This window comes from Urtica dioica, chromosome 3, assembly GCF_054948205.1.
Source record: "Urtica dioica subsp. dioica isolate 48M chromosome 3, U.dioica_male_clone48M_v1_H2, whole genome shotgun sequence".
Classification (NCBI taxonomy): domain Eukaryota; kingdom Viridiplantae; phylum Streptophyta; class Magnoliopsida; order Rosales; family Urticaceae; genus Urtica; species Urtica dioica.
The window spans coordinates 46757771-46815800 of record NC_142758.1 but is presented as its reverse complement, the minus strand read 5'-3'; the positions used below and the strand labels follow the sequence as shown (position 1 = coordinate 46815800).

At 38.5% G+C, this 58030-nt stretch overlaps 3 protein-coding genes across 3 annotated transcripts; 2 read left to right on the top strand and 1 right to left on the bottom strand.

The window, feature by feature from the left end:
* Nucleotides 1–12686: 12686 nt before the first annotated feature.
* LOC149403205 (cytochrome P450 71B10-like) lies at nucleotides 12687–15096 on the top strand. Its single transcript, XM_089608202.1, has 2 exons — nucleotides 12687–13642; nucleotides 14250–15096. The coding sequence occupies exons 1-2, from the start codon at nucleotides 12752–12754 to the stop codon at nucleotides 14883–14885; spliced, it is 1527 nt and encodes a 508-aa protein (XP_089464328.1). The 5' UTR covers nucleotides 12687–12751; the 3' UTR covers nucleotides 14886–15096.
* An 8549-nt stretch (nucleotides 15097–23645) lies between these two features.
* On the top strand, nucleotides 23646–25936 carry LOC149403204 (cytochrome P450 71B10-like). The gene is made up of 2 exons (XM_089608862.1): nucleotides 23646–24620; nucleotides 25121–25936. The coding sequence occupies exons 1-2, from the start codon at nucleotides 23718–23720 to the stop codon at nucleotides 25760–25762; spliced, it is 1545 nt and encodes a 514-aa protein (XP_089464988.1). The 5' UTR covers nucleotides 23646–23717; the 3' UTR covers nucleotides 25763–25936.
* A 10407-nt stretch (nucleotides 25937–36343) lies between these two features.
* Nucleotides 36344–39409, bottom strand: LOC149403203 (uncharacterized). Its single transcript, XM_089608863.1, has 10 exons — nucleotides 39234–39409; nucleotides 38646–38775; nucleotides 38385–38523; nucleotides 38092–38304; nucleotides 37849–37987; nucleotides 37300–37450; nucleotides 37101–37210; nucleotides 36927–37024; nucleotides 36776–36845; nucleotides 36344–36660 (listed from the first exon to the last, which is right to left on the bottom strand). Exons 1-10 carry the CDS (start codon nucleotides 39324–39326, stop codon nucleotides 36568–36570), a joined length of 1236 nt encoding a protein of 411 aa, XP_089464989.1. The 5' UTR covers nucleotides 39327–39409; the 3' UTR covers nucleotides 36344–36567.
* Between the last annotated feature and the right edge of the window lie 18621 nt (nucleotides 39410–58030).

Here is a 58030-nt window from a genome sequence, read left to right as displayed (position 1 = left end):
CCCGTTTTTTTGACCCTCTATGCTTTAGAAATACAGACCTGATTCTTCTACTTTTATAGGTGCTCAATACATATATTGTTCTCATGCTTAAGTAATGCGGGACTTTTGCAAAATATAAAATTGTCATGCAATGTCTTGCTACAACCAAAGATTTAAATCCCGGGAGAACTGGACGGGAATCGGTCCGATTCCCCTTTTTTTGAAGTCTCCGGCACCGGAAGGTGCAAAACCGAAATTTTCCGGTGATTCTGGGGGAACCAGACTGAGAACCAGACAGGAACCCAGTTCAAACTTCTCGGTCCGGTTCAATGTAATTTTTCTTAAAAACCGGGTATAAAATCCGGATTCCCCTAAAAAAATTTCAAAACACGTTGGTTTAGACCTTGTATTTTTCGCCGCGCCACAGTGCAAAGTCTCTGCAGTCCCGCCCGAATCCCGCCATCCCGTCCGCTTCCCGATTCGGCGAAGGCAAAAAATCTCCAGATCCCGCCAGTTTACACGTGTTCCGGTGAGCTTCCCGACGTCAAAATGTTTTTTGATGATTTTGAGTTTAATTTTTAAAATTTCTTCATCATTCTTGAAGATTAAGTATAAATTGGTAGTTGTGAACATAAATATACTGTTGATTTGGAGTTTGTGTTCATGTTTTCTATTTTTTTTTAATTAATCCGAATTATTTTGTAATATGACCGAGCATCAACGCTCCGAGATCTCCGCCGCCAAATCTCGCCGCGTCACACTGGTGCTTTCGCCAGATCTCGCCGACGCCGTAGAATCACAAGCGGGTTTCTCCGGCGATCAGAAGTTCTAACGCCTCTTCTTTATATTCTCCGACGCAAAACACCAATATTTCGCCGGAATCGCCATTATTGGGCTAGGGCTTGGCGTTCTCTAGATCGTCGTCGTCGATCTCTATGGTCAATATCATCGTCGGTCTTCATCACCACCACCATCATTGTCTTCGTCTCTTTCTTCTTCTTCTTCTTCTTCTTCTTCTTCTTCTTCTTCATCGAAAAGTAGATTAAATATTTTGAAAACATGATTAATAATTTGAAAGCTTCGTTGCCTATTTCTTGTATATGACTAGACTTCAAACATTAAAGATATATTAGTATTTTTACACTATAAATGGTTAGAATGCACTAACTTATAAAACATTGACTATTTTACTATTAAAAAAAAGGGTAATTTAGCAAAATAGCCAACTCAAACCTTTAAAATTGCTAAATAGCCAAGGTTTTGTAAATACTAAGTAAATAGCCATTCCGATGACGTGGCCCAATAATAGGTTTTTTTATTTCCGAAAATTGTCCATGAGCGTTTGAATTTTGAATTACTAATTTGAATTTTCGGATGAAATTTATTCCCGAAATGTTTGGAATTGTATTTCCTGATATAAGTGTGAACAGGATTTAGTCTATTAATGATCCCTTTATTTTAGGAACTAAATGGACGTGGCAGTTGTAATTTTTTTGTTTCTTTTTATATATTATTTCTTATATTTTTCGTCCAGATTTATATTGCATTCTTGATTTCTGTAGGGATCTGTAAACTAATGTAAATAATGTTGGTTGAGTGTCCATTTACATTTGCGTCGATAGGTTATTTACCCAGATTTACGTAAGTCATGTTTCAGTTTAACCAATAACATCAAAATATATAGGTCTTAGTAATGACAAAGTTTACTCATATATATGTTTCTTTTGATTAACGAAAAATCCAAAGTACCAAAAGAGTTAGCAAACATAAATCTCAAAATACACATCATTAAGTAATAGAATAAATTTTGAAATCCTGATGGTGAATTAAAAAGCAAGATAAACGGTTTAGACATCGTCGATGTTGAGTGAGAAACTAGGCTGGCTGCTTGGATTCTCATCAACCTGCTTTGTTACTTTCTTCTTCGTGACATATGGTGAATGTAGCATTGCTGGTTTCTTTATAACGCGTTTTGGTCTCTCATTGATGGCAAGCTTCACTGCAACTGGTTCGTCGTTTTTCTTGAGATGTAAATATGTGTAAATAAAGAAAAGGTCAAAAAAACTTAGACTGTGTGATATTTACTCAGATTTACTGCAAAATATGTCGACTACTATTATTTTCTTCTAACATCCAAACTCAGCAGTAAATATGCTTAAATAAATAGTTGATCCAAAAAAACTTAGACAATCCAATATTTACTCAGATTTACTGCAAAATATGTCGACTACTATTATTTTCTTCTAACATCCAAACTCAGCAGTAAATATGTGTAAATAGATATTTGGTCCAAATAACTTAGACTACCCAATATTTACTCAGATTTACTGCTAAATATGTCGACTCCAATTTTTTCTTCTAACATCCGAACACCCAATTTTCTAAACGCATTCACAATGGTATATCGGGAAAACTAACACACTGATACATGATTTCATTTTACTGCGCATCAACATATAGATATAACACATCAAGATTTATACATCAAACCCGTTCCAACAACATTTAAACATTCAAAATGATTTACAATAAACATTGTAATCACTGAAGAACATGCATTATGTTTTTAAATCACAATAGTCGGTTCCCCCAAATTTCGTTGTCATGAATAGGGTTATGTGTAAATGTTAGGATTATAGACCAATAATGCACGGACTCATAATACATAGGGAGAGGAATGTTCAATACTGTATATTTTCATAATCGATTCCAAAAAAGAACAATTTTTTCATAGTTTAATATGTAAATCGAGGTTGAATATTAGTAAATAAGAGTTCCAATTGCCAAAAAATCACACATGCATACCTGTTAGAGCCGGAGAGAGGAGGTGGTCTGAAAAATCGTTCCAGTTCGTCGGTTGTCGCCAATGGAGTTCCTGTTCGTCGGAGAGAGGAGATGTTTTGAAAATATTTTTTAGATAGATTTTTTCTTAATGGAAGATTGAATATTGGTGGAGAGATAATCGGTAATTAATTGCAGTTATTATTCCTCGATTCTCGTTTACACGTTACCTCTTTTATTTTTTTTATTTTTTTTTAAGTCAACTGTGTGCTTATGGGCGGGAAAGCCTGGGCTTTTTAGTAAACGCAGATGTGTCTTAAATGATATCTGGCTATTTACTTAGTATTTACAAAACCTTGACTATTTAGCAATGTTAAAAGTTTGATTTGGCTATTTTGCTAAATAATTGAAGAAAAAAAAAATTTGAATTGATTATTTCATACGAAAAGTTCATAATAAATATACTACGCTAATATCTAGAACATGAAAACCTCATTAATTATCAAGTTTCCCACTCTTAAACTAAAAATACAATTTGTGGACATTACTTGAAGTATTCATCTCCAATAATTCAGCAGTATTATTTGTCTAAATAGCTTTTTCAATTACTTTTCTTTTGTAGCAGTGATTCGAAATGCCGTAATGTCATCTCCAATAATTCACCAGCATTAACTGTTTGAATAGCTTTTTCAATTACTTTTCTTTCGTAGCAGTGATTCAAAATGCAGTTATGTCATGACTCATGAGTGGACACAAGAAAGTTAGCGTATTAGTTTGTACGTAGATTTTAAATAAAAAGGACAAAAAAAATAAGCTGAAGCTAGTTCACGTTTAAGTATAACAGTTTTGTAGTTATTTAGTCAGTTATAATTTAGTTTAATATGAAATAGCAGATGTTTTACGAAATTCTAACAAAATAAAAAATATCCTCTACGCATTTATATATTTATGCATTACTAGACTAGTACATTACTAAATGAGAAAGAAATTATGATTTTTTGCAATTTGTTTCCCAGTATGGACTGTATGGTTATGATATAAAATTGAGTTGTAACAGAACGTACGATTGAACAATTGCAATATATTTTTTTTCATTACATATTCTATTATATATAAGGGAGAAAAACATCCATTACTCACAAAACACTGTTGAATGACTCTTTTTTTTAATAAGATATTGAACCCTAAACACAAGTAGTATTCATTTGTATCGATTTATTATTTTTTTTATCAGCAAGATAAAAATGTCTCCAAAAAACTTTAAATACATTTTTTTCAACCCTAAATATTTTTACATGTGTCTCTATATATTTTATTCATCAAAACTAAAATATATTAATTATTCTGTAGCAACACGCGAGACATACTGCTTGTTTAAAGTATAAAAGAATTCATAAAAAAAATTAGAAATGTGACACTGAAAATGACAACACAAACCACATTTACTTTTGAAAATGTATTCTTACGAAAGAAAAAGTTTATTTTAGTAGCTACAAAAAAAAAATAATAATAAAAAAGTAACGTTCGGGTGAAAATTCACCCACCATTCTCACTACTCAATCCTCTTGAAACAAAAATGGATTATATGACATTTTTGTCAAATTAGATAATAAACTGTAGTCGTTTTTAAAAGATTACGGCCGGTAGTTGACGACAAACGTTTTTGTAGCATGTATATCATTGATTAACCTAATCTCTCAGTTCAGATCCTGATAAAAGCAATCCTAATTACAGAGGGTTAGGTTGGTAGATTGTATATTTGAATCGCATAGCCATGTCGTAGAGGCACTCCCGGAGCCACACACCGTGAAAAGCTCTTCGATGAAGTTCGTCAGCGTTGGGGAAAAGTCATCATCCAACCGGAGCGGAGTCTCTTAAAATTCTTCTACAAAAGAGAGCTTAGAGTTGGAACACATGCCTAAAATTCTGGAGCCTATGGAGTGTTTAGAGAACTCTTGCTTGATGCGACCGGGATAAAATAATTACAAAAAATTAGCTACGTAAGCCACCTAAACTGTAGGAATTGTAAATTAACTAACCTTTTGTAAATTCTTTGTGAATAGCCAAATTGCATACGTGGCATCCTATTAATTGCTTATTTATTTTTTTACATTTTTGCCCTTTGTTGATTTCGGTCATGTGTCTAAATTAGGCAGTTTTTGTTTTTTAAAAATTTGAATCAAATTTTTAAACCGATTAGGAAGTTTTTTAACGTGAGAATTTGAATTTTCTAGCAGATTATGAATCTTTCAGCCGCTTGTTTCTAGTTGATTTGTTTTCTAATTTCGGAAATTAACAATAAATAACAATCAGATAATATTTTCCATTTATTGGAAATCTGTTATTTATTTTTGGAATATTTCTTGATCCCTTTTTTGGCCGCCATTTTACATTCAAATTGATTTCTTGTTCAGTGTCCTTTCTCAATCCCAGAATTTTAGAACCTCCAAAATAATCCCAGAATTTTTTTTTCCAGTTTATTTACACGAATATACTGTAAATATGCTTGTATTTAGAATGTATTTACAAATGAAACAATTTGTTTTTACTGTATTAACTCTAAATCAACGTCATTTTTACACGAATATACTGTAGATATTCTTATTTTTACAATACATTTACAATGAAACAATTGGTTTTTACTGTATTAATTGTAAATCAACGTCGTATTTACACAATTAATTCTAAATAATTTATCTCTTGTAGTCTTAGACTGAACCCGCCGGTACTTTTAGGTACTTCTTTCTTGCATTTGGTGCTTCAATGCTTCGGTACAATGAGTTTCACGCATGCAAAGAAAATCACAACATGTTAATCAGTAAATATCAAAAGTCTTGCAGTCATGTTATAACTAAAGACAAAATTGAGAAAAAATTTCAACCCAAAAATTTTCCAGATTTCAAACTCATACGGAAACAACATTTACAAGACCATTTAAATCTTCCATCGAAACTCATTTTCAGACCTGTTGAAGTTTAGAGAGAGAAGATAAAGAAAGAGAGAATCGGAGAAGAGAGAGAGTGTTCCGAGACTTTGAATATTTCTTATATTTAATATTAATTTGTATCACCTATTTATACATAAGGTGGGTACAAGAGAGAGTGTAATAAATACATGTGTAAAAACTACTTCTAGGAAAAAGAGAATAATAAATATACACAGAGAGCAAGACATCGGAAATAACATGAGAAATAAATGCGACGATTTCCCATGAGGAATGAGTTCCAAGGAGATGACTTCCGAGGCAAGCTCGACGCGGAAGGGCGAGCTGACGAGCTCGACGCGGAAGGGCGAGCTGACGAGCTCGATTTCAACACTCCCCCTTAAGCTTGACTGTATATGTTGAGGAGGTCAAGCTTGCTACATAGCTCGGAAAAGGTTGCTCGCGGAAGGGCTTTGGTGAGAATGTCGGCGAGCTGATGACCTGACGGAATGTACTCCATATCGATTATTTTTTCTTCAATCTTTTCACTGATGAAGTATCGGTCGATCTCGATATGTTTTGTTCTGTCATGATGGACTGGATTTTTGGCTATGCTGAGAGCAGCTTGATTATCGCAAAAAAGCTTGATTGGACCTTCGGTGATGATCTTGAGGTCGTCGAGAACTCTCTTCAGCCAGATGCCTTCAAATACTCCGCTTGCTAAAGACCTGAGCTCGGCTTCAGCACTACTCCTTGAGACAACAGACTGCTTCTTGCTTCGCCATGTAACAAGATTTCCCCAGACGTATGTGCACATGCCTGAAGTTGATCGTCTGTCTGGAACATGTCCGGCCCAGTCTGCATCTGTGAACACTTCGACACCTCGACTTCGTCTTTTCTTAAAGGAGAGACCAGTCCCCGGGGCAGCTTTGAGGTATTGGAGAATCCTCATAACTGCGTCCATGTGAGTTGTCGAAGGATTACTCATGAATCGACTTACCATACTCACTGCGAATCCAATATCTGGTCTCGTGTGAGTTAGGTAGATGAGTTTTCCTACGAGCTGCTGAAATCTTTCTTTGTCGGTGGCGGCCTCGTTGGTGCGAGCTAGAAGTTTCACATTGGAATCCATCGGAGTGTCAACTGGTTTGCAGCCAAGCATGCCAGTTTCTTTGAGGAGATCCAACGTGTACTTGCGCTGGGAAACAAAGATGCCCTTTTCTGATCGAGCTACCTCCATGCCGAGGAAGTATCGTAGGCTGCCGAGGTCCTTGACTTCGAACTCAGATGACAAAGTTTGCTTCAGCCTCTTGATCTCTTTCAGGTCGTCTCCGGTGATGACTATATCGTCCACGTACACACTAAGAATGGTGTGCTTGCCTTGTGTGGAGATTTTTGAGAAGAGTGTTGGATCTGCTTGACTCTGCTCGTAGTCACAACGTTTGAGCACGTTGGTGAATTTTCCGAACCATGCTCGAGGAGACTGTTTTAGTCCATATAGTGACTTCTTGAGTTTGCAGACTTTGTTGGCTCCTTGATCTTTGTCAAATCCTGGTGGGAGTTGCATGTAGACTTCCTCTTCCAGTTCGCCGTTTAGAAAAGCATTCTTCACATCGAGCTGGATGAGAGACCAATCTAAGTTGGCTGCTAGTGAAAGGAGAATTCTGATGGTATTGAACTTTGCAACTGGAGCGAAAGTTTCTTGATAGTCAATGCCATACGCCTGCGTGTACCCTTTCGCGACAAGTCGGGCTTTGTATCTCTCCACTGTCCCATCTGGATTGTGTTTGATGGTGAAGAGCCATCTACATCCAACAGTTCGCTTGCCTGGTGGTAGCTCGACGATATCCCACGTATCATTCTTTTCGAGGGCTTGGATCTCAGCATGACTTGCGTCTCGCCACTCGGAACTTTGAAGGGCTTCCTCGATGGAGTTCGGCACTTTTCCTTCATCTAACTTCGCCACACAGGCTTGGTAGCTCATAGATAAATTCTCATAGTACACGTAATCTGCCATCCTGTATTGAGCACACGACCGAGGAGGTTTTCTCAATGCAATGGGTAAGTCTGAAGATTCGATGTTACCTTGTTCAATAGTGTCGTGGTTCAGGTTCGGAGAGACATCTTGGTCGCGAGCTTGTACCGGACTCTGGGTGATATTCAGTTCGCATGGAGAGGGTTCAGAGGATTGCGAGCTGGGAATTTCTTGAACATGTGAGGTTGACGTGCTAGGAATTTCTGGAACATGTGAGGTCGGATTTTGAGGCGAGCTGAATTCTGGGTTTATGATGAGCCAATTTGGGAAGTCATTTTCGTCATTCTCCCCCTGACGAGCTGAATTGGCGAAGTAAGGACTGAACTCATGAAAAGATACATCCATTGAGACTATGAATTTTTGTGATCGGGGTTCATAGCATTTGTAGCCTTTCTGGGTTGCTGAATAGCCAAGGAAGATGCATTTGAGCGATTTTGGTTCAAGTTTACCTTGGCCATAAGAATGGGTGAAGACTGAACAGCCGAACATTTTCGCAGGTAGGGTTGAGATGAGTCGACAGTGAGGGTATGTCTCTAGAAGGACTTGAGATGGGATTTTATATCCAAGGACACGAGATGGCATTCTGTTTATGAGGTAGGTGGCTGTGAGGACAGCTTCTCCCCAAAAATGAGATGGGACGTTTGAGGAGAACATGATGGCTCGGGCGACCTCGAGAATGTGTCGATTTTTTCGCTCGGCTACCCCATTTTGTTGCGGGGTATGAACGCACGAGCTGGAGTGAACTATGCCATGTGTTTTGAAGAAAACGCCGAGCTCAGAATTAAAGTAATCTCGAGCGTTGTCAGTGTGGATAATTTGAATGGATGTGTCGAACTGTGTTTGGATCATTTTGTGAAATGTTTTGAATAGATTGGATGTTTCAGATTTTTGTTTCATCATGTATATCCAACTGAGTCTAGTGTGGTCGTCAACAAAGAGAAGGAACCATCGAACTCCAGTGATATTGGGAACTTTTGAGGGCCCCCATATATCACTGTGAATTGTGGCAAAAGGACGAGATGATTTGTACGAGGTGGGGTGATACGAGCTTCGAGAATGTTTGGCGAACTCACACATGTCACACTGAATGGAATTGATATTTATATTGATAAACAAAGACGGAAACATTCTTTTGAGATACATGAAATTTGGATGCCCTAGTCTAAGGTGATTGAGCATGATCTCTTTGTACTGGGGTGAATGTTGGGCGAGCTGACACATGGCGGGCTGATCTGGCTTGATGACATAGAGTCCGGTACTCAGCTCGGCATTACCAATCTGTCTCCCCGTGACCTGTTCCTGAAACACACATGAACTTCCATCAAAAATAGTTCGGCACTTAGAGCCTTGGTTGATCTTATGCACAGATAAGAGATTGCATTGTAGTTGAGGCACAAAGAACACCGAGTCTAGTCTCATGGACTTCGTCAAGACAACGGTGCCAATACCAGTGACTTGAGTTTTGGCTCCGTTGGCGATGGTGACTGATATGCTTTTATTGCAAGCGGAGTAAGTTGTGAATAGATTTCGATTACTAGTCATGTGATCAGTGGCACCGGAGTCGACAATCCATGCTGTGAGATTCTCTGAGCTTACATTGAGGGCTCTAGGAGAGTTACCTAGAGGGCCAATGCCCGAGTGTTCTCCACTGAGCTGGACTTGTTGAAGAAACTTCTGGAGAATAGCGAGCTGGTCGTTGCTAAAGGGAGAGGAGTCTGAGGTCGAGGTTGAGGCAGCGGACGAGGTTGATACTAAGTTTCCGACTGAGTTAGGATCCTTAGTCTCTTGGGTAGACTTCGAGCTTGGTGGTTTCCCATGCAGCTTCCAGCAGGTTTCTCGGAGGTGTCCAGGTCGTCTGCAATGATCGCAGTAGGGGCGAGGTCTGCGAGGTCTCTCTGTTGAGACGCGGTCTGCAAGTACTTCGTCTCCATGCGTGGTGAAGGCGGACGAGTCTGAGGATGGGCCCGGAAGTGAGCTCGATTTGATAACTCCCAGCATGAGTTTCCTCCTGCTTTCCTCGTGTCTGACCGCGGAGAAGGCTTCACGGAGAGATGGTAGTGGTTTTGTACTAAGTATCCGACCTCTGACCTCATCAAGGTCTTGGTTGAGGCCAGATAGTAGTTTAAACACACGTTTGGTCTCCACTATCCTGCGGTAGATTTTTGAGTCTACGGAGCTGGTCCACTGGTGCTGTTCGTAGAGGTCGATCTTCTGCCATAGATGTGTGAGCGAGCTGAAGAACTGAGTAACAGACATCTCTCCTTGACGTAGGTCGTGGAGAGTGTTCTCAGTTTCAAACAGCTCGGACATATCTTCTGAGTTGGAGAAGATTTCTCTAGCTGCTTGCCAGATTTCTGCTGCCGTTCGGTAAAGGAGGAAGGTTTCTCCGATTTCGGGGAGCATGGAGTTTATGAGCCAGGACATCACCATGCTGTTTTCGGCCTTCCAACTTTTGAACGTTGGATCTTCGATCACAGGAGATGTGACCACGCCTGTGAGGTAGTCATCTTTACCTCGTCCCGATATGAACATGAGCACAGATTGGGACCACTGTAGGAAGTTGTGGCCATTGAGTTTGTGGCTCGTGATATGTTGGGAGAAGGATTCAGATTGTGACTGAGTGGGCGTGGTCTGAGTGGTGTTCATGATGGTTGATTTTCCCTGCTCTGATACCATGTTGAAGTTTAGAGAGAGAAGATAAAGAAAGAGAGAATCGGAGAAGAGATAGAGTGTTCCGAGACTTTGAATATTTCTTATATTTAATATTAATTTGTATCACCTATTTATACATAAGGTGGGTACAAGAGAGAGTGTAATAAATACATGTGTAAAAACTACTTCTAGGAAAAAGATAATAATAAATATACACAGAGAGCAAGACATCGGAAATAACATGAGAAATAAATGCGACGATTTCCCATGAGGAATGAGTTCCAAGGAGAGGACTTCCGAGGCAAGCTCGACGCGGAAGGGCGAGCTGACGAGCTCGATTTCAACAAGACCCACTTCCCGAAATAGAGAAAGGCTCAAATTTGTTTCCGATGAAAAAAATTCTCAAATCACCAAATTTTTTTAAATAACATTGTTGCATGTACGTAAATCTTTAAGGCTTACCTTGTGTCTGAGCCGTCGGGTTAGAAATTCACCTCCGTTCTTCAATCGGCGCCGATTTTGTTTTTTGAATTTGAATCGCCTCTTAGGGTTTTCGTTAGAGAGGGTTTTTTTTTTTTTTTTTTGGCTGCGTGAAGATTTGGTTTTGGTCAGATGGTTGATATCTCGTGTTAATTGTATCCCTCAATTTGCGCGATGTAGTTATGGCCGATTAATTTTATTTCCTTTTTAATTAATGGGCGGGTATTTGGCTGGATTCTAATTAATGTACGATTTTTTTTAATTTTTGGGGTGAAAAGGGGCGGGAGTTATTTGAGGTCATTCAAGTCTTTTTGCATGTTGTAAAAAGATTGTTGTGACTATTAATAGGAAATTAACAGAAGGTTGGATAAAATCAAATTCCCTATAGCCTTTTGACTATATACCTATATAACCCAAATAATTACACCCGTCTATTAAGAATCTGATCGGGCCTAAAAATTATGCGCTTACAAAACTGCCCAAAATCTTGAGAAACTTTCGGACATGATCTTCAATATGCAGTGTCATATCAGTGAATATAAATGGTTGTCCCAAACTCAAATTTCTTCCTAAGCTTTTGTTCTCAATAAAGCGTCTCGATGCAAGAGGTAATAAGTCCCTTGATAAGCTTTCGAATCCATTGTTTAATTTTGTTGGAAGAAAAACACCAATGTCGAACAACATCTACTAAGGCATCTCGAAACAAATGCTTGTAAGTTGGTGGAGAGGGCTTGTAACTAAGCCATGGAATCTTCTTTTCCGTGGCCAGACTGGTACGAAAGATCGTCTAAATCGGAGGAAGCAATGGAAATTGCAATCTTTCATTTCTGAAGAAACGGAAAATGGTTTTGATTAAAAGGAAGGAAAGAATAAATAATCTTTACATTACGTCCACGTAACTATCACGTGTATTTTTTAGGTGTTCCATGATTATTTATCATAAAGATCTAATCCTATTGTCTTTGATTAAAAACAAAATCGATGTATTTTAATGTCAATTTAATTGAGACTTGAGAGCTTCTATTTTTTTTTTTTTTTTTGGTTCCATATATTTCATATATATAATTATGTTTCCTAAATATTTAACTCGGTTGAATACTAAAATGTTTACGTAGATCATGTGACCCATTACAAAGAGTGTATTGATATATGAATCAAGAGACATTTACTTAAATTGATAAAATCTACGGAATGAACTTAGTACAGGAAATTTTGTTAAGTAATACCGTGATCATTACCGGAGGCCCAAATTATGGATACTAATACAATTATCAATATTTCCTAATGGTAGGCCACAATTATCAGTATCCGACTATACCTAACGAGCTTAAACTAAACTAAGACACTCTCACAAATGTAATTATCGACAAACCTTTTAAAAAAGCGAAATTTCGATTCAATTATTGGAATGTGTAAATGAAAGATGAGAAGACAAGGCAATGATAATGTCATCCATATTAATGTCTAAAGAAAAGCTGAGAAGATATAGTCAAGAGATAACGCCAAATAGGTAATTTGGATAGCTTATATTTGTTTTAAGAGTCGAGTAGCTATCTAGTCACATGAAACATTAAAAAAAAAAATTTAAATAATTAACGTTTTGTTAATTTTTGGTAAAGTCACGTAAATTTATTTACGATGAGTAAATTTCTAATAAATAAGTGTAAATAACGTTGGTTACGTCATATTTTTGGTTATTTATAAAATATTTATAGTTATTTACGAAAAATTTACAAAACGTTAGCTAAAATGCAAATACTTATGTTTTTGTGGTTTATATCGCTAAATATTTGTTATTTTAATATATAAAAACTAGCCATTGTTAATAATAAGAAAGAAGGGATAACAACACTGTCTGATCAAGATATTTCGGTAGCAGTAGAGTGAAGCTTCTTGCAACAATGTGGGCAATTATTCTTCTTCCACTGCTTATAACTCTCCTTATCTTCATCATACAAACAAAATTCCCAACCAAGAAAAATGAGATCAAGCCCATTAGAGAGCCTCCGAGTCCACCGAGGATCCCGATCATAGGCAATTTTCATCAACTCGGCTCACTACCTCACCGCTCTTACTTCCGACTTTCGAAAAAGTACGGACCGGTCATGCTCCTCCGGCTCGGAAAAGTACCTCTAATCGTAATATCTTCAGCCGAGGCCGCGATGGAAGTCTTAAAGACAAACGACGCCAAATGTTGTAACAGACCTTCCCTAACCGCGGGAAGAAAACTCTCTTACAACGGTCTAGACATGGCTTTGTCGCCTTACGGGAAACACTGGAGAGAACTTCGCAAATTCTGCGTTCTCAATCTCTTCTCCGCGAAAACTGTCAAATCTTTTCGATCTGTGAGAGAAGACGAGGTCGGATCTCTGATGGACTCACTGTACAATTCATCGCTGTCTTCGAGTCTTGTTGATATCGGAGAAAAGATGACAGGTTTGACTGCGAGCATAATTTTCAGGATCGCGTTTGGGAAGTGCTTCGGCCAAGACAAGGACGGGTTTCGAGACACTATTCGACTCGCACTTTCTGCTGCCGGAACCTTTGCGGCCTCTGATATTCTCGGTTCAGCGGGGTGGATTATAGACAGGCTTACGGGTTTTCACGCGCGGCTTGAGAAAAGTTTCTGCAAGTTGGACGGTTTCTTTGAGCGCGTGATCGGCGAACATCTCAATCGGACGGTTGTGGAGGAGCAAGATGATCTGGTTGATTTGCTGCTGAAGATGGAAAGAGAGAAGTCTGAGTCTGGTCAAGCGTTGTTCACTAGAGAAAATGTAAAGGCAATCCTAATGGTAGGCCACGTAAGCTGTTCTCTTGAAATTTTATAAAGAGTTTGTGTGTGTCGTGTGATCTTTTCATTTTTTTTCTCCCCGTGTTAAGTTCAAAACTTGGTAAGGTATTAAGGAAGCTAATAAGATTTTCAAATTTAGGAACTATTTTAAAAGAAGTTAAATGGTAATTTTATCTAACAATCCCAGTTACAATTAGCCTTCCAACCTATGAACATATACAAAGAAAATTAGACAATAGCATTTAAACAAATTAATCAAAAAAATACAACGGTTTAAGGATTTAATCAAATAACAAAGTTTTCTATTTTTTTTTAAATCTACAAAATTGGAATATGAATATAAAATATATAAATTCATTTCTAAGTTATATAATTATATAGAAGGTTAAATAAAATTCTTACGACCGTAATACACCTATTGTCAATTTTTTTTATTGGCTATTTTTTAATTTTAAGCATTAATTGGCTAATTTTTAATTTTATTTGTTTTAACTGACTATTTAGTTAGAAGATTATAAACAAAACGCATGTATATTTGCAAAAAAAAAAAAAAAAAAAAAGATTTATTTGACTGGTTCAATTTGTTTAATATGTATTTTATGAATTAGGATATATTATTTGGTGGAGTAGACACGGGCGCCATTTTCTTAACTTGGGCAATGGCAGAGCTTGTTCGAAATCCGAGAGTGATGAAGAAAGCACAAACTGAAGCAAGGAGCTACGCGGCTTCCAAAGGAGCTCTAGGCATTAGTGAAGGCAATATTCACCAACTTCAATATCTTAACATGGTAGTGAAAGAAGCTCTAAGGCTACACCCTCCTGGCCTGCTTACTAGGGAAACAATGTTACACTTCAAGCTCGGCGACTATGATGTTCCCCCAAAAACACTGATCCAAATCAATGTTTGGGCGATTGGTCAAGACACAGAATACTGGAAAAATCCCGACGAATTTTTTCCGGAGAGGTTTACAGATAGCTCTATCGACTACAAAGGAAAGCACTTTGAACTCTTGCCATTTGGCTCAGGCCGTAGGAGCTGTCCCGGTATGCAGATGGGAATGGCTGTGGTTGAGCTTGCGCTGGCAAATCTCTTGTGTTGCTACGATTGGAAATTACCTGATGGGATGGATGAGAGCGATATGGACATGCAAGAGAAAGCCCGACTTTCAGTATTCAAGAAATACCCTCTTAAACTCATTCCGAAACGCTACCAACCAACGCTGAATCAAGTTCCCGACACTTAGCCAAGAAAGAGGGTTTTTTTTTTCAAGTAGGTTCATGGAGTAGTGTTGTGGACAATTATGCATTTTTTATGTGTGTAGTTCTAAAAATAATACCATTAGCTTATGGTCATCTTATGTGTTTTTATGTTTGGAAATAAAAGTATATGTATATTTGTAGTGTTCTCTCTATTTCAATTTATTTGAAAATATAATGGCAAAACAAAGGAATCATCCACGAAGTCACCCCACCATATTCTCATTAATTGAACGTTGTTTACAAACGAAAGAATGACATTCTAAAATAATTGATGTGCGATGTTGCTTAGTTACAAGTTACCAAAAAATTGTGAGGGGGAAGCTATCTTGTCTGCAAATTACATGTTTAACAAGGTACCTCAAAAGAAGGAAGATAAGTCCATCATGAGTTATTTAAAGGAAGAAAGTCTACATACAAGTACTAGCGATTGCGGGAGTGTTTACCCAACGTAATGGCACCTAATGTTAAGAAATTGAATATATGATCAAAGACCGTTGATTGGATCTTCATTAGATACGCAAATCATACTAATGTGTATTGGTTTCTTGTGTATGCATCGAAAAAGTCAATTATACACAATTATTCAATTATGAAATCTAAAATACTCTGTCCTTCGAGCATGTATTTTCTTATAAGTCTAATTAAAGAAGATAAAAAAAGCTCATGAAATCAATCTCATGAGGATATTGAGGATATATATATATATATATATATATATATATATATATATATATATCAAGAACATGAAGAAGAGTCCGAAGAAGAGACAGAGTTAGAAGAACCGGGGTGTAGCAAACGATAAAAAGGTAGAAACATCATTTGCAACTGATTTTCTAATGTATATGCTAAATGATGGACCTCTAACATATAAGGAGGCTACAAATTTTGTTAAGGGTCATTTATGGAAAGAAGTCATAAGAACTAAAATAGACTCTGTATTACGCAAAATCACACATGAGAGTTGGTTAACCTTCCTCGTAGAAGTAAAACACTTGAATCAAAGTGGATCTTCACGACGATTATGAAAGTTAATGAAACAATTGATACGTGCAAGGCAAGACTTGTAATAAAAAGTTAAAGACAAAAGGGTCTCGGCTACTTTAATAATTATTCCCCCGTTACTAGAATAACATCTATTTGCGACATTGCGCAATCTTGAAATTCATCAAATCGACGTAAAAATGGCTTTGCTTAATTAATGGGGATACAAAGGAAGTGATCTATATGGCTCAACGCGTGAGTTTTATTCCACCTGGACAAGAAAGGAAAGTTTGTAAGTTGGTCAAATCGCTTTATGGCCTTAAACAAGCCCAAAGCAATGGCATGATAAATTTGACACTATTATGTTGTCAAATGAATTTAAGATCCATGGCTGTGCCAAATCTATTTACATTAAAAACACTGAACATGGTTCTGTGATTATGTGTTTATACATAGATGACAAACTACGTATTATGGGAAATCAATGATCACATAATCCAATCCACAAAAGATATATTAAACTCTAGGCTCAATATGAACTATTTAGAACTTTCTGTTTAATCTTGGGATCAAAATTACACAAACTTCCAATGGAGTCATCTTAAGTCAATCGCACTACATTGATAAATTCTAGACAAGTTTAGAAAAGACGATTCTGGAATCTCTAGAAGTCATATAGACATTAGTCAACACTTGTCAAAGAATAAAGGAGAATGAATCTCTCAAAATTTAATATGCGAGAGTGTTATGCAGTCTCATGTACTTGATGAATAGTACAAAACCTGACTTAGCCTCCACTATGAGTAGATGGGCTTAACAACTATTAATCCATGATCTGGACAATGGAAAGCAATCATGAGAGTACTGGGTTATCTACGATTCTCTCATGATTAAGATCTACACTATACGAGATATCCCAAAGTCATAAAGGATTTATTGATGCGTGTAGGATATCTAATATACAAGAGTCGAAAGCCACTAGTGGATATGTATTCACTATGGCAGATGAAGCTTTGTCTTGGATATCCTCCAAACAAACCGTGATAAGTATATCCAAAATGGAATATGTGTTTGTTGCATTTGATAAATATAGAGAAGAAGCCAAATGACTAAGGAATAGCTTCGTGGAGAATATTTCAACCTGGATAAAATATGTGTTGTAATATGTTTATATTGCGAGAACCACTCGGCTATTGGTAGAGCACAATCGTAAGTCTAGAAATATACATCGACTAAATAATAACGTTAGAAAACTTCTCCGATCCAGAGTTATTTTGATTTACTATGTTAGGTCCAAATAGAATATTTGCGGATCCGCTAACCAAAGTGTTAAATAGTGACCAAGTAGATAAGACATCTAAAGGAATATGGTTGAAGCCCATGCACAAATAAAGTCAAGGCAAAGGAAACCAAACCATGTTGATTGGAAATCCCGAGATCTTAGTTCAAATGGAAAACCTAACTGTCGACGGCAAAATGAGGTCACTATGCGGTAAAGATCTCATATGATAATACGGTTACACCCGTACGAGGTTAACCGTTGAGCTTTTATGGATTATGTGAAATCGGATCTTTGAGAATCGAAATGACTACTGTGTGGGGCTACTATTTTATAAATAATTACATATGTGAGAAAAAAGTAGGGCGCTTCGAAAGACAATTTATTGAGCTTAATTTATTAGAAACTCTTGTTGAATTAGGCAATTGTAATGAGCAAAACCATGAAAGCCGAACCTATAGCAAAAAGATAATTGTGGTAGATATGTTTATCTTTTATACAAAACGACTAATAGTTAAAGAACATCATGTCTACTGAGTAGTTAGTAAAGATGGCATATCTTTCCGAGAAAATGCTAGAAGGTTCTACCTACCTATCCTACACATATATTGGTTATTGATTCTATTACCACATCAATTCGTGTCGTGTCTTTTTTCATCAATCAATTTCATTGATATGGGGGATTGTTAGAATATAATGAAGATTATTTATTTTCATTAGTCGGCTGATTTGTGGAAATATATAAGTATGGTCCACTTATTGAATCTGAATGTTAACATTTTTGTAATCCTCATAGTGAGATGTATAAGAATAAATATTTTATTTGTGAAAATCGAAGCAAAACTGAATGAGAAATATATTGATGTTCATAGTGTGTTGAAAATATAAAAAAAAAATTAAATGTGTGGTTTTGAGTGTAAATACAAAAGTCGTATATGGAAGAGATAAGTGAATTTTGTTTTGCTTGTATTTTGAGAAGTTGGGTATAAGCATTTGAGCTCCCAACGGTAACCCAAATTTGTAGAAGGTCTGGGACTAGGCAAAGCTCAAGTCCACCACACATGCACGGGCAATGTCTCCGCCTGTCCGAGTGGCATGCTGGGCTTAGACCTACCCAGTGCGAAAAAAATTTCCTTCCATATTTTATTTTTTTTAAATAAAATATTGGTATATATTAATTTGCGAAACTTACTTCTATTTATTATTGGTATATATTTTTTTTAAATAAAATGTTTTTATGTTCATAACAACAAATATGGCATTGATGAAAATTAATCTACCATCATGGTTCATCGATTTTGTCCAAAACCGTTCAAAATCCGTGTCTATAAAAGCAAGGTTAAGCTTCTCATTCTTGATACACCGAATTTTAGAATTCATTTACTCTCCTCTCCTCCTACATAAATTGTTGTTTCTCCTTTGTAGCCTCCGGCTGTAGTTTCTTGTTCGTCTAATATTTTTTTAAGAAGATCGTTGAACAAGCCTCGGAGACTTTCTTTCAACGTCTTTCTCTATATTTGTTGTATCCGGTTAAGATTTTGTGTTTGCTAATTTATTTCATTATCAGATAATAACTTTCTTTGTTTACCACTATTATTCACTTTCTTACTAAACTTTCTTTGTTGAATTATGTTATTTCAAATTTTTAAGACTTTGCAAATTCTCAATTATTCCCGTAATATTTTTAGCAATATTTCTAACGCTAAATATTCAAATATTGAGTCTAAATATAGTAGTGATTGTTGTTTGTCCTCGCTAAAATCTCTATTCGTGGTAGTGTTTTAATTTCAGACAAAGATCATTACAAACCAAAGTTCATTCACTTTGGAGGCTTATGAATTTCCAAAGTTAATTTTATTAATTATTATAGTGAATTTTTAATTTTTAGAAGTAATATTTTTTTAGTGATTAACGGTATCTCATGATATAATTATTTTTCGACTTACAAAGTTATGGGAAAGTTTGCTTTAAAAAAAGTTATATTAAAGTTCAATAAATTAAAGGAAACTACGTTGTGATTCACAACAATGCGAACGAGTCAGGATCGACAACAAGTAGTTGGAATTTGGAAACACGAAGATTGGATGACGGCCCAATGGCTCCTTGAAAACTAAGGATCTCACATCTTGATTTTTACTTTGTAATCGGTAATGCAAATTTTAATTTGGTAACCGGCTTCCATTAATTTTTTTATACTTATTGTTTTCAATATCACTTATAGCACGCAGTTCAAAATATCAAAAAGAAGTTGTTAGTAGCAATAAAATTTAAGAAAAAAATAACTAACAGTTTTGAAAAACAAAATACATGAGACATATCAATTTAGAATGCAGATGGATCGAAGTCTAAGTAGCACAGAGGCTCCAGTTCTCTTTCGAGAAGTTGGAGCATCCAAGCTTGAGAAGTTGGAGCATCCAAGCTTTTAAATTCCACGAGAACCGGACGAAAACCGAGTTTTTAAGGGATTCCGGTACGGTCCCATATAAAACTGGAACTTTACCTGAGAACCAGAGTAGACCAAACGATTGCCAGTCTGGTTCTTGATTAACTAAAAATTGACTTGGTTTCGCATTTTTATTTAAAAACCCGGACGGTTTTTATCCGGTTCTCGCCGAAACCATAAAAAAAAAACACAAATTCAGGCCCAAATTGTTTAAATTTCTAAATTGTTGTTCTTAAGCCCAATTTCTCGTTGAATAGATTGCTATTTATGACATCTTTCCCTTCCAAATGGCTCATACATTTTCCATATGGGACTTTTATTTTGCATAACTTTTACCAAACCACAACCAACTTTCACTCTTTGCTTTTTTTTTTTCTCCTGCTATGCACGTGCTCACGTTTTATTTATTTATTTGTTTCTTTAATTTTTTAATGCTATTTGTTGTATTTTCTATGAAAATTTTCATTTTATGGACCTAAAACTTAACAAAATATCGAGATTAGACCTTATATTTTAAAAATATCTAAAAATGGACTTTTGTCACAAGTTCGGACACAAATACTATTTTGAACAAATAAATTCATTTTACTTTCATTCTCTATCTTCTCAATCTCTCATTCGGTCTTTCACGCTCGATTCCGAGGTGATATAACTAAATTCGACGGGATACGAGAGAATCCGACAAGGTATGATGACCTAGAATGATAAAATTTCACGTGAATTTGACTTTTTCCGCTTAAAATATCCAAAAAGTATTAATTTTATCGTATAGCATCGTACACTGTCGTACATTATAACGCAATTTCATTTGTATGAATTTTATCGTACATTAAAATTATAATGTATCGTATGTCATCGTTTTATATCGTACACTATCGTACGGCATCATATGGCATCGTACATTATAATTATAATGTATCGTACATTATAATTTTAATGTACGATAAAATTCATAAAAATTATAATGTACATTATAATTATAACGTACGATAATATACGATAGTGTATAATGTACGATGGTATACGATAAAATTCATATTTTTCGACATTTTAAGCCATAAAAGTCAAATTCACGTGAAACTTTATCATTCTAGGTCATCATAGCTCGTCGAATTCCCTCGTATCTCGTCGAATTTAGTTATATCACGTCGGATTTAACGTTAAAGACCGAATGATGGATTGAGAAGATAGAGAATGAAAGTGAAATGAGTTTATTTGTTCAAAATGGTATTTGTGTCCGAAATTGGAACAAAAATCCATTTTTGATATTTTTAAAATATAAGATCTAATCTCGATATTTTGTTAATTTTTAGGTCCATAAAATGAAATTGAGGCAACGAACCATCTCGAGCGTAGCATTGTTGAAGAGGCATCTCGAGCTCTCTTTTCTGTTTCTATTATCGTGTGCATATATACTACACATTCAGGTGCTTTGGTTGATTTGTTTGCACCTCACATACAGGCATTTGATTACACTTTTGCTGTATGATTTGTTTAATGTTATTTTATTTTTTTTTAGAAAAATCATTATTATATATTCTTATTCTTTTTGTTTGTTATTATCAGCTTTCAACACTAAAAAAAATTATTAAATGATAAATATAATTATTGTAAACTCTTCAGTTTATCATTTATTTAACTAACAATATGTAAATATAATATGGATTAATGAAGGTTATAGCCTTATAAGTATGGATAAAAGTTGTATTATATTCTAATATGTACTTTTGTATTATTTAAAAAATGAGTTGACACATCTTTTTTCCTTAAACAGTGTCAAACATGGATGGAACCGAACGTTCGAAGTACCGAGACTGGGAGACTTTGTGTATTGATAAGAGCAGTGTTATTCATCAAATACTATTCGAGAAGATTGAGTGTTTGAGTCATTTGGGTTCTGTGTTTACGTGATTGAAGACTCACATGCGATTGAAGACTGAAGACGATCGAGCATAGGCGTGTGCTTGAAGAGTGGAATTGAGAAGGATCTCAAATCCAGGGGGAGTCCCTGGTCTAAGTATTCACCTGTGGTAATAGTTTCTAGGGTTTTGATTTTGTGTCGTAATCATATAAGACATTGCTTGTACTATTGACTACTATATAGTGAAATCATTTCTATTGGCAGAGTCCTCCAGACGTAGGTGATGTTGTACCGAACTGGGCAACCATATTGTGTCTCTTTTCTTTATTGCACTGTTTGTTGTTTATCCATTATTTGTGTTCAAGCAAGTTGTCGAACACATTGTCAATACATTGTGTACGACATATTGTCTTTGTGACTAATCAGAATTTCATATGTGAAATCAGATCTTTGATAATCCAAATGACTACTATACGGGGCTACTATTTGGTAAATAATTACCTATGTGGGAAAAAAAAGTAGGGGCGCTTTGAAAAACAATTTATTGAGCTTAATTTATTAGAAACTCTTGTTGAATCAGGCAATTGTAATGAGCAAAACCATGAGAACCGGAACCTATGTGAAAAAGATAATTGTAGTTTCTTGTTCGTCTAATATTTTTTTAAGAAGATCGTTGAACAAGCCTCGGAGACTTTCTTTCAACGTCTTTCTCTATATTTGTTGTATCCGGTTAAGATTTTGTGTTTGCTCATTTATTTCATTATCAGATAATAACTTTCTTTGTTTACCACTATTATTCACTTTCTTACTAAACTTTCTTTGTTGAATTATGTTATTTCAAATTTTTAAGACTTTGCAAATTCTCAATTATTCCCGTAATATTTTTAGCAATATTTCTAACGCTAAATATTCAAATATTGAGTCTAAATATAGTAGTGATTGTTGTTTGTCCTCGCTAAAATCTCTATTCGTGGTAGTGTTTTAATTTCAGACAAAGATCATTACAAACCAAAGTTCATTCACTTTGGAGGCTTATGAATTTCCAAAGTTAATTTTATTAATTTATTATAGTGAATTTTTAATTTTTAGAAGTAATATTTTTTTAGTGATTAACTGTATCTCAGGATATAATTATTTTTCGACTTACAAAGTTATGGGAAAGTTTGCTTTAAAAAAAAAGTTATATTAAAGTTCAATAAATTAAAGGAAACTACGCTGTGATTCAACAATGCGAACGAGTCAGCATCGACAACCAGTAGTTGGAATTTGGAAACACTAAGATTGGATGACGGCCCAATGGCCCATTTATCAATTATATAAGAACCTGGCTAGGATTAAAAAAACACGAGTTAGTGAGTAGTTTAGGAATAAAGAAAATAATTTTAAATTTATTTTAAAATAAATTTTAATCCACAACGGTGTTAGCTAAATTTGAATTAACTAAAAAAATATATGATTTTATTTAGTTATGTTATATAAAATGAATTAGAATAAGATGATACCTAAAATTTATTGTAAATCTAACACTAAAATTAATAGTGTTTCACTAAATTTAGTGTAGCATTAATCATTTGACATAAAAATTAGATCAAATATAGGTTTGTGTTGATTATTGGAGTATCTCAACTCTATTGACTGAGTAAATCCGAATATCTAGACGGAAGAATACACTTAACTGTTTTAACCTGATTAAATATACAAAGTTGCAGACTTTTGAAAGAAAAAAAATCCCCCTAGGCTATCTCCATGATTTTTATTTTTTTTTTCGTTTTCAACGCTAGCTTTACTCTTAATTTAATTTACCTAGATAATTTTTTTTATGTACCACCATATCTTCACTTACATCATATGACAACCCGTTATAAAATGAATTTTCGTATTAAAAATTGATTTTATTTTTATTCTTTTTCATATTTTCGTAAAACTTTTATGTATGCTAAATATTGTTTGGTGAACGCCTTCTTAAAAAATATATATATATATCAGATTCAATAATTGAAAATAGTCCACCCATCCAGCTCCACCATTATATCACCCATACTCCATCCATCAACTACTAAATAAAATCTGGTAAGATAAGTTCGAGACATTGACGATTAGGACATCTTGTTTTATACATTAAAATTAGGCATAGTTTATAATAATAATAATAATAATAATAATAATACTAATAATAATAATAATAAAGGCATAACAACATTCTCCTATCAAGATATTTCGATAACACTAGCGCAAAAAATATTTTTGCTACAATGTGGGCAATAATTCTTCTTCTTCCCCTGCTTATAACTCTCCTTATCTTCATCATACAAACAAAATTCCTAACAAAAAAAGATGTGATAAAGCCGATGAGAGATCCTCCGGGTCCGCCGAGGATCCCGATCATAGGCAATTTCCATCAACTCGGCTCACTGCCTCACCGCTCTTTCTTGCGGCTTTCGAGAAATTACGGACCGGTCATGCTGCTCCGGCTCGGAAAACTACCCCTTATCGTAATTTCATCACCCGAAGCCGCAAAGGACGTCTTGAAGACCAACGACGCAGAATGTTGTAGCAGACTTTCCCTGACTGCCACGACAAAGCTCACCTACAACGGTCTAGACATGGTTTTGTCGCCTTACGGGAAGCACTGGAGAGAAGTTCGCAAATTCTGCGTTCTCAATCTCTTCTCCGCGAAAACCGTCGGGTCTTTTCGGTCAGTGAGAGAGGAAGAGGTTAGGTCTCTGATCGACTCGTTGCGCGAATCCTCGCTGTCTTCGAGTCTCGTCGATATCGGCGAAAAGATGATGGATTTGACTGCGAGCATAACTTTCAGGATCGCCTTTGGGAATTGCTTCGGCCAAAGCGGCCAAGACAAGGACGGTTTTCGAGAAACTGTTCATATTGCACTTTCTGCCGCCGGAAGCTTCTCGGCCTCTGATATTCTCGGTTCAGGCGGGTGGATTATCGATAGGCTCACGGGATTTCACGCGAGGCTTGAGAAAAGTTTCCGTAAGTTGGACGGTTTCTTCGAGCGCGTGATCGGCGAACATCTCAATCGGACGGTTGTGGAGGAGGAAGAAGATCTGGTGGATTTGCTGCTGAAGATGGAGAGAGAGAGATCTGAGTCTGGTCAAGCATTGTTCACTAGAGAAAACGTAAAAGCAATCCTAATGGTAGGCCTCAAAAACTATTCTCCTTATGCTTTTTGTAAAGTAATTTATGTTTTTGTGTGTGTTTTTATTCCATTTAGAATTCAGTTTTGATAAAATATTAGTATCACGGGATTCCATATCATTATTATTTAACTATGTTAAGTATTAGCATATATTATTCTTATTATTGTATAAGGACATCATTTCCATTTTCCTTTATGATTGTATTAGGGGGTATGTAATACGTCCAAAAAAAAAAATTAAATAAATAAATAACAACATGTATATTCTGAGGTTTTATCTCATATCATTTAACAATTATAGTAATCGCCATTGACCTTATCAACCTTGTTAATTTCATTTTAGAAAATCATTTAACAAGTATAGTAATAACCTTTGACCTTATCAACCTTGTAAATTTCATTTATCTTCTTATGCTATGTTATTTACCAAAAAAAAAAAAATAGTTTATTATGTGACCAATAATTCAACTATTTAATTGCATGTATTTTATTAATTAGGATATACTATTGGGTGGAGTAGACAGTGGCACCGTTCTCTTAACATGGGCAATGGCAGAACTCGCTCGGAACCCACGAGTGATGAAGAAAGCACAGATTGAAGCCAGAAACTATGCGGATTCGGATTCCAAAGGAAAACCAGCAATTAGTGAAAGCAATATTCACCAACTTCAATATCTCAAGATGGTATTGAAAGAGACTCTTAGGCTACACCCTCCTGCCTTTCTTATGAGGCAAGCAATGTCACATTTCAAGCTCAGTGACTATGATGTTCTCCCAAAAACATTGATCCTAATCAATGTTTGGGCGATGGGAATCGACCCAAACTATTGGGAAAACCCCGAAGAATTCTTTCCTGAGAGGTTTGCGGATAGCTCCGTTGACTATAAAGGGAAACACTTTGAGCTCTTGCCATTTGGCTCCGGCCGTAGAATCTGCCCCGGGATTCACATGGGAATGGTTACTGTTGAGCTCGCGTTGGCAAATCTCTTGTGTTGCTTCGACTGGAAGTTACCTGATGGGATAAAGGAGAGGGATATGGACATGGAAGAGAAAGCCAGGCTTGCTGTGTTCAAGAAATCCCCTCTTAAACTTGTTCCGATCAGCAACCCTCTACCGTTGTATCAAGACGCTGAGACTTGAGACTTGGCTGAGAAAATAAATGTTAGTTAAAAATATTTGCTGAGACTTGAGACTTGACTGAGAAAATAAATGTTTAAGTTAAAAATATATGCCATGAAGATAAATGTAATTATGGCCGTCTGTATCAAGGATTAATTTACCGCTTATCGTTTCCTCAACGTGGCTTTAATTTTACTGGTTTACCTCTTACCTTCTGTGGTATACTGATAAGTGTCGAAAGTTTACCGCGAGGTATTATTTTGATTTGGGGGTTTTTGATCCGATCTAAAATCAGTGGAATTGATGGGTTTTTTTTTGTTGTTGGACTTGATTAATGATGTTCCTAGCTCGGATTTGTGTAATTGAGTCGATTTTGAATGATTTGAGAAGTTTGAGCTCGCTGTGAACAGCCTCTGATATTGACGTGGACAGTTCGGTACCTATTTATTTTGGATTTGCTGATATTTTTCCTGGATAATAGACGTTATGAGGGTTCTAAAATGACCAAGAACGTGTAAATCCATTGAGAATTGAGTGAGTTATGAATTTTTGAAAACAGGGTTTTGAAGCTGGAAATTATGAACGTGTGTTTGAATTTTGAGAATTTGGATATGAAATTGGTTGAGATTTGGGTTAATGTGGTTTATTGTCAAAAAAAAATTTAACAGTCAAGATTAAATTTTTTTACGATTATTATAAGAAATTTATCACTTTTAAAAAAATTAATATTGGGATAAAAAAGTTTGAAACCAAATTACTGCACTTTTTTTTTACTATTTTACTAAATTAAGATAAACTTGACTATTTTGTAAATCAAAATACTTGAAACAAATGAGTGATCAAAATGCCACAATCACAAAAGTTTTGTGGAAAAAAAAAAAAAAAAACTAAAACGACCCTTAACTTGTAAACGACACATAACCAGTAAATGACAATACAGAAAACAAAACTATAGTAGTCGTCTTTGGAAAGCAGACTCACACGGGAGTGATAGAACAAAGGAAAGAGACTCGAAATCCTCTTTTTAGGGTTTCTCTACTCTCTCAATATCTTAACCTTTTTGGCCTCCCTGACCTCGATCCTCCGTTAAAGCCAGCCCCGAGTGCGATCTGCCTCTGGATGGAGAAGAAGGAGATTAGTTTTTTTTTTTTTTTTTTTTCTTTGTTACTCTTTGCAGGTGGCTCGCGCGATTGAAGAAGGAGAAGAGAAGATAAGGACGTGAAGAAGATAAGGAAGAGAAAGAGTGGGGGTGAGGTGGCCGCTCCTCATTCTCGGTATCTTTCTAAATCAAACGATTCCAAATCCATATGAAAGCTAAGTTCGGTATCTTTCTAACGGTTATTATACGATCAATTTCAATCCCCATAGCCATCAGAAAAACTGCCCGCAATATTGGTACACAGATTCGGAGTTCCAGAATTCATTGGTTTAATTCACTATTTTCAATAAATCACAACTAATTCAATACTCACTGGATTTACATGTTCTTGGACATTTTAGAAATCCCATTTAGTATACAATCCACGAAAAATACTAGTAAAAATAATCTCAGACTACATAAACCTATCGACGTCCGTCCGTTTTATCTGACTGTCCAGACCATTTTTCAAATCAAAACGAAATCTCAAGAAATCAACACAAATTCAAGTCAAATTCAAATAAAAATTGGGGTCCAGACACACACATACACAGAATCAGATTAAAGGGATAAAAGCCCCAATTCGTCGAAATCCTAGCTTTCAGATTTGAAGAGAAAATCCCAAAGTTTCCCTTACCTTGATACGAGTTTGAGTCCTCAAGCACGCTCGGTCCTCCCTTCCCTCAGATTTAACGCTCAAATTATGAAAACCAACAAAATCGCGACACACCGGAGCTCAAATTCTGAAGCGGAGTGATAGTTGAGATGGAGAAGACGGCCAACTTTTTTCTCTTTTCTTCTATCTCTCTCCTCTCTCTCTCTCTCTCCCCCTCTCTGGTTTGTTCGTCCGTTCTTTCTTTCTTCCTTCTTTTTCTTTTCTTTTCTGTTTTGTCGCGTGTTTTGGGTCTGTGGAACTGCCGAGAAGATGAAATGAGGAGGAAGGCGTAGCAGACGATTTTTATAGAGTTTTATAGACGTTTTGTAACCCTAAAACGTTATAGGGTTGAGATCTACTTTTGACATTTTTAGTGAAATAGCCAAACGTATTAATATTTTACTTTTTGTCCTTCAATAATTAAGGCAGTTTTTTAATTATCGTATTTTTTTTTCCTTTTTTGTGTGTGTTAAGTTCATATTTTGTAGTAGTTAGGTATCAGATTTTGAATTCCTAGTATCACATTCTCTCTCTCTCTCTCTCTATCTCTCTCTCTCTCTCTCTCTCTCTCTCTCTCTCTCTCTCTCTCTCTCTCTCTCTCTCTCTCTTTCTCTCTCTCCAGCCACTCCACAACCAGATCTGAGCTTTTTTTTTTTACCTTCAACGTGCCAAGATGACGAGGAAGACGCCGAGATCGCGGGCCACGGGGACCGTCCAGCCGAAGAAGTTGTCGCCGATGACGCAGATCAGCCGGAGGCGGCGGAGGAGGTCGAACTGAATCAGCTCGACTGGAGAGGTCGAACTGATAAGCTCGACTGGCAAGGTCGAACTAATCAGCTCGACTGGCAAGGTCGAACTGATCAGCTCGACTGGCAAGGTCGAACTAATCAGCTCGACTGGCAAGGTCGAACTGGATCAGCTCGACAGGCAAGGTCGAACTGATCAGCACGACTAGGCGAGGTCGAGCTGGACGTATTGACGAAGTCATTCAGCTCGACAAGGGCGAGACCAACGTACTAGAGGTCGAACTGGATCAGCTCGACTGGAGAGGTCGAACTGATCAGCTCGACTGGCGAGGTCGAACTGATCAGCTCGACTGGCGAGGTCGAACTGATCAGCTCGACTGGCGAGGTCGAACTGGACGAGCTCGACCAGACGAAGTGACGAATTAAAGCCTACGGTTTTTGGGCTTTAAGCTCACTTTATGGTTGTGTTCAATGCCATTAATGCTGAAAACGTTGGACGCTTTGAATGGTTTGAAACGGTGTAATTACTGGGTGTAATGACCTGCGTTATTGCCTTTATGGCTGGACGTTTTGGAATTCAAACCTCACTGCCTTGGCCTATATAAAGAGGTTTAAGCTCTCATTCATACATACGGAAGTATACCAAAATATACATAGAGAAAATTCCTCTTTCCCCACTGTTCCCGGATTCTCTCTCTTTCCCAGAAAATATTCTTTGTCTTGGTGATAGTATTCTCACAGGTTCTAGTTCGCTGAGAGAGTCAAGTGGTTGGTGCTCAACTTGTCTCTGAAGTCGTTGTATCCTGGGAGGCTTTCGCTCACGAATTCCAGCACCCGTGGGAGGGCGATAAAAAGCTTCAAGAAAACCGTCCAACGGGCCTCGACTTTTCCGATCTGTTTTTGTTTTCTCCGGTTCTTTGTACAAAGGTGTAACCGGGTTTTTTGTAATTTATTTACGTGTATTTTCCTAACAAGCAATTTGTCTTTATTCGTCTATATCAATATTATTTATGTAATATTGCTAACAATCTTGAAGCTTTTTATTTATAAGACAGGTTGCGTGGAGGAAGGGAAAAATATTTTTTTTTCCTTGTTTTTATCGGTTTTTCCAGTTTTGTTTCCGATTTGTTTTCGGATTTGGTTGAAAAATAACTGACTTGTGAATTTTCTTTTGTAGAAAATATGTCTAACGTGAACGACAACGACTCGATGAATGTGAATGTTGGAGGGAACGTTGGAGACAACCCCTCCGTGGTGAACACCCCGCCAAACCAAATCAACATCGGCCATATTCCCGTGGTTCTGGGACAAGGCTCGATGGCGGCTACGGCCGGTAACGGACCCGCGGGTCTTGTTCAACCTATGGCGGGTTTGGGCCTAGATGGTTCAAACGTGGGTGTGGCTCGAGGGCCTCCCACGGTGATGCCAGCCGAGAGGCCTGGGAAGTTTGACGGACTCAACTTCAAAAGGTGGCAACAAAAGATGGTTTTCTTTTTGACAACCATCGGACTTGCACGGTTTTTAACCGAAGATCCACCGGCCATTCCTCGAGAGGGTGAAGCCGACCCACAAGTGCTTCGGGCCTATGTGGGGTGGAACGAATCCGACTATCTTTGTCGAAACCACGTGTTAAATTGTCTCGCCGACTCTTTATACAACGTGTATAGCTCTAAAGTATCTTCTAAAGAGCTATGGGATTCGTTGGCGCAAGTACAAAACCGAGGATGCGGGCTCAAAGAAGTATATTGTGGGTCGCTTCCTTGAGTACAAGATGGTGGACACAAAGACCGTTGTGAGTCAAGTCCAAGAGCTTCAACTCATTTTCCTTGAGGTTCAAGCCGAGGGAATGACCATTAGCGAGTCTTTCCAAGTTGCCTCCGTGATAGAGAAGTTACCACCTGGGTGGAAGGAGTTCAAGAACTACCTCAAGCACAAGCGAAAGGAGATGAGTCTTGAGGACTTGGTTGTTCGCCTCCGAATCGAAGAAGACAACCGAGGATCCGATAGGAGACTAAGAACCGTCTCCGAGCGAGCTAACGTCGTCGAACATGGCGAGAACTCGAAGGGGAAGAAGCACGCCCACAAGCTTGGAGTCAAGAGTGGGACGTTCAAGAAGAAGGGCCAACAAAAGATTGTTGGTAAATGCTACAATTGCAACAAGGTCGGTCACCGCGCTATGGATTGTAGAAAGCTGAAGAAGAACAAGGAGGCCAATGTAGTGGAGGATGATAATGACCTCCTCGTCGCTGTGGTCTCCGAGGTCAACATGGTTGACTCAAACCCGAAGGAGTGGTGGCTGGACACTGGAGCAACCCGCCACATCTGCACTGATAAGAACTCCTTCTCCACCCTTGAGCTACCTAGAGATGGAGAGAGGTTGTTTATGGGCAACTCTGCCACCTCTGAAGTCAAGGGGGAAGGTGAAGTCTTCTTGAAGATGACCTCTGGGAAGGAATTGAAGCTCACCAAGGTGCTCTACGTGCCTGATATGAGGAAGAATCTGATTTCTGGGACTGTGCTAGATAACCATGGGTTTAGGATGGTTTTAGAGTCTCAAAAGCTTGTATTGTCTAAGAATGGCATGTATGTGGGCAAGGGTTATGTCAAGAATGGCATGGTCAAAATGAATGTAATGGCCATCAAGGCAAAATATATTAATAAAGCTTCTTCTTCCTCGTATATGATTGAGTCGTCTAATTTATGGCATGGTAGACTAGGTCACGTAAATTATGACACACTGAGAAAGTTGATTAATTTGGAATGTATTCCAAAGTTTAATATTGACTCAAATCATAAATGTGAAATTTGTGTTGAAGCAAAACTCACGAGAACATCATTTCATAGTGTTGAAAGAAGTAATGAATCTCTCGACTTAATCTATACCGATATATGTGATTTAAAGTTCATGCCCACGAGAGGTGGTAATAAATATTTTGTGACTTTTATTGATGATTGTACAAAATTTTGTTACGTATATTTGCTTAAAAGCAAAGATGAAGCTATTGAGAAATTTGTTATATACAAATTGGAAGTTGAGAATCAACTTAATAAGAAGATTAAGAAAGTGCGAAGTGATCGAGGAGGTGAATATGTTGAACCTTTTGGTGCCTTTTGTGCACAACATGGTATTATTCACGAAGTCACTCCACCTTATTCTCCTCAATCAAACGGTGTGGCCGAACGTAAGAATCGCACTCTCAAGGAGATGATGAATGCGATGTTGTTAAGTTCTGGGTTACCCCAAGAAATGTGGGGGGAAGCGATCTTGTCTGCAAATTATCTTCTGAACAAGATACCCCGAAAGAAGGAGGATAAGTCTCCGTCTGAATTATTTATAGGAAAGAAACCTTCCTATAAATACTTGCGAATGTGGGGGTGCTTGGCCAAGGTAATGGCTCCCGCTCCTAAGAAAATGAAGATAGGACCAAAAACTGTAGATTGTATCTTCATTGGGTATGCACACCATAGTAATGCATATAGATTCCTTGTGTATGACTCGAAAAACCCCGATATACACAATGATTCGATTATGGAATCTAAAAATGCTTCGTTATTTGAACATGTATTTCCTTATAAGTCTAAGGAAGATGAACCAAGTTCATCAAACCATTCTCTTGAGGATATTGAGGAAATAACTCACGATAATGATGAAGAGTCCGAAGAAGAGATAGAGTCTGAGGGACTTAGACGAAGTAAGCGAGCGATGGTAGGAAAATCATTTGGTTCTGATTATTTCACCTATATGTTGGAGGGTCCACCTCTAAATTATAAAGAGGCCGTGAACTCTGTTGAGGGTCACTTATGGAAAGAAGCCATAAGAAGTGAAATAGACTCTATCATGCAAAACCACACTTGGGAGTTGGTTGATCTTCCTCCTGGAAGTAAAACGCTTGGATCTTGGTGGATCTTTACGAGGAAGATGAAAGTCGATGGTTCAATTGATAAATACAAAGCACGACTGGTAATCAAAGGGTATAAACAACAAGAGGGTGTTGATTACTTTGATACTTATTCTCCCATGACGAGAATAACGTCTATTAGATTGATAATTGTCGTTGCTGCATTACGCAATCTTGAAATTCATCAAATGGATGTAAAAACAGTCTTTCTTAATGGAGATCTCGAAGAAGAGATCTATATGAATCAACCTGAGGGTTGTATCGCACCTGGACAAGAAAAGAAAGTCTGTAAACTTGTCAAGTCGCTTTATGGCCTTAAACAAGCCCCAAAGCAATGGCATGAGAAATTTGATAACGTGATGATGTCAAATGGATTTAAAATCAATGAGTGTGACAAATGTGTGTACATTAAAACCACTGAACATGGATATGTGATTCTGTGTTTATATGTAGATGGCATGCTCATAGTGGGGAGTAATGATCGTATGGTCCAATCCACAAAAGATATGTTGAACTCAAGGTTCGATATGAAAGATCTGGGAATTGCTGATGTAATTCTGGGGATCAAGATTACCAGAACACCTGATGGGATTGTACTGGATCAAACACACTACGTTGATAAGATTCTGGACAAGTTTGGAAATGACGATTCTGGAGTCTCGAGAACTCCCATAGACATTAGTCAACACTTGTCTAAGAATAAAGGTGAAAGCATCTCTCAAATTGAATATGCTAGAGTGATAGGCAGTCTTATGTACTTGATGAGTTGCACGAGACCGGATTTAGCCTACACCGTGAGTAGACTAGCTCGATATACGAGTAATCCAAGTGCTGAACACTGAAAAGCAATCGTAAGAGTCTTGAGATATCTACGATTCACTCGTGATTACGGTCTACACTATACGAGATATCCTGAAGTAATTGAAGGGTACACTGACGCAAGTTGGATATCTGATATTCAAGATTCAAAAGCCACGAGTGGTTATGTATTCACTCTGGGAGGTGCAGCCATATCTTGGAAATCCTCCAAACAAACTGTGATAACGAGATCCACGATGGAATCTGAGTTTGTTGCATTGGATAAATGTGGGGAAGAAGCCGAATGGCTAAGGAACTTTGTGGAGGATATTCCTAATTGGACAAAACCGATGCCTGCAATATGTGTATATTGTGATAACCAATCTGCTATTGGTATGGCACATAATGTGATGTATAATGGTAAGTCTAGACATATTCGTCGACGACATAATACCATTAGACAACTTCTCTCATCTGGAGTCATTAGTATTGACTATGTTAGGTCCAAAGAGAACATTGCGGATCCGCTAACCAAAGGGTTAAATAGGGACCAAGTAGAGAAGACAATCAAAGGAATGGGGCTAAAGTCCATGGCAAATAAAGCCAAGGCAAAGGAAACCCAACCATGATGACTGGAGATCCCAAGATCTTGGTTCAAAGGGACAACCTAATTGTCAATGGCTTTGTGAGGTCACTGTGGGGGAAAACCCCTAATCCTATTCCTAAATCTTAAACAGTGACTCCCGTACGAGGTTAAGCTTAGAGCTTTTGATGATTCTAGTAATGTGGGATTACTCTTGACAAAAGAATCACCTATGTGAGAGAGAAGTGGGGCCGCTTCGAAGGAGAATTAATTGGGCTTAATTCTTTAGAAACTCTTGCAGAACCAGGCTGATGTTCAGGGCCAAAATGAATATAACCATGAGAACAGAACCTGTGTCAGGGAGATATCAGTGGGGGATATGTTTATCGTTTATACAAAACGGCTAACAGTTCAAGGACAACGTGTCTACTGAGTAGTCAGTAAAGATGGCATATCTTTCCGAGGGAAGGTTCAAAGGCTTTGCCTACCTATCCTATACTGGTATTGACCGTAGAAGCTATCACCACATCGAGTCGTGTCTTTTATAATTGTCGTCTCAATTTCATTCATGTGGGGGATTGTTGGAATAAAGTTAATAAATAAATAAATATTATTTATTTGTTGGAATAAAGTGTTGGAATAAAGTTAATAAATAAATAAATAATATTTATTAACATGTGGATGGCTGATTTTGTTTGCCAAAATCGGACCTAAGTTGAATGAGAAATTGACGAGCTGGGGCGAGCTAGACAAAGTCACTTAGTTCGACTAGATAGGACGAGCTGGGCAGCTCGACTAGATAGGTCGAACTGGACGAAGTGACGGAGTCACTTCAGCTCGACCGGGCGAGCTCGACTGGAGAGGTCGAACTGAATCAGCTCGACTGGAGAGGTCGAACTGATAAGATCGACTGGCAGGGTCGAACTGATCAGCTCGACTGGCAAGGTCGAACTGATCAGCTCGACTGGCAAGGTCGAACTGGATCAGCTCGACATGCAAGGTCGAACTGATCAGCTCGACTAGGCGAGGTCGAGCTGGACGTATTGACGAAGTCATTCAGCTCGACAAGGGCGAGACCAACGTACTAGAGGTCGAACTGGATCAGCTCGACTGGAGAGGTCGAACTGATCAGCTCGACTGGCGAGGTCGAACTGATCAGCTCGACTGGCGAGGTCGAACTGGACGAGCTCGACCAGACGAAGTGACGAATTAAAGCCTACAATTTTTGGGCTTTAAGCTCACTTTATGGCTGTGTTCAATGCCATTAATGCTGAAAACGTTGGACGCTCTGAATGGTTTGAAACGGTGTAATTACTGGGTGTAATGACCTGCGTTATTGCCTTTATGGCTGGACGTTTTGGAATTCAAACCTCACTGCCTTGGCCTATATAAAGAGGTTTAAGCTCTCATTCATACATACGGAAGTATACCGAAATATACATAGAGAAAATTCCTCTTTCCCCACAGTTCCCGGATTCTCTCTCTTTCCCAGAAAATATTCTTTGTCTTGGTGATAGTATTCTCACAGGTTCTAGTTCGCTGAGAGAGTCAAGTGGTTGGTGCTCAACTTGTCTCTGAAGTCGTTGTATCCTGGGAGGCTTTCGCTCACGAATTCCAGCACCCGTGGGAGGGCGATAAAAAGCTTCAAGACCACAAACTCAAGATAAAAAGCTTCACGAATTCCAGCATGAGATGAGAGTCGTTGTAAATTAAATTTTAATAAACACTCAAGACCACAAACTCCATTGGAAACTCTTTTCGCTTCATAGAGAGACTAAGTTATTTGTTGGCGGCTACTCATCTCATGAACTTAGCTCTTAAAACCTGAAAATTGCATGAAATAGTGTTATTTTAAAAATAATTGCAAGTCACGTGTCTAGAGTTTTCATCACAAAAAGTGTTTTACAAATTGTAAATAATAATTTTCTTGATGTTTACTAAACCGAACTAAAATTTTGTTCTAACCACACGGGAATTCTGACCCACAATGGACCGAAAATTTTCCGATTTAAATAATGTTGTACTTACGATTAAACATAAAAAATAAATAAATTAAAAAATCGAAACTACTTTAAAAGGAAAAAAAAAATGAAAAAAATAAAAATAAAAAATAAAAAATAAAAAAATATATTCGATGAAAAAGTTGAACAGTGCCGAAACTGGACATATTTTTGGTTTTTTGGTAATGTTTATGTATCTTTTAAAATATATATATATATATATATATATATATATATATATATTATCTGGATTCTATTTAACATTTTTTTACTGTTTACAGTTTCATACATAAAGAAACCAATCTCAAATAAATGTGTTTATAATTTGAAAAAAATACTATTTTTAAAAGATTATAAATCGCCACTAACAAATATTACTTGTAAAAATATTAATGTAATTTTTCTATCAAAAATAGATTGAGGTTTACAATTTAATGGATTGGCCAAATACCACAAATCTGTTAGATAGTAAAGTCCCGACTCCCGAGTAACATTATAATGAAGGAGTCATGCGTCATTTGCTGATGACTGACCTGTGACTTCATTTTCTATAAACTGCCGTAACTCATATTATTAGAATTTTGCCCGTGAAAATTGTTATAAAAAGAAAATGGGCATGGTATCAAATATCAATTACATATTTCCAGCTGTTCTAATTTTTTCCCGACATTTTGGCCAGTTGCACAATTTTTAAAAATAGGTGAAAAGTTAAATCATGTCGTCGTGATCATCAAAAGTATTAAATTCTAACAGGGTATTAAAAAAGTGTAATAAATCACATGAGAAAGAGTCAAAATGAAACGAATACAAAATAAAAAGAGTCAGACATCCTATCAAAATTTGCTACATTTGGATTGAAAGTCTTGAAAGTTCAAGCTGAAACATTTGGAATAAATTAAATAGAAGCTCAGCTTCCCATCAGTCTGGTGGCCTAAAATATCTAGACAACGCGGTCTAATAACACCATAAATTAATTGTAGGAGATTTTAAAAAAAAAAACGGCTCTCTTAACGGATCGTCAAGCCTTGCATCGCTACTTGAGTACCATCTTCGGTGACCTTGTTGGCTTGAATGGTGTTGATTACACCTTCAACATTACTCTGGAAGAAGAAAAAAAAAAACCATAAACCTCAACAGTTCAAACAGACCATTTCAAAGAAAAACTTGGAATGCTTTTTGGCTTTATTATGATTATATATATATATATATATATACCCTCCAAGCTGCTAGCTTTGTTCTAAGTGATTGCCACTGATGATGACCAAACACGCGCTCCGTGCAACGACTGTGCGTTAAAAGGCTAATTATTAGTATATTAGAAAAATATAAAATTAAAAAACTTGCACACACATACACAGCGACTTACCTAACGGAAACTACTGTATTCATCTGGTCCATCTTACAGTCCAATAACTTAGCTGCTATTGCCTTGACAACCCACAATTCCACCTCGTCGTCGTTAATCTGAATAAGCCCATGTGTGATTAGCCAATACATCGATACAAACACATTGGTCGGGAAAAGGGTAAAGTAGACTAACTCGAAGTGTGTCTCTAATAAGACCATATGGAATTTGACCACTTTCGTCCGAGCCAAGATCCATCAATGACATCATTCTCATCTTTGTTACACAGTCTTCATGGACAAGACCTACACGATTTCAGAAAGTAAATTCAAATCCAGGATTAGAGTTCACACTAAAAATATGAAACCTATATCCCTGATCCAACACCATATACCATAGCCATTCAGCAAAGCGGAATTTGCAGCCTGAAATTCCAAGTAAGAATCCAGCCTCTGTGTGAGAAAGATCCTTAGAAGCTGGAATACCAACGCATGCTTGGCATCCTTCTCCAGTTGGCCGACAGCAGGCAAATCTAGCAAATCACTCTACGAGCAATAAAGTAAAACAGATTAGTTCCTAGTAAACACTTAGCAAAAGTTTCTTTGGAAATTCAATATGAACACACAATGGAATTGCTTTCGAAAGCATACTGACAAAGTTTATGCCAAGAAAAATTAAAGAAACAAATTTCAGGCTCAAACTTCTGACTATATTTCAACTAATTTCTACAAAACAATGTTAAGGGTTTAAGCCTGCGAGTGTGTTTTTTTATACCAGAAATTTCGCTCAACAAAGGCAATAAAAAGCATCACAGAGACAAAGGAATGTATCATCAACAAGGCTAGCTCTTTTTTTATTCCTTTCTTTTACATTATATGTTAGTGAACATAACATACGATGGAGGCATGTCAAAATGTAAAGATTCTTTAGGGACGTGTGATACCTGAAACATATCTGAGGCCTTCACAAAGTCAATGATTGTGTTAACAGCTTCTTCCTTGGCCTCGTTGAGAGTGTTTGCATCTTCAACTGAAAAGGTTTCCAAGTACTTGGTCTGGAATCTGAAAGACTCCTTCGCTGCACTGAAATCACAAAGCACAACAAACATTAATTATAACATATGCGCAAAAGTCAAAACAATAAACTAAACTCCCGATTCCTTTATTAGAAACTCTAATAACGATGCCTTTTATTTTCCTTCAAAACATTGGAGATGGTTAGAAACAGCTTCCTCTGATCCACGAGCTCAATATTCCATTCCTTCACTAAAGTGTCGATTTGTTTAAATGAATGGATCACGCTCTCAGTGACCTTTCCATCAATTGCCAGCATCAAAGCCTTCAAGTAAACACAGAACCGAGCGTACGGGTGATCTAGTAGATTGTAAAGGTTGAACATTCTGTAACATCATAGAACGAGAATGAGAAAATTTCCTAACAATCTCCAACGCTAAAACCGCAACCAAACAATGAATATTACATCTTTAGACGCAAAGCAGGCTTGTCATTTGGCTGTTGAGTTATCTTTGTCGCTATCTGGGTTGCCATCTCGAGAACCTCATCGGGACTTTCAGACTTGGTAACAACATTGCAAATGACAGTGAAGATGCACTCAAGATCTTAAGCAAAGACATTCAAAACAAACAAAAAGAAAACATCAATTTATATGAACATAAATCAACATAAACAACAACTCTCGTGACCAATTCAATCGGAGAAAAAAACACAATATATAGTGTACCTTTCTCGGAGACTTTTGAGAATACAACTTCCGCAGAAGTGAGCATCAAAGAGACCAAATCCAACCACCTTCCCATCACCATGCATTCTTGGGCTTCAACGCAGAGTCTCGTAACCTGTGGCTCAGCGACCTGAATTCAAAGCCAGTAAAGAGGCTCAGACAAATTGAACCAACCTCCAAACTTGAGAACAACTGTGAGACCAGATTTATCGTCCTTACCTTCCCAATTATAGACTAACTATAGTTATATTTCCAAAGTAAATAAATAAAAGATCTCTACGTTCACTAATACATCCAAACTATACATAAGTTATAGAAACTAGATCATACAATGAGAGAGAAAAAAAAAAAAAAAAAAAAAAAAAAAAAAAAAAAAAAAAAAACCAAACCAAACCAAACGAATGAAATACCCACATCGGGAAATTGAAATCCATACTTAAAAGACCAAACCAAAGCTCGAACAAAAACATGTCTTCAGCATCAGAGACATATTCGCCACACATAAAGGCGTTTGAAATATCAAGCTCGAGACCAGATATTAAACTTAGGGTTTAACGAAGAAGAACGCAGAAAGGAGCGGAGATTTACCTCGGAACCGGCATCGGACCAGGCAAGCTCTGAGACGAATCGGACGACGGCGAGCGCGGGGTCTTCTTCGGATGTGGGTACGACGGTCGTCATTGTCGGAGCTCGGGGCTGGCTTTAACGGAGGATCGAGGTCAGGGAGGCCAAAAAGGTTAAGATATTGAGAGAGTAGCGAAACCCTAAAAAGAGGATTTCGAGTCTCACAAACATCAATAATCAAGCTCAATGAACATCACAACCAAGCCAAAATCTCATATTTCACTCGAAAATCAAAACCCCCAAATCAAGCTATGAACCCTAGATTTCAATCAATCCAAGGAGATGAAATTTCTCACCGAATCAGCGAAATATCATTCACCCACTGCTTCCTCGTCCTCTTCCCGGTGATCTCCCCTTGCTCCGACGTCCCGGTGGTCCACGGCGGTCTCGCTCTTCCTCTTGGTGGCGCGCGCGCGGTGGAGAGCTCGGCTGGAGGATGATGACGCTCGACGAGGAGAAAGGAAGAAGAGAGATGATGACGCTCGGCTGGAGGATGTGGATGTGGTGCTGGGGTTGATCGGCCGAGAGAGCTAGCTTGGAGGAGATTAGTTTTTTTTTTTTTTTGTTACTCTTTGCAGGTGGCTCGCGCGATTGAAGAAGAAGGAGAAGAGAAGATAAGGAAGAGAAAGAGTGGGGGTGAGGTGGCCGCGTGGGAGTGGAGAGAAAACAAAACGGATCTTTTCTGTTTTGTCGCGTGTTTTGGGTCTGTGGAACTGCCGAGAAGATGAAATGAGGAGGTAGGCGTAGCAGACGATTTTTATAGAGTTTTATAGACGTTTTGTAACCCTAAAACGTTAGAGATCTACTTTGACATTTTTAGTGAAATAACCAAACGTATTAATATTTTACTTTTTTGTCCTTCAATAATTAAGTCAGTTTTTTAATTATCGTATTTTTTTCCCTTTTTTGTGCGTGTTAAGTTCATATTTTATAATAGTTAGGTATCAGATTTTGAATTCCTAGTATCACATTCTCTCTCTCTCTCTCTCTCCAGCCACTCCACAACCAGATCTGAGCTTTTTTTTTTACCTTCAACGTGCCAAGATGACGAGGAAGACGCCGAGATCGCGGGCCACGGGGGCCGTCCAGCCGAAGAAGTTGTCGCCGATGACGCAGATCAGCCAGAGGCGGCGGAGGAGGTCGGTGAAGGCTCGTCGGAGATATACCCTCTCGGGTACTGAGGCACCGGCGGAGGAATCGCCGCCGTCTCGAACTGGACCGCCAACCTCATCATCAGCGAGACCTTCTTGACTCTCACCAACGCTGAAACTATTTCGCAGAAGAAAAAAAAACTGAGCCTGGAAGAAATAATTTGTTTCTAATTAAAAATATGGCTTCTGCGTCTTGGTCGTTGGTGGATTTTGGTATTTTTTTTTTTAAATGTTAACTTGGTTAGAGGTGGTCCGACTCTCACTGTTAATTTGTTTTTTTTAACAGTGAAGATTTTCGAACGTCAGTCTTTGGAAAGATGTAGACGTACATATTATTTATTTAAAGTTATTTTCATTTATTTCCATTAAGATTACTTAAATGTAGACAATGAGATAATTTCCAGTAATTTACGTTTATTATATATGTTGACAGGTTCTTACATAGTAACAGAAACTGATTTCGGTGGACTTTCGACTGCTTTCAGAGCTTCGATGGGTTTGGTTATGGCGTTGAAGATTGTTTTTTTTAGCTTCTGGCTATTTAGCGTTTATGAGTTTCCCCATAATATCGCGTCCACTCTAGGAGATTTGTTGGCGTTCAAAATTGGTGAAGCCGTCCTAGATTAGCGCGCCGCGTGATTAATGATATCTTTGATAAAATATTCTTTTGAGATTTTTTAGAGATTTAAGGTTACGTGTAACAATTTTGAAATTGTCTGTTGTTTTATATCGTTATTGCCTATTATTTAATATAATTATATTCATTATTTCCATTTGATTAAGTAACGACCTCGTCAGTTCGACCTCGGCAGCCCGGCCTCAGCTCGACCTCGTCAGCTCGACCTCAGTTCGACCTCGGCAGTTCGGCCTCAGCTAGACCTCGTCAGTTCGACCTCAGCTCCACAAATTCTTCATATTCTTCGGGATTGGCGAATTCTTCAAATTCTTCACCTTCGACACCGTCGTTTTCATCACTTTCGCCACCTTCGTTTTCATCACCTTCGCCATCTTCATATTCATCACCATTGTGTCCATCATATTCGTCACTATTGTGATTAGAATCTCTATCACGCCTGTATACTTCGTCACCGTTTCCGGCACCCTTGTACTCGTTAAACAAGTCATCGTCACAGCCACCGTCTTTGTTTTCAATTATAGGATCATTTTATCGATCCTCGATAACAAGAGTAAACAAGTCATCGTCACAGCCACCGTCTTTGTTTTCAATTATAGGATCATTTTGTCGATCCTCGATAACAAGAGTATTCCGTCTCTTCTTCGGTTCATTGCGAGACACCATTCCAACTTCCACATCTTTCCCTTTACATAGTCCTCGATACGCAATAGGTGCAATGACCTCGATCTGTTTCGGTACCAAACTTACACAAAGTGGAAATCTATTACGATATTTGTGCTTCATAAAATGCGAAACATCACCATTGTCCTTCAATACGGCAGGACCTACTGGAATTGTACCGACTTCGTATGGGACTTCGAGTTTTAAGTCGAACGCGAATCTGTCTAACTCGAACTTCTCGTATAAGAAATCTACTAACTCCGTGTACGTTACCTCTTTCGGAATTACGAATGCACGAAATTCTGCATTGGTGAAAACCCATTGGTGTCCTTCCTTCTCCCAAGTGCCGTTAATCATGACAAAAACTGCAAAAAAACAAGTCAAACTATGCAAAATAAGCTTCTATATCGTACATCATCGTACAGAATCGTATACCATCGTACACCATCGTACAACTTCGTACATCATCTTACAGAGAGGCATCGTACGGCATCGTACAGCATCGTACAACATCGTACAGCATCGTATACCATCGTACAGAACGCAATTTTTATTCTAAATTTCATCGTACAAAAATTTAAATTTCATCGTACATCATCGTATACCATCGTACAAACAAGTTAAACCCAGATTTTTTACTTTGTTTTCAGATCTGATCGATTTTTTTTGCTACATTCTATCATATACAATCATAAACTATGTAAAAATGATTAAGTTAGTAATCTTACCCATGATTCTTTTGAAACCCGCTTAAGTAGAGAGGATTTGAGTGGATTTGAGTGTGATTGAAATGATAATGAAGTGTGAGAGATGTATAGGGTTCAGAGGGGTATTTTTGTCCGATTTTGGGTCAAAAGTCCATATTTAGATATTTTTAAACATTAGGGTCTAATCTTGATATTTAATGGCTTATTAAGCCCACTTAATGAAATTTCTCTTATCAAAATCCTTTGGTTCCAGGGTCAGCTACTTTTTTATTAATTACAAAAAGTCCCCCAAACTCTTCCGTAATTAGCGAAGTGCCTCAGTCTTTTGAGATTTGGACACAGTTGCCCATTTCTTTGAACAATGGACATTTATACTCATTTCATGTTTGTTTCTAACTCAATGCTCGTTAAAAAAAATTGAACTCTTAATGCGTAAAAAAATTTGAAATTTTCAAAAGTTAGCTAAATTTTCACTAATTACCCTATCTAAAAATGTTGAAATTTAAAACGATCGGATCTAGTTGATCGTAATTTGTTTTTCCAATATTCTTTCAACAATATATGTTTATAGAAAGAACTTTTAATATACATAAAAAAAAAATATTACAACTTCCAAAAAGTAAGCTAAAATTTCACTTTTAAAAGTACCCCTTGAAAAAAAAAATCTCAAACAATTGTATCCCGTTAATCGAGTTCGTTTTTTAATCATTCTTTCCACCGTAAGATGCTTATAAAATGAAATTTCAATACCTATGAAATATTCAAAAGTTTTGAAAGTCTATCATAATACCATTTCAAACGATCACATCACGTTAATCGTAATACTATTTTTTTCAATATTTTTTCGGGATTAAAATACCGTTCTACGCCTAATCACATTCAAAAACATTGTAACTATCAATTTAACAAATCAAAAATCTTATAAATCGGCCCCCATTCAAAAGAGTTATATAATTTTTGAAGTTTTTTTTTCGTGTACTCTCTTTGGCTTCCAAAAGGATTTAAGAAATTTTATAGGGATCGAAAAATAATTCTACGCCTACTTATTTTCAAACAGATGTTAACCAACAATGTAACAAGTCAATAAGCTTAAAAAATCGGACACCATATGAAAGAGTTGTGGTTGTGTTAATTTTTGAACTTTTTCGTGTACTACCTCAAGAGGAACATATTTACTAGTTATATCATCAGCAATTGCCTAAATCTCAAGACATTCTAAAAACCAATCATAGATTTTATGGAGATAGGTAAATCAAGGTACTTCCCTTTGAGAACCGTATATGAGAATTTTATCGCGTATGGTTCGAACATAGAACAAGATATAAAATTCTATCAGATACGTATTTGAAACTGCCTAATTGTATAATTTAGTCTTTTCTGACGATACGAAGGAAAAAAAAAAACCCGAAAGTTATTTATTGTGATTGTAATGCCAACATATCAAGTTGGTTCCTTCATTTATATGTTGAGTCCTCTTGAAGATTCTATAATTTCCTGGATTTTTTTTTTTTTTTTTTTTTGTGTAATGAGACTTTATGACATTATTGATAGGAATTCTCTTGTTAACACCTATGAATATATTACAACCTCATGTTCATATTAGAACCAAACCCTGTCAAACTAAGCACACAAACTTCGTGAGTAAGAACCATTAGATCATCATTTATTAAATGAATAGTGATAATGACTAAAAATCCAAAGGTATTTTTGGATTTTGATCAAAATAAGCATAAAAAAAAGTTTAAAAAAGATTGTAAAGCCAACCATGAAGTCTGAATATTAAGTATGAATCATAGTTCTAAATACTTTGTAATATTATATATATTTCGTGCTTCAGATACGAGCATATAATGAGATATATATCTGACGAAATAATTAAAACTGTAAAATATATATTTTTGTATCACTCGTATTGAATTCGATAAACGAGTCTCTGTTGTTGCAAATAAATTTCTTGAGTGAAGAATTGTCTAATAAGTTTATCGGATCAATTTTAAATATGTTAAGGTGATGAGAAATTTCGGAACGAGTGAATGAAATCTCGAGTTCAGCTCGAATGAGAAATTAATTTTCAAAGAGGCATTCCGGAAGATTAATTTAAAAAATAAATTATCGAGAATGAGAATTATTTTCGAGATACCGTGAATATATTTAAATTAATCAAAATCGAACGAGGAAATTCTCGATTTAAATCGTATGATTGTTATCTATTCGATTATGGATTTAATTAAGGAATTATATGATAGGACTTAAATGAGTAATTTGTGAATTATTGCACATATAAAATGGGCAGTGTAGCAAAATAGCCAGTTTGAAACTATAGAATTTGTTTTTAGCCTATGTTTCATAACTTTTAGGGAAATAACCAATATGCTTAGGTGTCAATAACTGACGAGGTGGAGCTGACGAGGTCGAGCTGAGGCCGAGATGCCGATTTCGAGCTGACGAGGTGGAACTGCCGAGGTGGAGCTGAGGTCGAACTGACGAGGTCTAGCTGAGGCCGAGCTGCCGAGGTCGAACTGAGGTCGAGCTGACGAGGTCGAGCTGAGGCCGGGCTGCCGAGGTCGAACTGACGAGGTGGAGCTGACGAGGTCGAGCTGAGGCTGAGATGCCGATTTCAAGCTGACGAGGTCGAATTGCCGAGGTGGAGCTGAGGTCGAACTGACGAAGTCTAGCTGAGGCCGAGCTGCCGAGGTCGAACTGAGGTCGAGCTGAGGCCGGGCTGCCGAGGTCGAACTGACGAGGTCGAACTAACGAGGTGGAGCTGACGAGGTCGAGCTGAGGCCGAGATGCCGATTTCGAGCTGACGAGGTCGAACTGCCGAGGTGGAGCTGAGGTCGAACTGACGAGGTCTAGTTGAGGCCGAGCTGCCGAGGTCGAACTGAGGTCGAGCTGACGAGGTCGAGCTGAGGCCGGGCTGTCGAGGTCGAATTGACGAGGTCGAGCTGAGGCCGAGCTGACGAGGTCGAGCTGATGAGGGCGAGCTGAGGCCGAGCTGTCGAGGTCGAACTGACGAGGCCGAGCTGAGGCCGGGCTGCCGAGGTCGAGCTGACGAGGTCGAGCTGAGGCCGAGCTGAGAAAAAAAAATAAAAGATCTCTATGTTCACTAATACATCCAAACTATACATAAGTTATAGAAACTAGATCATAGAAAAAAAAAAAAACCCCAAACCAAACGAATGAAATACCCACGTCGGGAAATTGATATCCATACTTAAAAGACCAAACCAAAGCTCGAACAAAAACATGTCTTCAGCATCAGAGACATATTCGCCACACATAAAGGCGTTTGAAATATCAAGCTCGAGACCAGATATTAAACTTAGGGTTTAACGAAGAAGAACGCAGAAAGGAGCGGAGATTTACCTCGGAACCGGCATCGGACCAGGCAAGCTCTGAGACGAATCGGACGACGGCGAGCGCGGGGTCTTCTTCGGATGTGGGTACGACGGTCGTCATTGTCGGAGCTCAGGGCTGGCTTTAACGGAGGATCGAGGTCAGGGAGGCCAAAAAGGTTAAGATATTGAGAGAGTAGCGAAACCCTAAAAAGAGGATTTCGAGTCTCTTTCCTTTGCTCTATCACTCCCGTGTGAGTCTGCTTTCCAAAGACGACTACTATAGTTTTGTTTTCTGTATTGTCGTTTACTGGTTATGTGTCGTTTACAAGTTAAGGGTCGTTTTAGTTTTTTTTTTTTTTTTTCACAAAACTTTTGTGATTGTGGCATTTTGATCACTCATTTGTTTCAAGTATTTTGATTTACAAAATAGTCAAGTTTATCTTAATTTAGTAAAATAGTAAAAAAAGTGCAGTAATTTGGTTTCAAACTTTTTCATCCCAATATTAATTTTTTTAAAAGTGATAAATTTTTTATAATAATCGTAAAAAAAATTAATCTTGACTATTAAAAAAATTTTGAAAACGTAAATTTGGCTATTTTACTGAAAAGTTGAAACTTTGACTATTTTGTTAATCAATAAATTTCAAATGACTATTTTGTACAATTTTTCATCTTTTTTTTATAAAAATCACAAACTCAACTAATTTGTTTACAAGTTAAAAAGTTTATCTTACATTTTTATACGATGAAGTTTTGAGATCCGAGCTGCCGAGGTCGAGCTGACGAGGGTGAGCTGAGGCCGAGCTGCCGAGGTCGAACTGACGAGGTCGAGCTGACGAGGTCGAGCTGACGAGGTCGAACTGAGGAGGTCGAACTGACGAGGTCGAGCTGAGGCCGAGATGCCGATTTCGAGCTGACGAGGTCGAACTGCCGAGGTGGAGCTGAGGTCGAACTGACGAGGTCTAGCTGAGGCCGAGCTGCCGAGGTCGAACTGAGGTCGAGCTGACGAGGTCGAGCTGAGGCCGGGCTGCCGAGGTCGAACTGACGAGGTGGAGCTGACGAGGTCGAGCTGAGGCCGAGATGCCGATTTCGAGCTGACGAGGTCGAACTGCCGAGGTGGAGCTGAGGTCGAACTGACGAGGTCTAGCTGAGGCCGAGCTGCCGAGGTCGAACTGAGGTCGAGCTGACGAGGTCGAGCTGATGCCGGGCTGCCGAGGTCGAACTGACGAGGTGGAGCTGACGAGGTCGAGCTGAGGCCGAGATGCCGATTTTGAGCTTACGAGGTCGAACTGCCGAGGTGGAGCTGAGGTCGAACTGACGAGGTTTAGCTGAGGTCGAACTGACGAGGTCTAGCTGAGGCCGAGCTGCCGAGGTCGAGCTGACGAGGGCGAGTCGAGGCCGAGCTGCCGAGGTCGAACTGACGAGGTCGAGCTGACGAGGTCTAGGTGAGGCCGAGCTGCCGAGGTCGAACTGACGAGGTCGAGCTGACGAGATCGAACTGACGAGGTAGAGCTGACGAGGTCGAGCTGAGGCCGAGATGCCGATTTCGAGCTGACGAGGTCGAACTGCCGAGGTGGAGCTGAGGTCGAACTGACGAGGTCGAGCTGAGGCCGAGCTGCCGAGGTGGAGCTGAGGTCGAACTGACGAGGTCGAGCTGAGGCCGGGCTGCCGAGGTCTAATTGACGAGGTCGAGCTGAGGCCGAGCTGACGAGGTCGAGCCGATGAGGACGAGCTGAGGCCGACCTGCCGAGGTCGAACTGACGAGGCCGAGCTGAGGCCGGGCTGCCGAGGTCGAACTGACGAGGCCGAGCTGAGGCCGGGCTGCCGAGGTCGAACTAACGAGGTCGAGCTGACGAGGTCGAGCTGAGGCCGAGCATTAGTAGTATAATTACACTAGTCGAAAAATTAATCACAAGTTAAGTCTATTAGACTAGTCGAAAAATTCATCGCCAATGAACCACTAACGTGTATTATAATTACTTGTGATTTATATGTAAGATAGATCTCCGTACCCAAAAAAAATCTAAAAATTTAGTGACATATACATATATATATATATATACATATATATTATTGAGGTGTGAAGCCTAATCGATCTAGGATTTGGTCTCTTTTTAGATTGTATAAATACTGTTGAGGTGTGGAACCTAGTAGCCTGTGGCTTGACGCCTAGTGTTTCCTTATAGTAAGAAAAGTCGGGATAGCCGCGAGACTTGGACTAACATTGACCATAATCACATCCCCTTCCGGTAACATTACTTTGTTGGCATGTTGAGCGAGCAATCGATACTTGGGATTAATCACCTTGTACGAAATCTTCTTAGCATCATCGATGCTAGCTTCACTCTCAAAACCGAGCTTTGAGAGTTGTTTGACAACCGGACCACGACTCTCTATTCCCGTGTCCATTTCCATGAGTCTCTTCGGCCACGAGACAAACCCGCCTATAGCATCTTCAATGGTTTGAGCTTCTTCGGTGGGAATTGGCAATTTTGCTTTTTTAATCAAAACCCCCAAAACGGCCACGCGTAAATTTCCTTCCTCCAAAGGTGAGAAATGAACTACGCCTCCATTCATGTACGCTCGCCCATTTGCAACATGAATTGTGCCTCCGAACTCGGTGTCATCAATGAAAAGAAGACACTCGACGCTTTCATCCGAACTCGGTGTCACCGGCGTGGTTGGATTCAAAGAGCAACTAGCACGAACACTATTGGGTTTTTCCACAACAATAGGATCGATCTTCGGACGATCATCAACAATGATAGGATCGATCTTCGGACGATCATCAACATCGTCGTGTTCTAAGCGAATCAAGAATTTTATCAATAACTTAATACCAAAACATTTATCTTTAATAAATAGATAAAAAAAAAAATTAAACATACCTAAAGAGATCGCTTCATTGACGTGTTCTTCAACATTTGCCATCTCTTTATCATCAACAACCTTCGCGTTGAGATTCTCTTTCACTTGCTCGACACTAGGCGACTCGACATTAATGCTACCATTTCCACCGAATGCCTTCATCACCAAAGACTTTAACTCGCTCATTTCCCGACGCATCTTCATTACTTCTTCGTTGGGCGTTGGAGGAACAAAGTACTTAAAACGCGACGTGTGTTTGGATTGACCGCAAACTCGCGACGTTCCCAAAGCTTCTTGCAAAACACTCTTTCCCGATTCCGGCAACCATGTCCCTTGCGATACTTGTTGTGATAACGTTTTCTACACATAAAATTATTTGAAAATAAAATTACAAGGTTAATTGTTATAACAAAGGTAAAGAACTTACGATTTTTTCTCCCATCAATTTGTCTTTCTCATCCTTGTAGTTATCTACGTCTTTCATTCGCGAGTCAATCCAAAGTTCCTCTTTCGTAGGCCATTCCCCCGTTTCGTCATGCTAGTAAGAAGTAATTATATAATAAATTAAAAAATAATTGCAACATTTGAAATAACTAAAAGAAAAAAATGAATCTAACCTTTTCTTGATCAAGCTTTCGATATCCATTTCGGCCCGTTCGAGATTTGTACACACTTTTTCCGATATTTGATTTCCCATGTTCCGATATTTGTTTGAACATTTCGGTTCGTCTATACTCAACAAATGCTATCCAATCTTCTTCGGTGATACTTGTATAGTATTTCAAAATACAAGCCGGTCTCTTTAAGGCGATTGGTTCGTTGATTATGTCTTTAAGTAGATCGTTGTATATCTCATGACGAAATAACCTTGCGGCTTCTCCGACTCTCATAAGGCAATCGTGTTTTAGTTCGATAGGAATCGTAAATCCTTCTTGCATTTCGTTCCAAATCCGTTCTTTAATTTGGGCGTTGTCTTTACATCTCCAATCACGCATCGAAAGTGGAACGTGTTCTCTTGCTAACACGCCAAAGTAACTCGACAACTCATCACCCTCTTTACCGATTGGTTGCCCTTTATCATCAAATTGTACCGGGATTTTTTTACCAAGTGTTTTAGCCTTATTAACCCGACCCATAAGAGTGTTTCTTCGTTTTCCTTGTTCATCGGAGTTAAGCGCTAGTTGTCTTCTAATTTTTCTTTTACCACTACCGCTAGAAGTAGTAGTAGTGGACGACATTGAATCTAATAAACAAAATTCAAATCATAATTTCAATTTTCAACTCAAATGTAATCAAAATTTCAACTCAAATGTAACAAAAATCAAATATAAACTCAACTCCAATCACAATATAAACTCAAATCCAATCCGATTCTAAACAAAAACACAATTTCAATCCCAATTCAATCTAATATCAAATATATTTCTCAAATCAAATCAATATCAAACTTCAATTCAATAAACTCAAATCCAATACAATATCTCCTAATTTCAAATCAATATCGAATTCACACTAAATAAGTCCATGTAAAAATGTTCAAAAACATTACCCGGAGTTGGACGAGCACAAGGGCGGCGAAGAGAAGGTGGTGAGATGAGGGCCGGAGAGGTAATGGCCGAAGGCGGCGGTGAGGGCGCGCGGCGAGGGTGGGCACGAGCGAGGTGAGACCGGAGGGCGGCGTGGGCGCACGACGAGGTGAGGGAGGGGGCTCAGCGAGAGGGCGGCGTGGGCGCACGGCGAGGATAGGGATGTGAGGGTCGGAGAGAGGGAGAGAGCGCGCGGGGCGAGGGCGCAGGGGCTCAGCGAGGTGAGGGACGGAGAGAGAGAGAGGGGCCGAGAGAGATAGAGTGGTAGGGAGAGAGGGGCGGGGCGGCAAGAGAGTGGCGGAGAGAGAGAGAGGGACGAGAGAGATGAGTAGTGGAGATGAGAAGAAATGAGAATGAGAAATGAGGGAAAATTGAAAAAAAAACGCTAAGTATAGATATAAAATGGGCGGGTAGTTAAAAAAATTTGAAATTTTCAGATTTTAAGACGCTCCTACAACGCTTAGAATAAGCGTTGTAGGAGCTCGCCGCGGCGAAGTGTATTTCTCGCCGCGGCGAGATGATTCTACAACGCTTACAGTAAGCGTTGTAGGAGCCTCGCCGCGGCGACACCAAATTCTCGCTGCGGCGAGAGTTACCCAGAAACGTCTCGCCGCGGCGAAAATGTACCATCACCGCGGCGAGGTAACCCTATATGTCCTCGCCGCGGCAGTATATAATTTCCGCCGCGGCGACACCTTTCTACAACGCTTAAATAAGCGTTGTAGAAGCCTCGCCGCGGCGAAAGAGAATTCCCGCCGCAGCGAGGAATACATTCGCCGCGGCGTAAAATGTATGATGCCGCGGCGAGACTATATGTCTGGAACATGGTGCTCTCGGTAAGATTTTCGCCGCGGCGACGACGTGTTCCCGCCGCGGCGCAGGACTCCTGCCACGGCGGGATTTGTACCTCGCCACGGCGTGACATTCTACAACGCTTTTGGAAGCGTTGTAGAATGTCTCGCCGCGGCGAGTGACACGAGACTGGTGATATAAATTCTCATTTCTGGTCTTTTTCACTTTGAACTCTCTCATAACCTCACTCGAAAAAATTCTCATAACCTCATTCTAGAGCGTCCTCGTTTACTAGTCTCATCTACACATTCAAATCTTGTAAGTTCTTCTTTAACTTGTTCTAATTGTTGTTCTCTTGATAGTTTACTAATTAGAATTGCCAATTTTTTGTATAATTAGGGTTTTTCTATGAATATGAGAAAGTGGATGTGGGAGAATAGATTGAATGAGATATATCGGAAAGGTGTAGATGAGTTTTGTGATTTTGCTAGAGAGAACATGGTAGATTTGAAATCTATTCGTTGTCCTTGTATTAAATGTGGAAATCATAGACATTTTTCGATTGATGTCGTTCGGACCCATTTGTTTGCATATGGAATAATGACCTCGTATCAAAGATGGTTCTACCATGGTGAGGTTTTTCGTTCTACGGCAAATGAGGATGATGTTGAAGATGATATTGATGATATGTGCGGAATGATGAATGATTTGGAGGACGATTTTGTTGAGCGACCGGAATTGTTTGAGTCCATGATGAATGATGCGGAGACACCATTATATGAAGGGTGTACAAGCTATTCGAAGTTGTCATTTTTAGTTACATTATTTCATTTGAAGGCGTCGGGGGGTTGGACTAACACTAGTTTTACTCTATTGTTGGAAACACTGAAAGAAGCATTTCCAAAAGACAATAAAGTACCTTTAAGTATGTATGAAGCAAAGAAGACTTTGGGTACATTAGGCATGAAGTACGAGAAATTCCATGCGTGCCCAAATGATTGTGTTTTATATAGACACGAGTATGAAGATCTAGATGAATGTCCGACGTGCAAAGAGTCACGGTGGAAGAAGGGTAAAATTCCATGTAACGGGGTTAAAGGAGTTCCAGTTAAGGTACGTATATTTTCATCACTTGATTAGGAAATACATGTAGCTCATATTCATTATTTATTACTGATTTTCGTTAAATATATTTCAGTCGTTATGGTACATTCCTCCAATGCCGCGCTTTCGTCGAATGTTTAATAGTGTCAAACACGCGAAGAACATGGTTTGGCACTCCGAAAAGCGTATCGATGATGGTATGTTGAGACATCCTGCTGATGCTGCACAGTGGAAATCATTCGATTTAGAGTATAAGGATTTCAGTGTTGATACTCGAAATTTGCGCCTTGGTCTAGCTTCTGATGGAATGAACCCGTTCAGCATGATGAGCAGTAAATACAGTGTTTGGCCGGTTATACTTGTGAACTACAATCTCCCTCCAAAGCTATGTATGAAGAGAAAGTTCTTGATGTTAACGCTTTTGATTTCAGGACCGAATCGACCAGGAAATGATATTGATGTCTATTTGGCACCGTTGGTCGATGATTTGAAGATGTTATGGGAGAAAGGGATGGAAGTTAAAGACGCTTACCGTGGAGATTCGTTCAACTTAAGGGCAATGTTAATGTGGACTATTAACGATTTTCCGGCCTATGGAAACTTGTCAGGATACTCTGTGAAATGCTCGATTGGTTGTCCGATTTGCATGAAAGACACATCTTCCATCCGTTTGAAGCATGGTAAGAAAACTGTTTTTCTGGGTCATAGAAGATTCTTACCAAGAGATCACTCGTATAGAAGATTGAAACAAGCGTTTGATGGAAATTCAGAAGAACGACCCCCTCCTAGAATTTTGTCTGGTGAAGATGTCTATGAGATGGTTAAAAACGTCAATGAAGTGCTTGGGAAAAGAAAGCGGAGTGCTAGTACTAAAGAATCGTTCAAAGAGAATCCTTGGAAGAAGAAATCGATTTTCTACGACCTTCCTTATTGGAAGACACACTACGTCCGGCATTGTCTGGATGTTATGCACATCGAGAAAAATGTTTGCAAATCGCTTATTGGTACACTTCTTGATGATCCAAATAAATCGAAAGACGGAATACAATCTCGATTGGATCTCAAAGAGATGAATATAAGAAGCATTTTGCATCCCGAGGAGGGGGGTGGGAAAAAAACAAAATTACCACCGGCAAAGTACACTCTAGATCGAAAGGAGAAAAAGAAATTGTGTAACTGGTTTGCTTCTATTAAAGTCCCCGAAGGTCATTCGTCAAACTATAAGAGGTTCGTGTCTTTGAAAGATTTGAGACTTACTGGAATGAAGACGCACGACTGTCATGTGCTGCTACAACAAATGTTGCCTCTTGCTTTGCGAGGAATTGTGCCAAAAGATGTGAGGTTTGCAATATCAAAGATATGTGTATTCTTTAACTCGATTTGCTCGAAGGTCATCGATCCAACTCGATTGGATTTAATGCAATCAGAATTGGTGAAAACTCTGTGCTTGGTCGAAAAGATCTTTCCACCTTCGTTTTTCGACATAATGATCCACTTAACCGTCCACTTGGTACGTGAAGTGAAATTAGGAGGGCCCGTGTTTTTACGGTGGATGTATCCAATCGAACGTTATATGAAAGTGTTGAAAAGCTACGTGAAGAACTACAATAGGCCGGAAGGAAGCATAGTTGAAAATTACATAGCAGAAGAGTCGGTTGAGTTTTGTTCTGAGTATTTAGCTAAAACAGACGAAATTGGGTTACCCAAGAATACCAATTTTGATTCAAAAGCTCTATCTAAAGGTATTTTTTTAACACTTTATTTGTTTATTTAAATTATATATGAACATTATTTTTAAGTATTTGTTTCATTATAGGTACTTATTCGATCGTCAACCGAAAAGAATGGGAGCAAGCAAGTCTCCATGTGCTACACAACGTTTCCGAGGTCAAGCCATTTGTGGATATTCATTTGAATGAGTTGAGAGTGAATAATCCAAAGAATGGTAGAAATGAAAAATGGTTGCAAGAAGAGCACAACCGTTTGTTTCAAAACTGGCTTGGAAAACGCATATTTATAGAGGCAGGACATTCATCTACGTTGAGTAAACTATCTGGCGGGCCGTCCTCAATGGTTACAAGGTACACTGCTTGGTCTATTAATTGTTTTACATTTTACACAAGGGAACGAGACAACAAGCATCCCGTACAAAATAGCGGTGTTACATTGTTTGCTGAAGCTTTACATGTTTCGTCGGCAAAAGATAAGAATCCAAAATATGCTTTTATGAAGTATTACGGATACATTGAAGATATTTGGGAACTTGATTATTGCGGGTTGCGAGTCGCATTATTCAAGTGCAAATGGGCAGACAATAATCACGTTAAATTTGATAATGAAGGAGTTACAATTGTCGACTTTAGACGGATTGGCTACGAGAATGATTCATTTATTTTGGCTTCGCAAGCAAGTCAAGTGTTTTATGTTTCGGATCCAGCAAATCCTGAGTTATCGTTAGTGGTTCATATGAAAGCGAGAAACGGTAACGAAGAAGAAGACGAAGACATGTCTAGCATTCCTCCGTTCACATCAGGATTACCGCCAATTGATCAAGAGGTGGATGATTTTAATGGTGACGATGTTTCACATCTACTTCGTAAGGATATAGATCCTATTTTTGTTTGATATTGAACATTTAGATAATGTATTTTCATTTTGGATTTTATGTTATTCTCCTGTGGACAACGTTATTTTTCATTCAAAATTTCTCTATACAATGTCATTTACATTTCTCCAACATCGCCGCGGCTGAGTACAACTCTCGCTGTGGCAGGATAATCTCGCCGCAGCGAAATACAAATCCTGCCGCGGCGAGGGACCTTCTACAACGCTTGAACAAGCGTTGTAGAAACCTCGCCGCGGCAACGTATATTCCATGCCGCGGCGAGGTCATTACGCCGCGGCGGGAATATCAACTCGCCGCGGCGAGACAAGTTCTTAAAAAACACAGACTCTCGGTATAAAAAAATCAAACTCTCGCCGCGGCGAAATACAAATCCTGCCGCGGCGAGGACCCTTCTACAACGCTTAAACAAGCGTTGTAGAAACCTCGCCGCGGCAACGTATATTCCTTGCCGCGGCGAGGTCATTACACCGCGGCGGGAATATCAACTCGCCGCGGCGAGGATATGTTCTCAAATATGAAGGCTCTAGGTAAGTTTCTCGCCGCGGCTATGTTGTATTTGCGCCGCGGCGAGATTATGTTTTCAAAAATGCATGCTCTCGGTAAGTTTCTCGCCGCGGTGATATGTACGTTTCGCCGCGGCGAAAACTTTCTACAACGCTTTGGAAAGCGTTGTAGAATTTCTCGCCGTGGCGAGGTAGAAAACACGCCGCGGCGAACGTTATACGCCGCGGCGAAATTTCTAAGTCGCCGCGGCGAGATTAGAATAGAATCACCTCAGCCTACACATTTTTACTTTCTTTCCCATTTTAAACCTGGTTTTCAACAGAAAAATTATCATTCAAATAAAAAACCTACACACATTCAGATTTCACCATTTTTAAATATTAATCAAGTCTCAAACACACATTAACTAAAACACGAGTCTTAAACATAAACAAACCATGCGAGTCTTAATTTAAATTTAAAATGAAGCTTAAACAAACCAAACGAGTCTTAAATTTAAAATTTAAAGTTGGTGTTGTTGGTTTAGTCGTCATTCGGTGGTGGTGGTGGTGGTGAGTGCGCCGGATATTGAGGAGGTGCCATATGCGGTGGCCACTGTGGTGGTGGGTACGGATAATCGGAGTATTGAGGATATGGAGGAAATAACACCTGGTTCTCTTGGTTGATGTCCCACTGAGAGTAGAGATCGTTCAGTTGGTTGATGTGAGAGGCGCCATACTCCGCTTGTTGGTGCATGTACTGTTGCGTGTGTTGGAACCCGCCGACGAGATAGTTGGAGCATTGAGCTATGTAGTCGATGGTGGCAGGGTCGACTACCGGAGGTGCTGGTAAGAACAATCGAGGCTCGTTGACTGGTGGTCCCTCTTCCCCTTCCTCCTCATCTTCCTCTGCTTCCTCCTCTTGTGGTTCCTCCCTAATCTTGTAGCGATCGATGATGTTATTCGTAATAGGCCCCATAGGACCCTTGATCGTATCCCTTTTCGAGCGTCCTACCCCCGCATTTGTACAAAGGCCGGTAATGATCGACGAATATGGAAAACCGTGTCGTTCATTAGTATAGTCTAGACTCTTCATCCAATTGTAGATGAATCGACTGACGTTGATAGAATGACCTTTTATGATGCAGAACAACACCTGGATACGACCCTCGTCAAGAGTGGTGAAGTGCTTGATTGGATAGAGGCGAGCGCAAACAAAGTAAATCCAAGCTTTAGCAATCCTGGTGAGTTGGTCACGCTTGAGTACCCTTTTCCCTTTTTCAAGGACCCAATCCTCTCATGGAATGCACAGCAACCTCGCCATCTCCTCATGGCTGCAAGTTCTCAACCATTCCCGATAGCCTTCATTCTCGAAAGGCAGATCTGGGGTCCCAAGCAAATCGTTGATCGCTTCGACGCTCACATCTGTTGGTGGATCGAGCGCGCATCGGACACGAACGATCGCTCCGACGCGCCTCTTTTGAGATGATTCCACCATATAACCATATTAATGCGGAAAAATAATTAATTACGCTGATCATAAGCTAATTAAATTATGGTTATAATTAACAAGATCTAGTTATGTTTAATTAATTTAATTCACGAGAGCATATAAGTCAAGCAACCGATATAGAGCGAAAACGAATACTTACAGTTTTTGGCTCACGTACTGAAAGCTTTCACAATCCGTCTTCGTCTTGAACGTCTTGATGAAGGACTCGAGGATGACACCTTAGTCTTCCAAAACGTAATCTCCGAGGCGAGTAAGAAAGATGAGTGGGCACAGTCTTTATCTCACTAGATCACGAAACTAGGTGTTTCGAGATCTCTCTCTTATTTTACTAAGAATGGAAACAAATTTCCGAGGGGGAGAAGCAGCAAATTTCGCACGGCCAAGAGGGAGGGCCACGAAATTTCTAGGTCAAAATCCTTAATTTTTGTCTTCTCATGAACCCCTATTTATAGTAGTAAAAAAGAGATATTCATGGAATCTTCCAGAATATTTTATTTCCTTTTATTGTGTTCACACTAATGGATTTAATCTAGGCCCTTGGATCTCAACAAGTGAATCCTACTTTTTCTCTCATCCATCAGATCAATATCTATGGGATATTTAAATAGAGAATAATTTATTTAGTGAGATAATAAAGGAGAATATATTATTCTCCTATTATTCTCCTAAATTTTCTCCTAAATATTCTCCTAAATATTCTCCTTTAAATAAGGATAAAATATAGGAAAATATCTTATATTATTCTCTCTCCTTTATTTAAACAACTAAAGAGAAAATATTGGTAAATACCAATATTATAAAAATCGGTTTTTAGGCACACGGCCAAGGGGATTTGCGCAAACCCTAGTGCCAAAACCCTAAATCCGACTTTCATATTTTTGTGCAAGGCCTAATTGCTTAAAACCCAATTAATTATTTATTTACTTGGTCCAACAATAAACAAATAATTAATAATTGTTTATTTACTTGATCAAACAATAAATAAACAATTCTACCATAAATATTTATTTAATTCTGCGAATACCCGTTTTCCAGAATTAATGCTGTCAATCACAATTACAGCAAGAGAGATTAATAATGATAAACATTATTATAAGAAAGTTCTTATCCGCCTTTATCAGAGCCGAATCGGGGACTATGGACCTAGTAATAGGAGCTTAACAAATCCGATGAAAAAGACGAAATAGTCCTTTCTCTTTTGTCAATCGATTCGTCTAATCTTGGTCAAATACTCCACCTTGTAAGCCAAGATTGAACTCTCCTTTATACTAGAATTATATTTACTCATCGTGACGAG

Excerpts from the sequence above, each read along its gene's own strand:
- LOC149403205 (XM_089608202.1), top strand. The coding sequence starts at position 12,752 with ATGTGGGCAATTATTCTTCTTCCACTGCTTATAACTCTCCTTATCTTC. Across the intron at positions 13,643-14,249 it reads ATGTAAAGGCAATCCTAATG|GATATATTATTTGGTGGAGT; the intron begins GTAGGCCACGTA and ends TTTATGAATTAG.
- LOC149403204 (XM_089608862.1), top strand. The coding sequence starts at position 23,718 with ATGTGGGCAATAATTCTTCTTCTTCCCCTGCTTATAACTCTCCTTATC. Across the intron at positions 24,621-25,120 it reads ACGTAAAAGCAATCCTAATG|GATATACTATTGGGTGGAGT; the intron begins GTAGGCCTCAAA and ends TTTATTAATTAG.
- LOC149403203 (XM_089608863.1), bottom strand. The coding sequence starts at position 39,326 with ATGACGACCGTCGTACCCACATCCGAAGAAGACCCCGCGCTCGCCGTC. Across the intron at positions 37,211-37,299 it reads CGCTTTGCTGAATGGCTATG|GTCTTGTCCATGAAGACTGT; the intron begins GTATATGGTGTT and ends GAAATCGTGTAG. Across the intron at positions 36,661-36,775 it reads CAAAGCTAGCAGCTTGGAGG|AGTAATGTTGAAGGTGTAAT; the intron begins GTATATATATAT and ends TTCTTCTTCCAG.